General features: G+C 37.1%; 7 protein-coding genes, 1 long non-coding RNA gene and 1 pseudogene across 11 annotated transcripts; 7 read left to right on the plus strand and 2 right to left on the minus strand.

The window, feature by feature from the left end:
* Nucleotides 1–7,979: 7,979 nt before the first annotated feature.
* LOC112590605 (required for respiratory growth protein 9, mitochondrial-like) lies at nt 7,980–10,479 on the plus strand. Its single transcript, XM_025307621.1, has 2 exons — nt 7,980–8,155; nt 10,243–10,479. Exons 1-2 carry the CDS (start codon nt 8,030–8,032, stop codon nt 10,318–10,320), a joined length of 204 nt encoding a protein of 67 aa, XP_025163406.1. The 5' UTR covers nt 7,980–8,029; the 3' UTR covers nt 10,321–10,479.
* A 5,894-nt stretch (nt 10,480–16,373) lies between these two features.
* LOC105190622 (uncharacterized) lies at nt 16,374–23,918 on the plus strand. 2 transcript variants are annotated; one of them, XR_003114336.1, is made up of 9 exons: nt 16,374–16,624; nt 17,325–17,480; nt 20,162–20,365; nt 20,712–20,885; nt 21,076–21,114; nt 21,703–21,786; nt 21,856–21,987; nt 23,457–23,546; nt 23,862–23,918. XR_003114336.1 is itself a non-coding variant. In XM_025307619.1 (8 exons), exons 3-8 carry the CDS (start codon nt 20,167–20,169, stop codon nt 23,492–23,494), a joined length of 666 nt encoding a protein of 221 aa, XP_025163404.1. In that variant the 5' UTR covers nt 16,374–16,624; nt 17,325–17,480; nt 20,162–20,166; the 3' UTR covers nt 23,495–23,578. The 2 variants fall into 2 exon arrangements, 1 of the variants encoding a protein (XP_025163404.1); XM_025307619.1 differs by lacking the exon at nt 23,862–23,918 and having other exon boundaries at nt 23,457–23,578.
* Nucleotides 23,919–23,948: 30 nt separating this feature from the next.
* LOC112590602 (uncharacterized) lies at nt 23,949–29,263 on the plus strand. The gene is made up of 4 exons (XM_025307614.1): nt 23,949–24,059; nt 24,136–24,295; nt 28,574–28,693; nt 28,777–29,263. Exons 1-3 carry the CDS (start codon nt 23,949–23,951, stop codon nt 28,678–28,680), a joined length of 378 nt encoding a protein of 125 aa, XP_025163399.1. The 3' UTR covers nt 28,681–28,693; nt 28,777–29,263.
* A 1,335-nt stretch (nt 29,264–30,598) lies between these two features.
* On the plus strand, nt 30,599–32,580 carry LOC112590603 (uncharacterized). Its single transcript, XR_003114335.1, has 3 exons — nt 30,599–30,825; nt 31,002–31,154; nt 31,491–32,580. It is a non-coding gene; the product is annotated as an uncharacterized LOC112590603 (long non-coding RNA).
* A 69-nt stretch (nt 32,581–32,649) lies between these two features.
* Nucleotides 32,650–35,032, plus strand: LOC112590589 (uncharacterized). Its single transcript, XM_025307604.1, has 6 exons — nt 32,650–32,653; nt 32,872–33,044; nt 33,163–33,246; nt 33,799–33,957; nt 34,062–34,232; nt 34,351–35,032. Exons 1-6 carry the CDS (start codon nt 32,650–32,652, stop codon nt 34,441–34,443), a joined length of 684 nt encoding a protein of 227 aa, XP_025163389.1. The 3' UTR covers nt 34,444–35,032.
* Nucleotides 35,033–36,824: 1,792 nt separating this feature from the next.
* LOC112590590 (putative nuclease HARBI1) lies at nt 36,825–38,344 on the plus strand. Its single transcript, XM_025307605.1, has 3 exons — nt 36,825–37,119; nt 37,205–37,340; nt 37,830–38,344. The coding sequence occupies exons 1-3, from the start codon at nt 37,066–37,068 to the stop codon at nt 38,342–38,344; spliced, it is 705 nt and encodes a 234-aa protein (XP_025163390.1). The 5' UTR covers nt 36,825–37,065.
* Nucleotides 37,222–39,444, minus strand: LOC105188680 (uncharacterized). The gene is made up of 3 exons (XM_025307618.1): nt 38,947–39,444; nt 38,442–38,709; nt 37,222–37,280 (listed from the first exon to the last, which is right to left on the minus strand). The coding sequence occupies exons 1-2, from the start codon at nt 39,093–39,095 to the stop codon at nt 38,460–38,462; spliced, it is 399 nt and encodes a 132-aa protein (XP_025163403.1). The 5' UTR covers nt 39,096–39,444; the 3' UTR covers nt 37,222–37,280; nt 38,442–38,459.
* Nucleotides 39,445–40,132: 688 nt separating this feature from the next.
* Nucleotides 40,133–42,012, plus strand: LOC105187715 (uncharacterized; annotated as a pseudogene).
* A 4,123-nt stretch (nt 42,013–46,135) lies between these two features.
* On the minus strand, nt 46,136–47,594 carry LOC109503750 (uncharacterized). 3 transcript variants are annotated; one of them, XM_025307616.1, is made up of 4 exons: nt 47,310–47,594; nt 46,952–47,114; nt 46,567–46,654; nt 46,136–46,236 (listed from the first exon to the last, which is right to left on the minus strand). In XM_025307616.1, exons 1-4 carry the CDS (start codon nt 47,320–47,322, stop codon nt 46,141–46,143), a joined length of 360 nt encoding a protein of 119 aa, XP_025163401.1. In that variant the 5' UTR covers nt 47,323–47,594; the 3' UTR covers nt 46,136–46,140. The 3 variants fall into 3 exon arrangements, with proteins under 3 accessions (XP_025163401.1, XP_025163400.1, XP_025163402.1); XM_025307615.1 differs by having other exon boundaries at nt 46,567–46,657; nt 47,310–47,591; XM_025307617.1 differs by lacking the exon at nt 46,136–46,236 and adding an exon at nt 46,429–46,496 and having other exon boundaries at nt 46,567–46,657; nt 47,310–47,585.
* Between the last annotated feature and the right edge of the window lie 23,651 nt (nt 47,595–71,245).

Below are 71,245 nucleotides of genomic sequence, written 5' to 3' on the forward strand. Positions count from 1 at the left end.
TAACATCAATCAAGCTGCGTTTAGTCAAACTTCCCTCGGTGTTGAAGTACAAACACCATTTTTTATATATAAAAAATTAAAGTAACTTAGTTAAAAGATTAGCTGTTTCCTTAGAATCCATGATAAGATATATTGCAACGGGGAAAATATGTATCATATTCAGATTGTTATTAAGACGTGGTGTATCGATAATGCTACAAAAGGAGGCTCAAATTTATTATCCCATATAACAGAGGCACACATTCGTCCAAATAGTTTTGAAGCCATGAACGTGAAAAGAGCGTTTCAATTATTTAGTAATAAATTCGCAGCTGCAATTAAAATAGCCGGTGACGAAAAAGAATTAGATTCTAATACATGGAAAGCTACGGCTGATTTTGCTGAATATATGAATAACGTAATAGATGCTTGCAATTCTTATAGCCTTAAAGTTAAATTTGGTGGAAAACGGCCATTATCTCAAAAAAATCCTGATATTGAAATACTTTTGACTAATTTTGTGCAATGGTGTTCAGGATGATCAAAATTTCCGAATAAAGTATTTCAAGTTCCATGCTTCAAAGGTTTCGTGATTACAAACACAAGCTATTCTTACTTTGTATAAGATACTTTCACGTAAATATGATAAGTTTGAACTTGCAACAGGTTTATGTAATCAAGATTCAGTGGAACATTTGTTTTCAAAACTTCGACAACGCGGAGGATTTAATCCTAATCCAACCGCAAGAATGGTACGACTGTCTGTTAGACATATTCTTTCTACGGGTTACATTCTGGCAAGCGATAAGGGCAACGTTCAATGTTCTGAAAGTGAGGCTCTTATTAATCAGCCGAATCATCTCATGAAAACGATTGAACATTGCATAAGTGTTAATAATGCTGACGTTGTTGTTGTTGATGATGATGTTGATTCAGAAACAGAATTGTTCGATAAACATGCAGAAATTGTAGAGGAATACGATGATGTAGACATTGAAAATATGAATATAATAAGTAATTATGATGAAAATGCTATTACATTCTTTGCAGGATATGTAGCACGACGATGTATTGAAAAAAATGATTGTAACTATTGTCGTCAAATAATGTTAAAAAACACCAATGGAAGACGTAACAGCTAATGAAAAATATATCGAATATCGAGAATATCCTAATGCAGACGAAGATGCGCCGACAGTCACGAAATTAGTTCGACTAACAAATCTTTTTATAAATATCATTAAAACACAGTTAATGGCTTTTAATCGTTCGTGGCAACATCATTGGGCATCCACACAACTTCTTGAAAAGATGATAAATGAAGGTATACATGCCACTAATAAAATGCATGCTGAATGGTTTGACATTCATAAAAAGTGTTACATTCATCGTATGCAGGCATTAAAATTTTTAATGACTGTTAAGATATATTCCCGCACACGATATAATAACGGTAGTATAAAAGCAAATAATATATTCAATAGAAAATTAACAAATTTATCGAATAAATAAAAAGATTTATAAAGGAAAACTTATAAAGGACAAACATATCAAATAAAATAAAATACGTTTTAATAAAATAAAGAAAATAAATAATATAGAACGTATAAAATTGTACAAAAAGAAGCACAAATGTTCAAATTTCGCGAACGTATTCATAATTACGAAAACTAGGAAATGTACGATTTTCTTTCTTTATTTTGTTATTATTTGTATCTTATATATCCGTCATTGTGCGAAGTAATATTACAGCATGGTATCATGATGTTGCATTTAAAATGTACCTCTATATATGTATAGAGTGTTACAAGTTTGCAAATCATGTATCTACTATAAGTATTACTTTTTAATAAAGAGAAAAAGAAATTTGTTTTCAGAACATTGTTTTCTCAATGTAATGCAAGATCGCACTCACAGTTGAAATAATTGCATGAATCACATAGACTAGCAAATGTATCACGGAAAAAAAAGGTTTTAATGCAATCATGCTATGCAATTGAGAAATCATATATAATTTCTTATTACCAATGACATCCTAAAAGATACTAATGATGATGAAAAATTATAAAGAAATGCATACAAGTGAATCGCATTAAACGTTGACACACGGTATTCAACATAATTGTAAAACAGGATACAAACGAATGCCGTTACACATATGACACATAACACTAAAATATAACAATGATTTTCGTTAATTAGTACATAGTACAATATTGCAAACAATAAGACGTCTCGATATTAAAAAGGTGAGGAAAAGGGACGTCAATATATACTTACAACTTTTTAAGGAGGTCTACCTGTAGATTTCCCCGTGATAACATTTGCTAGTCTTAGATTTATGCAATTGTTTCAACTGTGATTGCGAACTTTGCGTTATATTTATGAATGTGTCAACGAGAATAAAATTTTATTTATTAAACATTTTTCTTTGAATACTGAACATTTTCTTTGAATATTGATTTTATAAATACAGTAACAAATATAATATAAAATATATTATAATATAATATATTTTAATATTTAAAATATCTTATAATATAATATATTTTAAAAAATTTAATATAAATTAAATTGTAGGATGAAGTTTAAAAGTTAATTGAAGTGCTTCTTTAGTGGAATAGGCCTATTGGGGATACCACTTAAAAAAAAACGCATCGGCAATAGTACCTCTTAGGTGATGTGGAAATCTATTGATACATTATAATTTTAATAATATACATTATAATTTTACATAATAATTACATTATAATTACATTATAATTTTACATATACATTATAATTTTAATAATATAAATATATTGTTAGCATATAAAAATATTATATATAGAAAAGTTTTTTTGATAAAAACTTTTTATTAATTAAATCTCACAGTTATTATGATGTCAAGATCTCTCAAGGTGAGCATCGCAACTGTGTCAGTCGGTAGTCCCACCGGACGAATTGAAGCGGCAATAGGAAATAAATAAATATAGCCCTTGAAAATCGTCTCCATTTAGCAAATAATTTCGAATATTACATTAGAGGAATATAACGAGACCAAAGAGGTTGTTCGTATTATGGTTTCTCCTGTACTCTTGTATTACTACCGCCAGCGCAAAATAAAACTTGTTAGCTCTCTCAAAATTGGCGTGCAGATCTTTTGCCCAAAATCCTTCGACTCCCTTCGGATAATTCCTTCTCCGATTCAAAATATGTCAGAGCAACCGATCCCGTGCGGACAATCGATCACGGGAAGGTTTCTTTTTTTTCGGAAATTAGCGGAAAATTTTAGCGTTGGCGACCCATTTCGCGAATTATACAGGATTGCCGTACCTGGCGCCCAACGTTCAAACATTAGCTTTCGAGCTGGGTCAGAAAGCCGACGGTAATTGAGGCGAGAAATCGTCGCAAAACATAGAGAATACGTAATGCACTTAATCTCAGCGAGAAATAAGTCATCGATCGCCATCGAAACAATGTCGAATGGACGTCGACTTGACGGTTTCGATGGCGATTCGACACTGTTTCGACGTTGATGAACGAGTTATTTTTCGAGTTATTATATGCTGCAACTTTTATCCTTTCGATACGCCGTTCACAAAATTTCTTTGAGTGAAATATAATAAAAAAATAAAAAAAAGAAAATAAGTCATCACCGAGTCACTCAAACTTTTTTCAGTTATGTGCAATAATTTTTTATAACTTTCCACTCATATAGAATGATTTTTCTGAATCATTCTGAATCATTCTGAATTATTGAGATTCTGAATCATCAAATGAGAATTTTCACTAAATATTGAAGAGTGAATCTGATATACATACAGTGAATTGCAAAATGATTTAGATACAATGAAGTTGAGCTAACTACATTGTCAAAATTATAAGTCATTACTACTGACAGACTTATTCAGTAATTTTATTATATATTGTAGTGGAATATCGGAAAGAGCGAAGAGGTATATCGACGCGTACTCAGAGTGAGAAGTTGAAAATTTGTATTTAATCGTTCTTTTACAAAGCCGTACACTGACGTTATTCGCGAGCTCCAGTTCTACGCGGAAATTGTAAGCGACCCGCAAGAAGTCGCAAGAAGTCTCATAAGAAGAGTTGTAAGAAGAGCGCACACTTTCTTTCGCAAGGTGACTTATATAACCGTCAAGACAATTCTCGATAAGTCCTTCAGATTCCTCATCGACGATTTCAGAAGGAATCCAGGAGGAATCGTCGATACCGCCTATTATTGAATCGAGCAACAAAAACTGTTTACATTACCTCTCGTTGTCAGGCTACTCGATAATGTCGAGATGATGTGAATCTGTAGATCGAGATTCTGCTTTCAATACTATTATTATTATTATTATTATTATTAAGTGTTCTTTACTATATTTTTAATAATATTATTATTGCAAAAGTTGCTCGGTAATGACTTTCAATTTTGCCAATTTTGTGAGCTTCCAACTTCATTGTGTCTAAACCGATTAGCAATGTATTGTAAACTCAAGATTTTTCAAAGTCATAAGTTGCATTTATTTATCGCATCTTTGGTAATTCAAGTTTGAATTATTTATTAAAATAATAAATAAAAAAATAATAATATAACAAATAACGTGTGTTAACCTTAAACTTATCTTTTTTAATATTCTTTTTAACTATCCTAACATTCTTTTATTAATTGCATAAAAAAATATATTAAAGGAAAAATCCTCTTTATTGAACTATATGAAATGTAAAGCTCTGAAAATGCCACGTCTGCTTTGAACACGTTCCCGCTTTTTCGATGAATGAACAATCATAAGAAAGATACAGCTAGAAACGCTCCCGGCAAGAAAATATTAAAAATATATAATGACTATCGATTTCTATCGATGTTGGGAATAATAAAGTATCAACGGCGTATATATCATCGTCACAGCACATATCACTCAATTAAATTAAACATTCGTTTGATTATTATGTTTTCTTATTATGTAAACTTGTTAGCGCTTCTCGTTGTTAGCGTTTCTCGTTGCTGTACAAAGTTCAGTACATGCTTTTCCGAATAAAGTATATATTAATTTCCTTGTAATTTATTAGACAGTAGGCTCGCCGACTCGTTTTAAACTGTAAAGTTAGTGCAAGCCATGCTATATAATAATAAGCAGATAATAGCATAATTTCGTTAATGTATGTGTCGTGTACGTAAATATTACTCTTTAACACTATAAGTACAAATAGAATAAAAATGACTTGTTACTTTGTTAACTTTGTATAAACATAACTGAAATATTTATAACAATGCACTTTATATTTTTTACTTATTCTTTTTGAATAAAATTGCAAAGAATAAATAAATAAATAAATATTTGCTCTCTCTCTCTCTCTCTCTCTTTTCTCTCCCCTTTCTATAAACGTATCTTTCTAAAAATGTCTTTTTAATCATTCAGAAGAAGATAGATCGTTAATCATCAGTAGTTTAGACCTTTCATTCTTTACGCACAGATAATTTAACATCACCATGGTATCGAGCATGAAGTGATTAGTCGAATACTGACGGGCTTTAAAAAAGGCTCCGCCTACTCGAGCGGGGAACGTTTCGTATCATACGTACAGATACAAGTGCGTAAAAGCCATTGGTTATGTTAAGAGAAAACTGCTTTGCAACTGTAGTAAAATTCGTGAATCCGATTGAAGTTCTCAGGCTATGTTTACAATAGAAGTCGTAAAGTCGTAAAGTCGTAGATCCTAAGAAATTGACAAATTGAGAATTGATTGTGATTTGAAAAATTACAATCGATTTTTTCTGAACCGCATGGAAAATAATGAACTGTGTATTGGCCAATAGTCTTTTGAATTACAGCTTAATGATTTTACGACCTCTATTGTGGACGATTTCTTAATCTTGGCTGAATCAAAGAGCATCTACTAATTAGATTCACGAATTTTACAATAGTTGTAAAGCAACTTCCTCTATTGAACGCATCTATTGACGCAACTGTCTTGAAAAATATTTGCAAACAGCACTCGGTTTATTAACACTGATGTGCTTCGGAAATCATTATAGCTTGTATCGAATAATAATTCGTAATGAACATGCTATAATATTTTAACCTTTTCGATACGGCGGATACTCGTCGTGTAGCGTGACTTAATGGTCCAAAAAAAGGAATTATATCACTTTATTGATCAAGTCATAATATCCCACATTACTTCACTGCATAAAAAGTCTTATTTCAAAAGTATTGTTTCGTATTTACGAAATTTTGTCATGAATTCTGCTTTGTAATAATCTTGGATTGGATCGGGGGTCAATATTTTTCAGTGCGAGACGGGGAATAGAACGTGAAAATCTTGTATGCCTCTACATCCAAAAACAAATAGCAGAAGTAAATTTTTTTTAATGCATTTTTCGCATTTATTTGAATTCTATCTATTGCGATTGAATGCGAGGGACGTTTTGATTTAAGTGGATTCTTTTTAATGTGAAAGTTCGTATTCGTTAAAATTTTGCCACTTTTAAAAGAGATTCAGGCTTTTTAATGTAAAATTAAATATACTTCACTGTTTGACAATACAATTTTATAGACAAATGTTTATTAGTTTAATTAATAATTAGAAACGATTCCTTATAATATAAGAAAATTAAAATTTGTAAACATTTTGAATGAAAACATTCACCACTATCGTCTCATATTCAGTGCAATGAAATTTAATACAAACCAAAAGTTTTCAATTCCTTCGCTGGGGCCAGAAAAATAAATTAAGAAATATTGAAAAAATATTAATATTTTTTAATTCTTTTCGATCCGACATTTTATGCAGGATTGTTTTATTAAACAACCAGAATAAGGTGAGACATACTGTTATATATGTTTATGTAAGGTGTTTTCATGTTTATAATGAGTTTTATTCGACTGTTTATTGAACGTTTATCCGATAAGAACAGGTATATTGTATCCACGTGGAATCTATATGGTTGACGTAAATGTATTGTTGTTTAATGCTCTGCAAAAAATGTTGGATTGAGAAGAATTAACAAGTATTGATATTTTTTAATACTTCTAATTTCTGCTTTCTGATCCGAACAGAAATATTGAAAAGTATTGATTCGCATTAAACTTCATCACGCTAAATGCGAGATGGTAGTGATAAATGCTTTGCATAAAATATTTATAAATTTTTACTTTCTTATCATAAAGAATCATTTGTTCTTTGTAATTATTAATTAGACTAAAAAACATTTGTCTACAAAATGGTATTGTCAAACAGTAAAGTATATTTTATTTCGCCCTTACGCATTGAAAAGTATTCGAATTTCCTTTCAGAGTGGTAAAATTAAAACAAATACGAACTTTCGTTTAAAAAAAAATTCACTTAGCTTAAGATTCCTTGCATTCAATCGCAGTAGATAGAATTCAAGTTAATGCGAACTCTCGCATTGAAAAAGATTCACTTCTTCTGCTAATTGTTTTCGGATTCAAAGGCAAGATTTTCACGTTCTATTCCCTGTATTATAATGAATACATATACTGAAAAGTATTGGTCCGCGATTCAACCCGAGATTGTTGTAAAGCAGAATTTACTACAAAATCGTGTCTAAAAAGTTGCAAAATAGTTGTTAACATATATTTTACATATTATTATATTAAGTATAAATTCAAACCTATATTTTATATATAATTACGAGTAAAGGCATTTTAAACGCCATTGTCGTTGTCTGTACCGTGCTGCAGTACAATCTGTTTTATAGAACGCGCGCCCGTACGCGCGATCGTGAAAAATCGGCAACTATGCGCCTAGCGTATGCGCATGTTTTCTAATTAGTCGGTGTCTGGCACTGCAACGAGAGATGTCGGCGAATGATTCTGTGAATATATATTTAATCGTTAAATATTAATTATATATATATATATATATATATTATGCAACAAATATGTTTTATGAATTTTTCCTGAACGCGGTGATGACGACGTCCACGACGGCGGCGTCTGCGGAGGCTGCAATGGCCACGACGGCCACGACGGCCACGACGGCCACGATGGCCACGACGGCTACGACGGCCACGACGGCCACGACAGCCACGATAGCCACGATGGCCACGATGGCCACGACGGCTACGACGGCCACGACGGTCACGACGGCCACGACGGCCACGACGACTACGTCGGCCACAACGGCTACGACGGCCACGACGGCGACCGAGCCAATTATATTAACTGTAAGTATGAAAATCTGTATATGTCTATGCTGATCTATACAGGGTGCACGATTTATCTGAAGACATTGAAATATCTCGAGAACTATGCATTGGATAAAAAAAAGTGGTTAATGAAAGTTGTTAGTCTCGAAGGGGGACATCCAATGACACCAAACTCGACCTCCCACCCCACCCCCTGGGGGTGGGGGTTGGGGGCAACTTTGAAATCTTAAATGGAAACCCCCATTTTTTATTGCAGATACGGATTTTACGCCACAAAATACGTAAATTTTGTCCGAAACGTTTTTTTTATTCGTGATAGATGGCGCTGTAATCGCAAAAAATTATATTTTCCGCAATTCTCCAGAAATGATCATTGGATTGAGAAATAAAAAATACCTGTTCAATATTTTTAAAGAACATAATAAAAGTTATTCCCCCCCATCCTCTCGGGATAGGGTGGGTGATAACGTTAAAATCTCAAATGGGGACCCACATTTTTCATTGCAGAATTAGATTGTACGTGAAATTTTTATTGAAACAATTTTTTTCATTCGTGATAGATAGCGTTGAATTTTTCCGAGAAACTACTTTTAGCGTTACACAGGAACAACGACGAGGACGTAGTAGTTTTATGTTCCCTTCGGGTGCTTTTTTAATGTGAGTCCCCTTGCCTCTCATAGATCGGGGTGCTTTTTTAATGTGAGTCCCCTTGCTTCTCACTGTTCAATTAATTAGAGTAAGTGTTCGAAATTTTTACCTTCAACTTCAATACACTTATTGATCCTTTTTTCAAATGACTGTACACAGGATAGAAGCATATCTGCAGGAGTTTCAGGGCAAGCGTTTCTTATGCGTTCTACCATGTTTTCACGAGTTATTGGCACTTGTTGATAAACCTTATCTTTTAGGTAACCCCACAGAAAGAAATCCGGCGATGTCAAATCAAGTGACCTAGCAGGCCAATTAATCGGGCCACCTCTGCCAATCCACCGACCATTGTAAATTTAACAATTGCTTGCCGCATGCAAAAACTCTTTCATCATGGTATACTTCGGTGCATGGTGAACCGGGAATAAACTCCGAGTCACTTCAACTAATAAAATGTCACGTCACAAATCTATCTTATCAACTAATTGGAGCAATGTTTGATGAGATGGCTATATGTCAGCATGTAGAGTATAACTCTGGTACTATTTTGGGATATGTTGATTTTGGCAATAATATTGAAAGCGATGGTGCATTAATAGCCAAAGAAGTTCTGGTTTTTTGTGTGGTTCGTTTAAACGAAAATTGGAAAGTGCCCATCGCTTATTACCTGATTAATGGTATTAATACAGAAAAAAAGCTAATTTAATAAATCAATGCTTGATCGCTTTGCATGAAATTAACTTTCAAATTATATCTGTAACGTTTTAACATTAAAAAAGCACCCGAAGGGAACATAAAACTACTACGTCCTCGTCGTTGTTCCTGTGTAACGCTAAAAGTAGTTTCTCGGAAAAATTCAACGCTATCTATCACGAATGAAAAAAATTGTTTCAATAAAAATTTCACGTACAATCTAATTTTGCAATGAAAAATGTGGGTCCCCATTTGAGATTTTAACGTTATCACCCACCCTATCCCGAGAAGATGGGGGGGAATAACTTTTATTATGTTCTTTAAAAATATTGAACAGGTATTTTTTATTTCTCAATCCAATAATCATTTCTGGAGAATTGTGGAAAATATAATTTTTTGCGATTACAGCGCCATCTATCACGAATCAAAAAAAAAGTTTCGGACAAAATTTACGTATTTTGTGGCGTAGAATCCGTATCTGCAATAAAAAGTGGGGGTTTCCATTTAAGATTTCAAAGTTGCCCCCAACCCCCACCCCCCGGGGGTGGGGTGGGAAGTCGAGTTTGATATCATTGGATGTCTCCCTTCGAGACTAACAACATTAACCACTTTTTTTTATCCAATGCATAGTTCTCGAAATATTTCAATGTCTTCAGATAAATCGTGCACCCTGTATATTATATTAAATTATAATATATTATATTAAATTGTAAGTTGTTATTTAACGCTTTGTCTCATATTTTAAAATTAACTTATTGTTATAGCCTAAAACACTGCAAAATATCATTAAAGCAGCTGTCGTGGCTGCAGTAGGAAAAGGAAGAGGGAAAGGGAGAGGATGAGGCAGAGGAAGAGGAAGAGGCAGAAGCAGCGGCGAAGACAGAGGAAGAGGCAGTGATGGTAGAAGGGGAAGAGACAGAGGTGAATGGAGAGGAAGAGGCAGAGGTGAAAGAAGGGGAAGAGGCAGATACGATACATTTGGTATCAACATTTTTCTACACTAACACACACATATATACACATATGTATAAATATTAAAAAAATATATATATTGTAAAAAAGAAAATTCCACAAATTTTATATTTATTCATTGTCAATTTCCGAAGTTTCCAAATCATTTCCTTTCTTAATTACGCGAAACGCAGTATGTAAAAGATGAAAGATAAGATCGCCGATACCTCGCCTCGTGCTTACTGCCGCGCGCCGCTCAGTAGTGAGACAAAGACGGAACGATTGTCTGTCGTTTGTCTTTTTCTAACCTACTATCCATTGCATGGAAGTAGTACGGACACGAACCTAGGCGCATTTTACTTTTATCACCGCGAAAGTGCGCCTAGCGGACGTAGTTTAGGCGCATTTTGGTCAGATGGCGTATTTAAAATGCGCCTAGCCGTACCCCCGAAATACGGCCGGTGGCCGCTCTCATTCTTCTCTCTGGCTAAATTAATTAGATAAAAACGAAGAATCGGTCTTCGTCTCACCACCAGCGAATAGACAATCGCGACGAAGCGAGCCAGCAGCGATGTTATCGTAAGGCAGACGTCGCCGTCCCCCCTTTCGCCCCCTTGTTTTCCTTTCCACATTGTTTTATATTCATAATTCGGGAAGAAAATAATTTCGAGAGTTCGGACGATTTCTAGCAATGACGCGATAGAGATAACGCGCGGCCACATTAATTTGTCATGACTTTTATATTACTTATAATTACATAAACGCTCATATATGCAAATTATAGATAATTATTGCGCGTATATTTTAATATTGTACAATATGGCACATAATAACAACTTCATTTCTTGCAGTATTTTTTTAAGATCTTCGTTGAGGTCGTGAATTAATTATTTTCTTCATCAATCAGTTTTCTGCAAAAAATAAGATTTTTTAAATAAAATATTAAATGTTTCTCTTCTCTTCTCTCCGAAGAGTTAATTAAAAAATATGTACTCCACAGAGTCAACTAACAAATGTATAGTCAGAAGAGTCAATTTAAAAGTGTACTCCGAAAAGTCAATTTAATAGCGTATTCCGAAGAGTCAATTTGAAAGCGTATTCTGAAAAATCAAATTAATATTGTAATCCGAAAAGTCAATTTATAATAGAATATTTACTTCGATGATTCAGCTAAAGCAAAAATATTTATTATTATATTCAGAGAATAATAGTTAATTTATTATTTATACTTATCTTACTTATGCTTACCCTACATATGCTTCTTTGAATGAAAAATTTAATTTGTTGACTGATTCAGATTCAGATTTGTTAAAATATCTCTTATGCGCAACTCTTGAACAGGTAGGTAGTAAAATAACTTTTTTCTTTACGAATTTTATAAACTTTTCACGAACATGAAAATTGAAAGATTCTCAGAGAACAAATAACTTTTCTTGAACATTTAAATCAAAGGAAAATCTTTTCCCATTAATAAAGAATGAATAATTAATATCTCACACAAGAGGAATCTTCATCCTTGAAATAACCGCGTGATTTTGCTTTTAGAAAAGTATAATATTGATGTAACAGTAACAAATGCTACCCAATAACGGTGCAAATCTTAAACGTTTTTGAGAAATGCAGTTTGAAGTTTAGTCTTTTCTGTTAATGTTGTTATAACAGAAGAATTACCAATTTGCTTCAGTAGTGCAGTGGATGAGGCTTTGTGATATGAGCGTAGAGGTTGTTCAAGTGTGTTATTTTTACTATCACAGGGAGAACTATGTAGAATGTATAATAATACGCAGACAAATTCTTTACATAATCATACTTATTTTTTTAGCATGAATAAAAATGATCAATGTTAACGTGATAAGTGTATATCGCAATTGTACGTGTACGCAATTGTACACATACACACACACATACACACGTATACCACTGATGTCAAAACCGAACAATTCGTGAAAATTTTTTATTGATCGCAATTGTACGCAAAGACGAAAGAGAAGTACACGGGTCTCCGTGGGTATCTCGTCATATTAATTGTCTATGAGCTGATAAACAGTTGATCTCCGGTATTTACAAGTTACGCTTGTCCGCAGCTTGTTCGGTTTTGATATCATTGGTATCAGTGATGCGAATTTGGTGACGGGCTTGCACGAGGATTCTCCCCCCCCCCCATGCACGCACACAGCCAGCTCGGCCTATCCGTGTGAGCCACGCGATCGGCAATTGTCGACGCGCCGAGTGAGCGAGAGAGAGAGAATATCATTCCCTCCTTATCGCTCTCGTTCTCGCTCAGCGAGCGAGCCTAATTCTTTCTTGTCCATAATCTGAATCGCGGGCACGACTGTCTCTCTCTCTTTTCCTCTCTATGATAATACTGAAAAGTTTTGTCTACTCGGCGCGCCGAAATTATTACAAATAATATTTTATTATTAATAATATTATTTGTAATATTATTATTTGTAATTTTATTTGTAATTGTATAATAATATTACAAATAATACAAATTTTTACTAATTTTATTTGTAAAAATTTATATCATTTGTAATATTATTTGTAATAGTATTGATAATATTCGGCGCCAAGAAAATGAGATATATTTTATTAATTATTTTGCGAAGTCGGGCAGGTTCACAGGTTTGATTATTGAATTGTTTAATAATATTTTAAGAATAATTTTAAGTTATACAAGGATGTAGTATGAAATATAAAAGAATATTGTAACAGAATCAAGAAGTACGAAATGAAACCTCTTTGCTTTTATTACAATATCCTGCAAGATAATACATATTTTTCATACGGTATTAAATAATCTCCAAAAACAATTACATCCGTGAAATTTTCTATCTGCGCGAAAAAAATTCATAAAATATATTTGTTTCGTCGCTCTAAATGAGAAAACTCTCAGAACAATGTTATAGTTGTTCAGTGCACTATTCAATAAAAATATAATAATACTATGTTTGTATGTGTGAAGAATATTTGCTAACTTACAGGATATTGTAATAAAAGCAAGGAGGTTTTATTTCGTACTTCTAAGGCCAAGACTTATTGACGGCTAAAGACATATTCGAATTGATCTTGCGTTAATTGGTCGGATCAGTGATCGGTCTTGCCTTAACTTCCAAGCCTTATAACTCGGAATGTACTCAATGAAATGTAACTTTGTTAGAGTGTTTTGGAAAGCTCTCGAGATAAGCTACAAGAGTATGTAATAAAAAATCGTAGTTTCTATTTAAAAAAACATTAATGACCTTGGCCTGATTTTGACAAGGTCACTTCACTCAAGGTCAAGTCCACATTTCCGTTATGTGTCGTCCTTCAAGCCACGTTCAACGTTTGTTCGAAAAATTTTTTAATAAAATCATCGATAATGGACCATATCACTTTAGTTAGAAAAGTCTGGAAACGGTCAAATACCTCGAAAACGAAACATTTTTAAGAAAAATGTTTCCAACTAAAGTTGTAGGGTTTTAAAAGTTCTATTGAATGATCATATCCGGTTGACCTTGAGTAGAGGAGTCAAGGCGAGGCCAATGCCAACATGATTTTTTAAATGGAATATCCCATTTTTTATCACACAGTGTTAAAGTTGACAGCGAGATGTTTCTGAAATACTATTTGATGACCTACTTTTCCCAACAACTAAAGTATCAGTAGCAGGACAGTTGTATAAAGTAGTGAATGCCATATTTCATCATGGATCGTGCATTGCAAGCGGTCATTACACAAACATATGTAGAGAAGGTAAATCTGATTGGATTGAAGCTGATGATACGCAAATAAAAAACACTGGCCCAGAGGCGCTACAAATGTTTGTATTCTTTTCATGGCAAAAATTTAACACGTTTATTAATAGTATCCAATATTTCAAAAAAATATCTTTTTAAAAGTTATTATTATTCAAGAAAAACCTAACGACAGAAAATGTACGTAACATAAGCTTTTACAATTGTAAAATTTATTATAAAACTTACCTTTTTAAACAAAAAGGTAAAAAAAGGCGCCAAGTACAAGCACAACATGTATTGTATTATTTTTAGAAATTTCAAATTCAAATTTTTTTTTTAAAGGTATATATGTGTACATAACAGGTTTTTACAAGTATCGTCTACTTAGTTTCCGAAAAAAAAAATTCGCGAAAATAGCTTATTTTTCTGGCCTATAGACAGGATTGCCTCCTTAATCGGCATTTCTGCTAAAGAGAAAAGAGGAAAGCGCGATATATGGCTATTAGAGCGAGCGAGACACCTATAGAGACAGCGCGGTGTCTCTATAGCTGTCTCACTCCTATTGCCTGCATTCAAGCGTAGAGAGAGTGAGACAGCTATTGGGGACACCATTAACCGTACCACGTCTGGTAATGCTTTCTCTCTTGATCGTGCGACGTGCGATAAGGATGCAACATCGGAACGTCTCTCACCACTTCTCCTTCTTCGCTTCTCTCGCGCTGTACAGTACGCCCATATGCATATGCGTATATGCCTGTCATCGGTTTCGATTGTTTTACAGGCGTATACGACATCGCCGAGGGACACCATACCTGCCTCTGAGTGTACTTTTCTTTCGTCTTTGCGTACAATTGCGATCAATAAAAAATTTTCACGAATTGTTCGGTTTTGACATCATTGGTATACGTGTGTACGTGTGTGTACAATTGCGTACACGTACAATTGCGATATACACTTATCACGTTAACATTGATCATTTTTATTCATGCTAAAAGAAATAAGTATGATTATATAAAGAATTTGTCTGCGTATTATTATACATTCTACATAGTTCTCCCTGTGATAGTAAAAATAACACACTTGAACAACCTCTACGCTCATATCACAAAGCCTCATCCACTGCACTACTGAAGCAAATTGGTAATTCTTCTGTTATAACAACATTAACAGAAAAGACTAAACTTCAAACTGCATTTCTCAAAAACGTTTAAGATTTGCACCGTTATTGGGTAGCATTTGTTACTGTTACATCAATATTATACTTTTCTAAAAGCAAAATCACGCGGTTATTTCAAGGATGAAGATTCCTCTTGTGTGAGATATTAATTATTCATTCTTTATTAATGGGAAAAGATTTTCCTTTGGTTTAAATGTTCAAGAAAAGTTATTTGTCCTCTGAAAATCTTTCAATTTTTATGTTCGTGAGAAATTTATAAAATTTGTAAAGAAAAAAAATTATTTTACTACCTACCTGTTCAAGAGTTGCGTATAAGAGATATTTTAACAAATCTGAATCTGAATCAGTCAACAAATTAAATTTTTCATTCAAAGAAGCATGTGTAGGGTAAGCATAAGTAAGATAAGTATAAATAATAAATTAAATATTATTCTCTGAATATAATAATAAATATTTTTGCTTTAGCTGAATCATCGAAGTAAATATTCTATTATAAATGGACTTTTCGGATTACAATATTAATTTGATTTTTCAGAATATGCTTTCAAATTGACTCTTGGGAATACGCTATTAAATTGACTTTTCGGAGTACACTTTTAAATTGACTTTTCTGACTACACATTTGTTAGTTGACTCTGTGGAGTACATATTTTTTAATTAACTCTTCGGAGAGAAGAGAAGAGAAACATTTAATATTTTATTTAAAAAATCTTAGTTTTTGCAGAAAACTGATTGATGAAGAAAATAATTAATTCACGACGTCAACGAAGATCTTAAAAAAATACTGCAAGAAATGAAGTTGTTATTATGTGCCATATTGTACAATATTAAAACATACGCGCAATAACCCAGACAGCACAGGATATCCTATGGACATCCGTTTTATGTCCATTTCTGGTCGGGATATCCATGGACTTTTATAAGATGTCCATAGGATATACATTTATGGACATTCGAGGGATGTCCTCAATTGGACAAGTTTGTATGTCCATATGCTGACCTTATGTTAAGAGTCCATGTACACTGCAAATGCTGCGATGACTAATCAGGAGTCAGGTACAGCTTGGGTTCCGGCGCGCTTGGCTTCTTACTGATTACCATAATATTTGCCACGTATGTAGGTCTTAACATTATTCGTACAACATATTAATTGGCTGCAGTGATGCGCTTGGGTTCGATTATTGGTACATGCGCAGTACCAGTAATGCGCGCATCCTGTGCAGGAGCCATTATTGATCTCTTTCCGCCTGCTTTGACCGAGTCATCCTAGGATCACACATTGATCAATTCTTATCCGAGGTAATCCTTTTTCTTTTCCAACGTACATAAAATCGTATTGTACCGTTCGCTTCATATGATTATAACGATATTAACACCATATTTATTTATCGTACATAAGCAAGGCATTAAAAAACAAATATTCTTCCAAGAATAATATACTGTAACATGTAAAAAATTAAAAATAGTATTTTAATTGCGTTTTTATAACATATCTTATGCTTAGCAAGAGAACGACGCAGATGATGGTATAAAGTGTAATATTTCTGACTGAATTGTTACATTGTATCACGCCATAATTGAGGTTAGTTTCAGTTATACAGAATACATAGTAAACATAATTCCTGTTGAAACATATAGTTGATCCAACATTGCATTAACTATACATTTCAGGTTGGATTTATATTTGCTATGCATCTTACTTAAGTAACATGAATTTCAATTATAGCGTTAGATAATTTAACCGTTCAATCAGAAATATTTACTATCTGCTTTTTTGTTGAGCAACATTAAATATATATTTAATATATCATTAAAATGCAATATATCAATAAAATTAAAATGTATTTTTAAATATCTTTTTTTATGATAATATATAATTTATTGCAAGATTTTTATTTCTATATAATTTCTTGCCTATGTATGAAACAGTAATTATAAAATAGAGTAAATATGAATAAAAATAATGAAGTATATATAAAAATAACTTTTAACATTTAAGGTACAAAGTACCGCAAGTAAGTTACGTAGAGTAACGCAGGTACAAGTTGCCAACACTAGATGAGAGTATTTAGTATACGGATATATAAGTGACTAAACCAAGTGACCAAACCTCCGATCACTGTGTTCAGGGAGTTTATCATTTTCAAGCTAATCTGTAAGTAAAAATTGCAAAACCTCATTTCTTGATTCTTGCAAAATGAATTATTTATAACCTATTAATTCCTATATTTTATTTCATTCTTGCTGGAACTAAATTGTTCATCATATTATTGATAAAAAATGATTGGGCACAATAATGCACAACTTCTTTTAATGAACTTGTTTCTTTTTTCCACGAAAGTTTTCAATTATATCATATACAAGATACGATTTTCTTTTTATAACTTGTACCTGAATTGTACATATTTATGCTGTTTTCATATATAATACACTTTTTTATAGTGTTTCTTATATCAAAAGATATACTCCATATAAATCTCTAAATCGCATAAGAAAGATTCTACTAGTTAAATGTAAATTTGGAAATTACATTCTTGTAATATGCCAAATAGATCATTTAAACGCAGAAGCATATATAGAAAGGCAACGGAAAAAGCAAATTTGGCTTTAGCTTTAAGTAATTATATGGAAGAAAAGTCTGCCAATGCAATTAATATTGCAAACAATTGTGATTTACATACTGCAACATCAAGTTGTACTAATACTTATGTAAATATGTTGACTGTACAACAAAATTCACCTATCAGTGTGTGACAACGAGTTTTTATTGACATCTGACACTGAAATATTTGAAGAAGGGATGGCAAACGTTTCTATTTTAAATGATTTATCTGTTAATTTAAACGAAAATAATAATCTAAACAACGATATACATAATATTGAGCCTACAAATATTAGTTTACGAATCAGAGAATGGGCAATGTTACATAACATTGAGCACTTCGCTATTAATAATTTATTATCTATTTTAAAACCCGATCATCCAGAGCTTCCTTTGGATGCTAGAACCTTATTGAGGACCCCGAAACAAATTAATGTTAAATATGTAGACCCTGGCATATACTATCATTTTGGAATAGAACACTGCGTAATAAATCTACTATTACAAAACAGTAATAGTATTACCTCAAATTGCATTGAACTTTTAATCAATATAGATGGTTTACCGATAGCTAAGAGTTCCAGTAGCCAGCTTTATCCTATATTGTGCTCTATTTTTAGTATTTCACATGTAGAAATTATTGGAGTGTATCATGGAAATGCAAAACCAAGAGATGCAAATGTTTTTTTAACAGATTTAGTAAATGACATTAATAATGCAGTCTGTAACGGTATATATTACAATACAAAAAAATATTTCATAAAAGTGAAAGCCTTTATTTGCGATGCACCTGCAAAATCATTTATCACTTCTATTAAGGGTCATTCAGGATATTATTCATGTACAAAATGCAATGAACCAGGTGAATTTATAAATAACCGCATCTGTTTTCCCAATATTAATAACTTAACTTTGCGTTCTGACAATGAATTTAGACGTAAGCATCAGGAAGAACATCATATAGGTACTACAATATTAGAGTCTATTGTTGATTTTGACATGATACACTGCTTTCCACTAGATTATATGCATGTTATTTGTCTCGGGGTTGTAAAAAAATTACTTATGTTGTGGGTATACGGAAATCCATCAAGAAAACTGTCATTCAATCAAATATCAAATATTTCACAGTCCTTACTGAATGTAGCATGTAATATAACTACAGATTTCAATCGTAAACCTCGTAGTCTTGATGAAGTTAAACGGTGGAAGGCTACTGAATTTAGACAATTTCTTTTATATTCAGGCCCAATAGTTCTTAAATCTGTTATTAGTCATGACAGATATATGAATTTTTTATCTCTACACGTAGCTACTTCCATCTTATGCAAATCAAAATATAAGAAGTATTTAAATTATGCGAAATCTCTGATGTACTATTTTGTCAAAACATTTATAGTTTTGTACGGTAGGGATCAGGTCTCTCATAACGTACATAATTTGTTACATATTTGTGATGATGTTGCAAGATTTGGGACATTAGATCAGTTTAGGGCATTTAAATTTGAAAATTATTTACAATTATTAAAGAAATTATTAAAGAAACCCGAGAAACCATTGCAACAAATAATTCGCCGTAAATATGAATTAAATAATGTTCCGTTACATGATACTCATTTGCATTCTTTGCCAACTCTAAAAAAACTACATCACTTGGGACCAATAATTAATAACATTTCCTTTATTGCGCAATATAAAGAAGTACAGTTAAATACATTTGTATTAAAAACAACCGAACCGGACAATTGTTGTTACACAGTCAATAATAAAGTAATAAATGTAAACAATATATTATCTACCACAACTGGTATATTACTAATAGCTCAAGAATTTTTATCGCTTGAAGACTTTTATATAAAACCTTGCAAATCATTATTTTTGGGTATATATTCTGCTAAAAATCTAGGACCACTTACATTATGGCGACTCGATCAAATATGTAACAAATGTGTGAAATTTGATTTCCAAAATATACATATAATTTTTCCATTGTATGCTACATTTAAACTCTGAGATTAATACTTTTTAATATATTATTTATGTGTTGACTTTATCAATTACTTCTTACAAAACGTCTGTAAATATTGCAATGCAATAATTTGTTTTTTCCGTTGCCTTCTTTTTCAGACAATAATTTCTTTTACATCTTCTTGTACAATAATATTTAATTGTTTGTTTCATTAATACTCTTATACAATTTGAGAATACATTTGTGAGTATATTTTCCATTGAAGAAGAAATGGCGAAAACATGGACAGTTGTTAGATTCGAAGACGAAGATGTTGTAGAAGCAGTTCCAACAAAATGGATTGCTAATGGCACATGTTATTGGCCAACGTGTACAACAGAAAAGGTGTTAAAAGCTGTAAAAGATCATGTTGATTTTGATACTTCATGGAATAGGTATAAAGTATATGTCTTCAAAAATAGTACCTCAGGTAAGGAACGGAACATATTATAGCTATATTATATAACAGATTTCTTACAGTATATAATGAAAGTGGCGGCACACGGTGTTTCTTTGCTGCATTGCCTATTAGATGGAAATAATGCGTTTTACTCGTTGCATTTCCGAAGATGGATAGAAATACATTAATTAGGTTGCGATATTTTTATCCAGCAAGTAATTCTGCATGAAAACAATCACTGTATGCCGTCGGCTTCAAACATTATTCCAACAATATTACGAAAATAATATTTAATATTATGTATTACATATTATATCTATATTAGAAAATTTTTGTGTGAAGTGAACTTTTCAAAATTGTAATTCTTTTGTTTTAGAAAGTTATTACGCTTGCAGACTAAAAGCGAAAAAAGCTGAAGATACTTCAGGTTTAAATTCTGATTGTCCTACAAAACGAATAATGAAGAAAAATCGTTATTATGACAGTAATTATGACGTTAGCTCCGATTCGGATAATGATGCAAATGATAACACGTTACCATCTCCACCAGGTAAGATTTGTTGTCTTTCCTTGTACACATTGCTTCGTGCATGTTACTGTTTACACAATAATTAAAAAAACAATTTTTTCTTTTTTTTATATTGCTTTTGTATAATTAAATTATGTGAAAAGTAAGATAATAAGACGCACGTATTTATATATTTTTCAAAATTAAATATATAAAGAAATATACGTTTCAGATGTACAAGATTATTCTGATACAGAAATCCAAACATCAAGTAAGTTTGAATTTATAATTTCATAATATGGCTTATAATGTATAAGCTAATTATTAATATTTGTATAATTATCTTATTAGTATCTTAATAATCTCTTTATTTTCCACAAGAAATTGGCAAAAGTGGAAAAGAAACAATATTTGTTTACAAAATAAAAGCTGCACAAAATCCAACTCAAAAAAAGTACTTTTTCCATAAGCATTTTATTTTATAAATGTTTGTGATAATTTATACAATCACCCATACAGCACAAATGTTCAAAATTGGACATACATCTTACAAAGTCTTGAAGGCATCCACTTGAAAAATATCATAAGGACGACTAAAAGACCTGTAATGTCCCGATTTCAAACATTATGTTGTTTAAGGAGATAGCGGAGTGATATCAAGTAACCATATAATTACATCTCTAAAACGTCTGATGTTTTCAAATGACATTATTAGACCGTAGCATTTATCTGTCCTTTTTGTATCATTTATCTGCTGACAAAATTATGACGTCAAAATGATATCACTCTGCTGTCTGAGTACAGTTCAGACATAATTATAGACTTGCATATTATATTAAATGTGTAATATGTATTTCAGATATAAAACATGACTCTAATAATAACTTACCTACATCTTCTGTAAAAAGAAAGTGTTATAATAAAGAAAACCGTAGACCATTAGGTAACTTTTTGTTTACATAACTGAAATATGTATCAACGATCATTGCATTAATATTAATTAATCCTTTAGAAATGTGCCGAAATAAAAAACGAAACATAAATGTTAGAAAAACATATTACGATTCTTCATATGACAACGTACCTGGACCATCGAATACTGAATCATATACTTCTAATATAGAACAAAAAAATTCCGATAAAGGTACGTGTTTGTGTCGTAATTTTATATATATTTCAATAAGTAGGATATTAAGGTTCCTCGGTACTAGCATCATCCATCTCTTTCTAATAACATCAGAAGCGAGAAAACGCATGCTAAAAATTCTTGCGTTACATAGCTAAATGAAAAGATATTCTCAAAAAATAGCACTCGGAATGACTTCAGCATACTTGTAAAAAATTCCGGGTGCTCATCTTTTCCTTGAACAGTCAATAAATAACCATAAAATTAACGTGATAAAATAAGATAATATATAGGTTAGAAAAGAAGGTTGCATGTCACGTTAATTTTATGGTTATTTATTGACTGTCCAAGGAAAAGATGAGTACCCGGAATTTTTTACACGTATGCTGAAGTGATTCCGAGTGCTGTTTTTTGAGAATATCTTTTTATTTAGCTATGTAACGCAAGAATTTTTAGCATGTGTTTTCTCGCTTCTGACCTCATTAGAAAGAGACGGACGATGCCAGTACCGAGGAGCCTTAAGCATTAATATTATAAACTGGAAATCCATTTTTAATATTATATTTGATTGACACTGGTTTACCAGAATCTGGGTTAATTTAATGATGTCATAAACACTGTTTGGCCTATCACAAAACTTAAAACATATTAATATATGTCATTAATCTAACCCAGGTCGAGTTGGATTAATGACATATTTAACCCAGTGTCAGTCGAATACGCTATTAAATATTATTAAGTATAAAGTGTGTGGGTGCAGAATATAATATAACATAACATAATCCAATATAAGGTGATAGTTTTTTAACTTTTAATTATTAACTATATTTTAAAATCATTTTCATTTATAGATTATTGTACTATTTTGTAGTTAATTTAGAATATTTAGAACACACAAAACAATTAATTTTCATTTACACTTGGTTATTGAGTTGTCTGCAGTAATCCTGTTTTATCAAAGGCGACAAGATCTATGTTAATTTAGAGCTTAGTATATGTAGAAATCAAATAATATACATACACTCAGTTTAATTAATGCCGTACTATTCCTTACATCTAGATTTATAAAACATTTATTTTACAAATATGGTGATTCGATTACGAGTTACACTTAGTACAGTCAGTTGCATTAATGTCATGCTATTCCCTACATAAATATTTACTAAACATTAATGTTTGCCTATGTTCCGATATTCACTGTCAAGTCTGAAATTCTATAGCTTATATCACATGTTATAAATTTTCAATACTGAGAGTAAATATTAGAACGCAGTGCAAAACATTAATGTTTACTAAATCTATATATAAGCTGTAAAATTAACATAAATCGCGAAAAAATAACAGCTTTAAAACTAATCGCATGTTATATTAATCTTTGATTCTGTATTGATTGTTGAGTTTAAACCATGCGGCCATTTTTATAAGTATGCTAAATCGGTAATAAATTTCACTTTGTACGTATATTATTTTATTTTCAAATGCATTAGGTCGTCAATTGCCATGCCATCTCTCGTTTCTGTCATAATGCAGAATTTAAACGAAGATCAAGCAACCTTAATAAGAGATACTTAACACAAGTACATAAATAAAGAATTGATTTTTTATTGCACATGTCTGTAATATTCATTACTAAACACACGTATATTATTGAACCTGTTGAATTTTTTTTGTTATATACATAGAGGTAAATATGCATGCGTACAATGGAACTCGTACAAGTGCTAATAAAAAGACATTGGATGATGCTAATCTTTGCATATGCTGTCCTGTACATAAAAATTACGATATGTCATGCAATGCATTGAACACTTTTAATTAAATGCTTTTCAATCGCTTCTATATTATAAACAAATACACTTGTATTAATATTATAATTTATATGATCTTTTTAGATGAAAAATTTCGGAGAGTATTCAAAGAATTATTTTTGTTAAGAGAAATAACAAGAGAATGAAAAAAAATAAAAAAATAAGCAAGAAATGGTCTACATGTTAATTCTTAAATATACATTCAATTTTCCTTTGCAAACTGTTGAAGATTTGGATGAAGTAGAACAGTATCTTCAAGAACCGAATCATTTTCAATCCACTGTATGTTCTCTACATTTTCTTCTTATAAGTTATTTTTTATAAGTATATTATTATTTACATATCATACAAATTGTAGGTAAAACAATTATCAAAAATGGGAGGAACAACTCCTTATGATTTTGTCAAGAGATGTTTGTCGCTTCTTCTATCAAATAAATTCTCTGAACAATATTCCTGGTATGGTGCTAAAAAGAAACAAGTATTTGGAAAACTATTTCTCGCACGTCTGTTGCAAGGTAAATAGTTACCTCGAGTATTATTTTTAAGATGGGACACTTGGTTGTATTCCATTCTTACAAGGGACATTCGGCAACGCGGAAATTCAAAAAAATCTGAAACTCTGCATAATTGTAGAGCAGATATACCTAATAACAAAACAATTTTTCGTTGGTGCCCAAAAAAGGTTTTAAGGGTGGAAACAACCCCTTGAACAAAGTTGATTTTTGTCTTTCTAAGCGAATATTATCGAAACTATTAAAGATATGAAAAAATGTTTTAGACAAAAGTTTTATGGTTTTAAAAGTACTTTATTATGCTATATTTAGATTTTTTAAAAATGTAAAATTGTGTATAAAATACCCCCCTTCCTTCTCTTTTTTCAAATTGTTAAAATCAATTGTCCAACCAAAATAAAGCTTATTTTATGACAAATTCAACCATATATAATAACATTATGTTTGGAAAAGGCAATATTGAAAAAAAAATTAAACATGCTCTTATATGTATGCTACGCGTACCAAACTTAAGGATTCGCTACTTGACGATGGCATTTCTTTCTTCCTCAAATCTTCCTCATAATTGCAAACTGTAAAAGATAAGGAAGGAAGAAAATAGAAAATCTAAAAAAGCAATAAAGTTGATGTTAAGAAGTAAGTAGGAGAAAAATAGCATGATAAAGATACAGTCACTAATATTTAAAAATGTTATAAATTATAAAATTTCACGTAATAGACGTTTATTTTGCCAACATTGCGGCTACCTTTTTCATTAATTTAAACGACACGCGTAAATATAAATAAATATGTGTGTGTGTGTATGTGTGTTTTTGTACGTGCGCACGTGTGTGTACATCATGGCACATGCAAAACACTTGTCACAAGTTTTATGACTGTGCGACCAAAATAGCACTCTTTATCAAGTACAGTGCAATCAAGGTTCATTATATTGACATATGTTATCTTCATTCATTTGCATATAAAAGCTGTCCATTTTGGAATACATTTCAGTGTTATTGAAGCAGTTATTGAAGCAGTACGTATATTATTATTGCTGTGAGAAATGTTTAATTAAAATATCCTTAAGATTTGTATCATAATGTCAGTAATAAATCCAGCTAATGTTATTAATTTGTTAATTGCGACATTTCATTTCACAAATATTGCAATAACTCCTGTTAATCATCAAGAGGTGGAACTCCATGATACAATTACTGATTTAATAAAGAGTGCTATACATTATGATATTACGATCGAACATGAGTGGGGACTTGATTTTGACGATCCATCAGAACCGCATGACGTACAATTTGTAGATGTGTACGATATTGATGCTGAAGAAGATAATTATGGAAATGAAGTTTGCACTGTGGATGATGAAGGTGGAAATGTAAACTTAAATTATAAGAAAAAGGCAATCGAATTTTGGAAGAGTGGAAAGAAAGGACATTGTACAGTGACCGGCAGTGATTCGTTCCGCGACAGAGAGAACTCTATTTCCCCTCTCGCGGAACGCATCATTGTCGGTCATTGTACATACGGCTTTGACTATAAGTATAAAGCATCCCAAAAAATTTATTTAAATTGTGTAACAAAAACATACTATATGAATATATGGAGAACATAATATAGTATACGAGTATATGGAAAAATAATATAATAAAAAAATATAATATAAGAATATGTGGAAAATAATATTTATTTTACAATATTTATTGTAATATAATATAATATTAATATAATATAAATTATAATATAAATATAATATACATAAATATAATATATACATTATATTATAAAATATTAATATAATATTTATTGTAAAGAGATTATATATTTACTATGAGTATATGCATTGATTTCTAGGAAAATACAATGAGTTAGAGATGCTTTATACTTATGATCAAAGCTGTAAATTATATAGTTAGAGTCGCGTTGTTTTTTATTTTAAGTTTTACAATTTGATGTTTCGTGAACATTTAATTCGTATATAACTTCTTTTATTTTTGAATTCGAATTGTTTAATATTGAGATTTGTTTTCTTCTAGGTAAAATCTATTCAACAATTGCACAGATGGCAAGAACATGTAATGCGTGGGGGTTCAAATACAGACAAACTTGTAGTTATTGCTGAATATGTTCTTATAAAATTCTAAGAAGCTGTTAATAGAGGACTTATTATTCATGATATAAATCTGCGAAAATAGGCACTAGAAGCAAAGGAACAAGTGGATTTTTCTTCATTTAAAGCAGGAAATTGGTGGATATGGAATTTTAAAAAGGCACATCGTATTACATCACGTAAAATAACTGCATTTAAAACGCGGTCTTCTCATTTAACTGATCTAACTATACGTCAAAACGCTGAGGAATTTGTAAATACAGTAAAGCCACATATTAATGTAATCGGTGCTGAATCAACTTATAATGCAGACGAAAGTGGCTTTAATTTAGAAATATGCAGGAAGAACATTAGCTAATGTAGGAGTGAAGACAGTTGGAGCTACTATCCAATCTTTATCTGCTATGACTCATAGCTACACCATTATGCCTATTATATCTGCAGATGGACATCTCCTTTCGCCTTTGTATATAGTATTAAAAGAATCTACTGGTGTTTCTGGACCACAAGTAGAACAAACTCTTTTTAGACCAGTGAATATTTACATTGCGGCTTCAAAATCAGGGAAATTGACAACTGAACATTTCAAAAATTGGTTCCAAGAAGTGTATCTACCAAACACTGGAGAGAAAAGTATACTACTGCTTGATTCATGGACAGGACATTGCCCGAACCAATTGGAAGAACTTGTACCAAAAGACAAACATGTAAATATTCTAACAATACCAAAAAAAACAACTGCTTTTATACAGCCATTAGATGTTTTTGGTTTCAGAATCTGGAAAAATTTTGTTCGGAGCTTTTCTGATAGTGTTATTATAAATAATTATGACATAAATTTACATTTACGTAATAACATAATAAAATTGCAATCTTTAACACACAATCAACTGTCTTCTCCAAGATTTCGAAATTTATTTAGATATAGCTGGTATAAAAGTGGTTATTTATCAACACGGCCTGAAAAATTTCATAATCCAATCGATTATTGTTATTTTAAAGAAGAAAAACGTATACCAAAATGTAGCATTTGTGGTAAAATGGCTTTTATACGTTGTGCATGGTGCAAGCAATATTTTTGTTTTGAACATTTCTTTGAGCAATATCATTATTGTAATAATTATATAGAATAAATAATATTTTACTGTCCTCAATTCTTGTAAAATTTGTATATATTATATATTGTAATATTATAATCCATACCAAAATATAAGATATCTTTCACTCGAATATCTATATCGACTACTTAATTAATAAAACCTATATACTGAATGAAGCAAAACACATACACACAAATGTACACTGAATAAATTTATAAATTATATTTTTCATTATTAAATCCGTGTGTGTTCTCCTTTTTTCTTCATATCATTCATTTCCTTATTTGTTCTTTACAATTGAATTTAAAAGATTATCTATATTAGGGTTATATACACTCTCTCTGCGTCCTCCTTATCATGCTGTTCTTCTTCAACTTACTTCTTAACATCAACTTTATTCTTTTCTTAGATTACCTGTTTTTATTCCTTCCTTACCTTTTACAGTCAGTAATTATGAGGGAGAAAGAAATGCCATCGTCAAGCAGCGAACCCATAAGTTTGGTACGCGTAGCATATATATAAGAGCATTTTTAATTTTTTTTTCAATATTGCCTTTTCCAAACATAACGTTATTATATATGGTTGAATTTGTCATAAAATAAGCTTTATTTTGGTTGGACAATTGATTTTAACAATTTGAAAAAAGAGAAGGAGGGGGGGTATTTTATACACAATTTTACATTTAAAAAAAATCTAAATATAGCATAATAAAGTACTTTTAAAACCATAAAACTTTTGTCTAAAACATTTTTTCATATCTTTAATAGTTTCGATAATATTCGCTTAGAAAGACAAAAATCAACTTTGTTCAAGGGGTTGTTTCCACCCTTAAAACCGTTTTTGGGCACCAACGAAAAATTGTTTTGTTATTAGGTATATCTGCTCTACAATTATGCAGAGTTTCAGATTTTTTTGAATTTCCGCGTTGCCGAATGTCCCTTGTTAGTAAAAATTGATCGAAAACTGGATTTGTATTTTTGAACTGTTATTCATGTATATTATCATTGCTTCACATTAACATAGCTATATTACAAATATAACATTTGTCTATATTATATTTTTTATTTATATTTATAGAAAGTGCCCTGCAGTGTGAGGCAGCGAAAAATCGAAAAGAGGTCGAGGAAGGCATTAAAACTTGGCTAAGACGAGCAAAAGAAAGGGCAGAAAAGGAACAAAGATAAAATGCATCTTCAAGTATGTATATCTAAGTGAAAGCGCTTACAACGTAATTTTTTATCAATCAGATAGTAGATATTAAGAAGAACTTCATTTTTCAGTACATGGAAAGTTCAGACATTTGAAATCTGAGTGAAATGCTAAAAGATTGATTATTTCCCAATATATTTCTTTTTCATTCTATATGAAATGGCATCCTTACTTTTTTTCTGCTAATTACACGCACCTGAACGCGTAACATACGTGTAACACGTGAGCCCTGTTTATTGACGCGAACGAGTCTTCAAGCTGTTAAAGGCCACAGCTGATTTCAAACATGGTTCCATAAATATATAGACAATATTCGGCTATATTATCTTATATTTAAAATAGTCTTAAGATCACCTTTAGATGCTTCACAACTCATGAAATGATTTGTACATCATTTGAAGATGAGTCTAAGACGAACTTTATATAATTTTGTTATGAATGGAAATAATAATAAATAATGAACGCAAATTAAAGGCATTATTATCAAAGTTCTTACTTAGATATTAAGTTTCAAACCAGTACAAGCTACTAGTCAGCGCAATAATATGAATATTTTTATTTTGAAATATAATATGTTATTTTGAAATAAATGTTAAATATTAGAGATATAATATATGTTATGGATATATTATGGAATAATATATGTAACAGTTGCAAAACGGTTTAGACAGTTGAAGATCCATTTAGGAACGAAAAACATTAGATATGTGAACCACTGATCACGGGCTTGCGCCGTGACTGATTATGACAGCAGCCGTAAAGGCAATATAGTGTGAAGATAAAAATAAAATGAAGTATCTGATCGGAATAGATCTTTCGTTTCGTTCTTAAATGGAACTAGACAAAGTCTGAAACCGTTTGAAAAAAAGTGTAAGCATGATACATGCATTTAGATAATAAAAAATTATTATAAATTCAATAAATGCATTTTAAAACGTATAACTTTAATATTTTTTTATTTATAAATTACACAACTGTCTTGTACATTACAAATCCGGATACTCTATTGGATGTCCATTACATGTCCATTATACAACCACTGGATATCCATCGGATATCATATGGACATATTAGGGATTTTCGCATGTCCACCAATTTCATAAACGTATAACCCATGGACGTCCACTGAATGTCCGAAGGATATAAAATGGATATCTTACGGATATCCTCAATATCCTTAAAGGACATCTTATGGATGTCCACTGGTTATCCGTGTGCTGTCTGGGAATTATCTATAATTTGCATATATGGGCGTTTATGTAATTATAAGTAATATAAAAGTCATGACAAATTAATGTGGCCGCGCGTTATCTCTGTCGCGTCATTGCTAGAAATCGTCCGAACTCTCGAAATTATTTTCTTCCCGAATTATGAATATAAAACAATGTGGAAAGGAAAACAAGGGGGTGAAAGGGGAGACGGCGACGTCTGTCTTACGATAACACCGCTTCGTCGCGATTGTTTATTCGCTGGTGGTGAGACGAAGACCGATTCTTCGTTTTTATCTAACTAATCTAGCTCGCTCGTGAACATAGCACAGAACAGAACCAAATAATTATGGACATAGCACGGAATAGTACCGACAAATCGTGGACATTGGCTTAGTAGTTCATGTCCATAAAAAATGGACCCAGTTGGCGCTTCGAATCAGCCAACTTTTCCATAACGCTGTAAATGCAGCCATGTCCGCTCTCAGGTTTCTCTCTGACTCGGGAAAGATGAGAGCTGCTGCTCCGCCTGCGGAGCACGCCTGCGCAGTAACTCACAACGAAAGGCGAAAAATGAAATATACGTGATATGACATAAGTATGTCAACAATCATTGCGTTTAGCGGAGAAAACCGCTCAATGAGCGATTAGTGACTATTGGTCCTTACTGTTAGATTCTTACATTCAGACCAATAACGTTGACAAATTATTCAACAGTTGCTCAACCGTTGAGTGTCGTGAACGCACCCAATTCTTACATTTTGAAAAATCAGCAGCGGAGGGATAGATACAGGCCCCTGACACTTGCTATTATATCCTTTGTTACGGTATGTCTACGTAATGAAGCCAAGCCGCTACGTAGCGCTAGCAACAGTCACCATGTGTTTACGTCTGTAATTTCAATGACTTGAGGTTAGAAGTGTGTTAAAGCTTCGCGAGAAAAATAACAAAATAAAAAGTAAAATCAAATATGTATCTAATAAAAGTAATCTTAATTTAATTAAATGATGCCGCGCTGTATTGCACTTGATTGTACATCAGGTTACACTTCTAATCATGAAACAGTTCATTTTTTTTATGTGCCAAAGGACGAAAATGTGAGAAAAGCATGGCAAGCAGCTTTAAGGAGAAATGATATAACTATCAACTCAAAATAAGCTGTATGCCATCATCACTTTTTAAATAGTGATATTTTGTGGAAACGTGAAATTTGTGATGAGAAGGGAAATGTTCTTGGTGTGGTAAGTTATGTTAGTTATCTAAGTCATTTTTCCATTTGCTTAATTTACACCGATCATTTAATACTGATATAATATTCATCAAAAAAACTATTATACTAGTTTAATAAACCATTGTTTACATGCATAAATTAAAATTATTAAATAGAAAGTTACTATTTAGTACAAGTATTAAATAATCAGTATAAAGTAGGCAATATAGTCAATAATATTTAATAATTTATATATATATAACAGCAATATTCACTTGTTGATTTATTAAATAATAGTCATTTAAATAACAATTATGTAAGTTATACTTGTCATTATTAATTGTCATATTGTAAATATTTTCTTTAGTCTGCGCCATTTAAAATTCCAAGGCTACGTAAAGGGGTTGTGCCTTCACAATTCCCCTGGTTTGAAGAAACCCCAAATATAGAAGATATTCTATACATATTGATCAAAATGTACATGACCTGCATATTGAACAACATGAAGAAAATGAACATGTGATAGTACCATCATTAAATAATACAATAGAGGATCGTACGACAATGTTATTATTTGATAGCTTAATAGATAGTATAAACAGAAAACAGTTTAATATGCCAAGTCAATGGATGCACATACAATATTGCAGTAGTGACACACGATTATTGGTATTTTTTTTAACAACATGCAACAAAATAGAAAATTATAATGACAGATATTCATTTAACCCTATCAAAGAAGTCATACTCAAAGAAGATATGACATTACAAATAAATGTCTTAAAGCAACCCGTTTTAAATATTCCATCACACATACAGATTTATAATAATATAAATAGAATAGAACTGCTACAAGAGACATTATTTTCTTTTGATAGCCTTGACATATGTTGTGGTACAAATAAAAGTGAGATTAAAGATGTTGAATATAATGAAGCTTTTAAAGATATTAATAGTATATGGAGACACAAGAAATGTTTATTACTTTCATCCCAGAAATGTAAATTTTGTGCCATTGCAAACAAATCTATAAATCAAAAATACCGTCGGAGAAAAATAATGAAATCAATTAAAAGAATAAAAATAGCTGTATCAAAAACAGAAAAACAAAAGAAAATTTTATTATTACGCAAACGATATTATAAAGCACAAAAAGCAAAAAATAGAGCTAAATATATATCAAATAAATTGAGAAAAGAACTTGCAGATAATATGATGAAAGTAAAAGAAATTTCAATAGAGAACATAAAAGACCAACTAAAAGAAACACAAATTTCTCAACATCAGTTAACTGCAATACAAGAAATAATAAAAGCTGCGAAACATACAAATATTAAAGGTCACAGATATAGTGAAGATTGGATACTATTATGTATGTTATTACATATGAAGTCACCTAAAGCTTATAATTTTTTAAGAAAAAACAAAATACTACCCCTTCCATGTATTAGAACTATGCAGGTAATATACGTACATTTTTTTATTATTTTAATATAATTTCTACTTAGAAATATGTATAATATGGTATGAGTATATGGCGATTTTTATATAACAATGCAATATATGAATTGGTTTTAGATATATTTCACTTATTGATACACCATGCGGTTTCGACACAAAATTTTTTGAGATGTTTAAATTAGCATTGGAAAAAAAAGAAGAGAGACAAAAACATGGTGTAATTTTGCTCGATGAAATACATCTTAGAGAGTCTGTTAATGTGAACTCTAAGAATCTCACATATACAGGGTTGATTGACTTTGGAAGTGAAGGGATACCATCATTTAATCTTGATGATAAAGCAGACCATGGATTAGTAATAATGTTTCAGCCACTTGCAGATTCTTATTCCCAACCAGTAGCAGTGTTTGCTTCCAAGGGGCCTGTATCAGGAGAAGTACTTGCGCAACTAGTAATTAAGGTATATACAATATGCAGTGCAAATATTTTTATATATATCATATTTTTCTCATAATTCAGCAAAAAATTGCTAAATATGTAATATGCTTCATACTGTTTTTATTTTTTTTATATTATAGGCTATTGCATTATTAGAAAATATCAATGTTAAAGTCGGTATAATTACTGACGGTGCTGCAACTAATAGAAAATTTTGGAATATTGTAGGTGTATCTGGAAAAAAAGATGATTTAATTAATGTTTTTAATCACCCCACTGTAAACGGACGTTATATATATGTATTCTCAGATATACCACACCTTATCAAAACTATTAGAAATCGATTATATAGTACATCATTACAGGTAAAATAATAACTCAATTTTTATGTAGTTGTATGTTACTTCGTGCATAATGTACTATTAAGAGAGATTTCAGAAAATCGAAGTATTATTATTGTTTTTCGAAAAAATAGTGAATTTCTCTTATATTTCATTTAGCTTTTGACGTTATGCCGCGTCCTTCATAAATTTGTTTTTTGACGTTTTGTGAACTTTTTACTTCATTTCTTGAAAATGAGGATCAATTTGATATTCTGTATATTCAATATAAAATCGATCCTTATTCTAAGAAAGTGAAATGAAATCCTCACGAATTCTCACGAATCGTCAAAAACAAATTCACAAAGAATGCGGCGCAAAGTTGGAAACCAAGTCAAATATTTATTCACAATACGAAAATTTAAAATATTTAATCTCTTTCGTTTTTATTTTTAGCTCAATCCTGATGAAAAACATATCAAATGGGATTATTTCCGAATATTACATAATAAAGATAAATCGCTACCAGCTCTAATGCGAATATGTCCAAAAATAACAACCAATCATTTAATACTTACTAACGCAGCTAAAATGAGAGTTTGTCTAGCTACTCAAGTAAAACATCTTAACAGTATTTTATTTAACGTTTTAACAGATTATTTAATAGAACAGTCTAATAGTTTACAAAATATATCTTTATATAAACGCCATTGTTATAGGTTTTTAGTAAATCGATGTCTCATGGATTGAGATTTTATAAAAATTTCTTACCTGAATTACAAGAATGTGATAACACTGCAAACTTTTGTGAATGGATAAATAACTTATTTGATGCACTAAATCGAAATAAAGTTTCTGAAGGTTTGACTGTTGAAAATACGGACTACAAAGTAAATTAAATATTTTCAATTAGTTAATAATTGTTTTGTAATTTATATTCGTTTTTGTCTATATATTTATGTATTTTGAAGAAGCTAATATTATGCTAAACGTTCAATTTCTTAATAGATTTTAAAGACATCTCTTGAAAAATTAGATGCTTGGGAGCAACATGTCCTTGATGGTACTATTAAAGAGGACAATTTTTTAACAAACTGCTGAAGGTCTTCGCGTGACGATAAAATCAACATTAGATATAGTAAAATATTTAACGACAAATGCTGGTTTTCCCTTTGTTTTAACAGGCCGCTTGAATCAAGATTCACTCGAGGTTTGATAACAAAGCTCATATTTCAGTAATCATAATGTTACATGTAACATATATATGTTAGTTAAAATTTCCTACTTAACATGTAAATGTTATATAACACACATGTTACATAATAGCTACTTGTTGCTACTTGTAGCTAATTGTTGAGTAGGAAATTTTAATTAACATGTACGTTGCATGTAACATCGTATTTGCTGGAATGTGTCTCCAGGTAACAGAATGACATCTAAAGACGTCTTAATGATGTATTATTGACATTAAAGGCGTCATTAATAAATTATTAATGTCACTTGATGTCATTTTGTTGACTGGATATATATATGTCTATATATGCAAACATTTAATTATGAAAGACACATGTATATATATATATATACCCAATCCTAACATTATTTACATACTTGGAACATCTTTGGATCGTCCCTTGCACTGTTAGAACAGTACATAAAAACATTAGATCATCTTAAAATATTGATTATAAAATCAATCCATCAATTCATGTGTGTGTATATTCTATGATATATTTAAAAATATATACAATACCTTTTAGAACTGTGACAAAAAATATTTAATTTTTCGTAATACCTTTGAACGTTTATTATAGGAAATATTTAAAACATTATTTTTATTACAAGTTAGTATTAATATGTTTTTATATATTGTTCCATAGAGATTTTTTGGTTCAATAAGACAAGCAGCAGGATCTAATGACCATCCCGGAACCCCTACCTTTCTCCAACTATATAAAATTTTGAGTACTTCAAGCATCCTTGAGCCTCCATGTTATGGAAATTGTTCTATTGCAGATAGTACAAAACCTATAATTTCTATATCTGATATAAAACAATTATATGAAAAACCAGATAAATCCTTAACAAAATTAAAAGACCAGTTGGACCATGCTGTTGAATACAGCGAATGGATTCTTGATGATATAATAATAGATCATGACTATCATCTACCTGAAATAACTGATTGTATCGTCTATTGTACAACGAGATATTTATGTAATTATATTTTAAAATTTATAAAGTGTGATATATGTAAGAACGCTATTACTGATCCCATAGCGTGTAGCCTTTTTCCTGTAGCGCTGTTAATAAATATCAAAACTGATGGTCGTCTAACACATCCAAATTTAAACATGTTTAAATTTATAATTTACTTAGAAAGCTTATTTTCAAAATATTGTCATCGTGCTGATGTATATGAGACCATTATAGATAATATTTATACAGAAAATTTGTCTTTTCCATGTAAAGAACATGGTGATGCTATTTTAGCAAAAATAATCGAATTTTACATCTGTATGCGCATGAGGCAATACTGTCATAAAATTAATAATGTGAAAAAGAAACAAAGTCAAAATATTAAAAAAACTGCGAAATATTATAAAAATTAAATAAAAAATATCCTAAAACAACAAAAATACTTTATTATTTATGTACCTACCTTATTTTATACTATTTATTTTATTTTGTGTTATACATTTTGATTATATAATTATAAAGAAATATATATATATTTATATTTTTATTAATTTATATATATATATATATTATTATGGATCAAACATCTATAGTAAGAATTCGTAACATATACATATAAATTTGTATTATGCTATTGTGAAAAAAGCGAATGGACTTTCAATAAGTTCATAATAAAGTATTATTATCTACCTGAAATTACAGATTGTATTATCTATCATATAACAATATATTTATGTAACTACATATTAAAATTTAGAAAGTGTAACATATGTAGGAACGCATTTACTGGTCCTATATCATATAACCTTTTTCCTTTAACATTACACATATATACTAACTGTGTTGACTGTTGCCAGCGCCGCGACTTCAATAAGTGGACACCTGAAACTACGAGAAACGGGGGGCTGGATAGATACATAAGGTGCATTCAGTACTACAAACGTTCACTGAGCGCTAAGTGAGCTCTTGCATCTGATTGGTATATATTTTTAAATCTAAAAGAATATACTTATCAAATGTAAAAGCTCATTGAGCGCTCAGTGAGCGGTTGTAGTACTGAATGCACCCATTGCGCAAGTCATTCAAATGGGAATGCGTCTTTTACAAGGTATTGAACAGTTATGTATATTAAATTTTAAGTGAAATCGTATTTATTTAGTCACTAATCGCTCACTGAGCGGTTTTCTCCGCTAAACGCAATGGCTGCGTTCAGTAGAACAAAATGATCAGTGAGCGCTTAGTGATTATTGTCTGTGATTGGAGCATTCTTTTAGATTCTTCATAGACCCAGAAGTATTTACCAATCAGGAGCGAGAATCACTAAGCTATTATAGGAATTACTTAACATAGTTGGTCCTCTCATAAATCAAGAAGAAAATATAAATGTATGTACGAGCAAAAAGTTGATGTTTACAATTTGGACATTATCTAAACCTGAAAGTATTTTAGCAGTGAGTGATAGATTTGGGTTAGCCAAAAGCACTGGCTACCAAATATTTATTAATATATGCTTTGGCACAATTAATGCCTACTTATGTGCAATGGCCAAATGTAGTACAATGTGATTTATCTTGTTCTGTAAGTTATTTCATTGGAGTTATCAATTTTTACTAATAATAATTAATAAAATAACAATTTTCTTATAAGCATTTATTAAATTTAGATATTTGAAGTTCGATCGCGTGGTTTCACAGAAGTAATTGGCGCTATAGATGGATGTCACATCCCCTGCAAGCAACCTGTAGGAAATGCGAATGATTATTATAATCGAAAAAGTTTTCATTCCATTATACTACAAGGTAAGGATATATTGTAAATAAAATATACAGAGTCTGGCAAAAGTTCCGAAACGGCTAATTATTTCAAAAAATAATGATTGTTTAAAACAATGTTTGAAACAAAAGTTGTAGGGCTTAAAAAGAACTATCAGATAGCTATAAAAAAAAAACATTGAAAAAGTTACCAAGTTATCCTTAAATATTTCAAAAAATATTAGGTAAATAAAAAATGTTTCAAACAAAAGTTGTTAATTGGTGGAAAAAGACGGTGTAATAAAAATTGGAGTTTCCATTTAAGATTTTAATGTCGACCTTGATAACCTTTCTCAAGGTCATCCCAAGGTCAAACAATTATCAATATCTGATAGCTTTTTTTAAGCCCTACAACTTTTGTTTCAAACATTGTTTTAGACAATCATTATTTTTTGAAATAATTAGCCGTTCCGGAACTTTTGGCAGACCCTGTATGTATATTTGAATATAAGCAGTAATTACAAAAAATATTTATAGGTGTTTGCGATTATAAAGGATTATTTATAGACTGTTTTATCGGAATGCCAGGTCGCATGCACGATTCAAGAGTTTTTAGGAACAGTCCATTATTTAATGCCATAAGAAATGGATGCATTCCAGAAAATCGACATATTATAGGAGATACGGCATATCCTCTGTTACGAAATTTAATGACACCATTTAAAGATAATGGTCATTTAACGCGTTCTCAACTTTTATATAATATTAAACTAAGTTCAATAAGATCAATTATTGAAAGAGCTTTTGGAACGCTTAAATCAAAATTTAGAAGACTGAAATATTTAGATATCTCAAATTTTGACCTAGGTAATAATATGATTGCTGCAGCCTGTGTTTTACATAATTTTATACTAAATAGAGACGGATTTATAATGGAGGACGAACTAGTAATGGATAATGAATATGTACAGCAAGAAGTACAGCAAGTTCATATCGTCTATGAAGATGTTGAAGCTATTGAAAAACGTATGAATATTGTCCACAATCTTTAAATAATTCAAAATTAATTTGTTTGTATAAAATATATATTTTTTTATTAAATATATAAACAATAAAAGTACATAGATATATAAATGTTGTTTTTATTACTTGTATTCATTGATTACATTAACTTTTTTTATTGGATTCAATTAAATTTCGCAATATTTCATTCCTCTCTCTTTGTATACTGTTATGCTCATTTATTGCTTCCTTCAACTCATTTATAGCATTTACTCTTCTTTCTTCGCAGTCTAATTGCTTCTTTCTAAGATCATACAAGGCTCTCGTTCTTGTACTTTTCATTTTCTTATTTTTTCTACCGGAGAACTCATTATCAGGAATGGGATTGGTTGTTGGGATTGATGGGATTGTGACACTGTAAGAGTTATGTCTGTTAATTATAGTGTTAATATATTGATCATATGTATATCGAGTATCCGCTTCATTTTTTACATCGTATATGTTACAATGAAAATTTAGTTGAGCACAATCTTTAAGCCAATTTAATTTTGCATTAATATATGAATATAGAAAAGTATTAGTAAAACGATTGAAATTACAAGTTTTTGTAACAGTTTTGGAAAAGAAATGGTTTTTAGGTACTTGTACACACCAAACTGAAGATCCACTGTTTATTATATCTTGTCTTATTTTTGTGTCAGAGCAATTTGAAATTGTCATTTGTTCTTCTGTACAACTTGAAGTAGATGCTAGTGATGAAAGGACACACTGCTCAATATTATTGTGATCAGAAGATATCATAGACGCAAGTGTTGCACCAATATTTATGGTTTTATCTTCTATAAAGATGTTTTCCACGATGTCATACCATCCCCAACCAACCCTACCACGTCCTGTACTTGTCTTTTTATTACTGTCCTTTAAGCTTTTATAAGATTGTTTCAAATTTCTTATTTTACGATCCAATACATCTTCGGTAACATCATATCCCTTTGATTTGAAATCGTTAACTATATCTGTCCATAATGTTCTTTTTTTCACTTTTGGGTCTCGAAACTTATCTTTTCGTTCAAAATAATTTTCTAAGAGTAACTTAGTATTTTCTCTATTCCACGAAAAGTTTCCAGGTTTCGGATTTGTATTATGACAAATGATTTATAGAATGTGGAACATAATTCACATAATTCAATAAGTATAATATATATATATAATTTAATATAGAATGTATTTTTTTAATTAATTGTAGATACATACCATTTTCTTCATTTGATACATTTATTGCTTTGTGGACAGACATAGTTTGGGCCAAATACATTTTAAAGTATTCTGGGTCTATGAATAATAATATAATTTAAAGATTATTTATATTTATATTATAAATATGTTAAAGATCAGAAAAATGCATTATTATCTTAACTTAAAACATGAAAGGTATATGTGTGTGTTAAAAAAAAGTAAATTATAAATTAATGTAATTGACATGATTTTACTATACGATTTTATACAGGAAATCATTACTATATATTTTTTAATTGCTAAAACAATATAGAGATATAATTAAAACACGAAAACAATTTATAGCTGCATACTTAACATATACAATTTTATAAATCTAGATAATATTGTTGATAACACATATCATTTTGCAATTTCTCATGCACATCGCTTGTTGCAATAATGGTATATACTATATTATTATATGTATAATGTTCTTCTATTTCATCGGTGATACTTTTGCAATCCATGTTTATTTTATGGTTAGGTAATGCAGCACAACACGTTGCGCTTATTAAGCGTACTTTTAGTATGCTGGAAAACATGGCGACCGCTGAGTAAACATGTTGCAAAAGCGTAAAGCGCTGAATAGCGTTTAACCGAAAATCTTACAACAGTTTACAAAGCAGCTTTTTCTGCTGAACGCAACCATTGATTGTTGATATATTTATGTCATACCACGTATATTTCATTTCTCGCCTTTCGTTGTGAGTTAAGCCTAGTACATAATGCAAAGGCACAGGAAATAGGAACAGGGAATGGGAACATGAAATAGAAACTTATATAATACTGAAACACAATTGTCTCCTATGTTAACCAATCATCTGCTGTTGTGCTTGTGCGCATATGCTGAACGAAAATCTGCCTACAATAATATTGAAACCGAATTAAAAAGTTTTATTATTTCGGTTTTTGCCAGACGAGATTTAAGTAGGAGAGGGAATTGCTTTCTGCAATCATTAAAGTCGCAAATATAACATAGATCAACATGAACAAAGTATTTAATTATCATGCATTTTTTGTGTTATATACATCATAATATTTATTCACTTTTTTTATAGGACAAAGATAATTTTATGCTATTTCTGGTTCATGTGCAAATATTTGGATTATATGCCATTTGGAAAAGAAGAAAACGTAAGCGTTGGATCAATAGGAGATGGTGGGTGCGACTCATAAATACAAGACAAGAAGAATATGGTGATTTTACAACCCTTTTTGCGGAATTGAATGAAGATTGTGATCTTTTCTTTCGATGTACACGAATGGACGTCGAAATATTTTATGAATTACTTGAAAATGGTGCGACCTTATCTACAGAAAAACAGTTTACGAGAACCAATTTGTCCGGAACAACGGCTTGTGATTACATTTAGGTAAGATAGATGTGTTATTCTAATAACACATTATAATAATAACAAAGTACAATATTCATTATTATTTAAACAATTTTATCATAGATACCTGGCTAGTGGCGACCAAATATTGTCATTAGTTCTCGCTCATAGAGTAGGAGTGTCTACTGCTCATAAAATAATAAAAGAAACCTGTGAAATTATTGCCAGTGTTTTAATGGGAGTATATATGAAAACTCCTTCAGAAGATGAATGGAAAGATATGAGCAGAGATTTTTTAACTAACTCCGACGAACTTGATTGTTGTAATGGAGAAGGAGTTGTTCTTGGCATCGGCGAGGTTGATTGTTGCAACGGAGAAGGAGTTGTTTTTGGCATTGGCGAGGTTGGTTGTTGCAACGAAGAAGGGGTTGATCTTAACATCGATAAAGTTGATTGCTGTGACGGCAAAAATGCTGGTATATGCAATTCTACAAGTGCTGTTGGCTACAAACAATTTAATAAGTTAATAAGTAATAATTTAATAATTTAATAAGTAAGAATAATAATATGAATAATAAAATAGTAATTCAATGGTAACAAATGTATAGTTAAGAAAATTATACAAATGTTTTATCAGAAATAGAGATAATAAAAATAAATACCAAAGACTTTTATATAAAATAGGACTATTATATTGTTAAAATATACTTTGGCAGTATATATTTTAGCAGTATGTATCCAGATAGCCAAACCTGCGCGAGCTGATTTCGAACAAAGCCTGCTATCATGGTTTGATGGCAAATAAGCAACAAATTTAACGCAGAATCTGTTATATCAAATTATGGTCAAATATGCGCCAGATCCTGTTGTCAGATATTTGACAGATATTGTTTGTAGCCAACAGCACTTGTAGAATTGCATATACCAGCATTTTTGCCGTCACAGCAATCAACTTTATCGATGTTAAGATCAACCCCTTCTTCGTTGCAACAACCAACCTCGCCAATGCCAAAAACAACTCCTTCTCCGTTGCAACAATCAACCTCGCCGATGCCAAGAACAACTCCTTCTCCATTACAACAATCAAGTTCGTCGGAGTTAGTTAAAAAATTAGTAGCAAAAACCGCGCAAGACTTGCAGTAATTTGACGGTAGATTGGCGGCAGAAACTGAGCAAACTCTACGCGCAGACTCTACGTGTAGTTTGGCAGCAGGAATTGCGCGGTTTCTGCCGACAATCTGCTCGCATGGCCTGTCATACAGGTCCTGTCGACAAAACACGAGCTTAATGAGGACACAGATGGCTATGGTTTTGATCTGGAGATCTGATCGAAATTGGCGTCAATCTGCGCGCATTCTGTTAGCATTTTGCTTACTGGGTATGTTTTGAATCTAAAATAATCACCAACGTATTTTCAGATACACTCAAACGCAAAAAACCCGGTACATTAAAAATTTGGGAAAAAATTACAAAATTTCAAATGATCATAACTTGGTAAATAATGAAGATACAAATATGCGCAGAAATGCAAAATGAAGCTTGAAACGTCCTCTTTAAGAATATCTGAATGGCAATTATGCTCGGCCATTTCTTTCAAAATGGCGGATGATAAAGTGAGAGGATGCAAAATTGATAATCAAAGGTCCGTGTTTGCGATGGTGCATGGTGTGCATCAGGTATCGCAGCGTAATGGGACCAAATGCACATGAAAGTATAGAGTGTTATCTTTAAAATGCTACTTTACCGAGCTCGATGTGATCATTTTTCACTGAGTTGTTCCAAATTTTGCTAAAAATGCGGTTTTCTTGTTAAATTTGCATAATTCAGTGAATAAGTATCGCATCAAGCTCTATAACGAAGTATTTTAAGGAAAACATTCTATACTTTTAGGTACTTTTCGTCCCATTGAGCTGCGACACTTACTTTGCTCCATGCGCCGTCGCACGCTCGAACCTTTTCTTAGCAACTTTTCATGTTCTCCTTTTTATCACCCGCCATTTTGAAAAAATATCGTTGCGCACAATTTCGATAGATCTTTCGAAAAGTACGGTTTCAAAGCTTTCAAACCGTTTTTGAAATTTGCTGCTAGGATATTTAGGTGTCGAGATATTCAATTTCGAATTTGCAACAAATGTCGATTCAGCGAGGCTTAAGGGGCTAAGAGGCTCTGCGGTTCGTTTGGCTCTTTCATAATTTCAATAGCTGTGTTCATGTTTCTCTATATAATAATTTACATAACCTGCACAATATATTCAATGATTTGCATTTATTATTTTGAAAGCCAGGGAAATGAAAGTAAAATTCAATTTAGGTTCTTCATTTTGCGTAATCGATATTACGTAATAAAGATGAATTGCGTTTTAAGATACCGCTGTCATTAGCTCAAATTATGGTTGTAAGTCTTCCCAATATAAACCGCATGGAGTTTTGCTGGTAGGAAAAGTCCCATTGTATGTAGTGTGTGTGTGTGTGTGTGTGTGTGTGTTTGTATACCACAAGGATAAGGACCCCGTGGTTCGTCAGCTCCACAGTATTTCAAGATTTCACACCCTCCTTGTGGTGTGTGTGTGTGTGTGTGTGTGTGTGTGTGTGTGTGTGTGTGTGTGTGTGGTGTTACAGCAGAGATAAGGACCCCGCAGTTCGTCACTCCTGCAGTAATTAATGACTCCAAACCCTCTCTGCTGTGTGTGTGGTGTGTGTGTACTAATAGTGGGTATGATTGCCTCGTGCGCGTATTACCTCATTCATACGATCAGGCATACTCCTTATTAGTCTTTTAATTTCATCCTGCGTAATTGTATTCCATTCGTTTTCGAGAATTATTCGCAGTTCTCGCAGTGACTGAGGAGCAGGTATGTGATTTCGTACTTTCCTGCCGAGGTTGTCCCATAAGTGTTCGATTGGATTTAAATCTGGACTATTTGTTGGCCAATCGAGTCGATTTATGCCAACTTCATCGAAGAAATCAAGCACTCTTCTCGCAGTGTGTGGTCGAGCATTGTTTTGCATAAACAAGAAGTTCTCTCCGATGGAGGGTGCGTACGGAACAACATACGGAATGAGTATGTCTTCCACGTATACATCTGCGTTCATATTCTTGTCAAAAAAGTGCAGATCTGTATGAGCATTAGCTGAAATTCCTGCCCAAATCATTACAGAGTACACTCCATTGTAGCTATGCCTCTCACTTACCGTACAGTCTGCAAATCGTTCTCCACCGCGACGATAAACTCGTTCTCGTCCATCTGGAGAATAGACACAAAAACGAGATTCATCGCTAAAGAGTACTTTGCTCCAGTCTGCGTAAGTCCAGTCTCTATGCTCAACTGCAAAATTGAGTCGAGCTACGCGATGGTGACATTTAAGCAAAGGTACAGCTGCTGGCCTGCGCGAAAGCAGATTTTGTTCCTTTAATCTTCTCCGAACGGTGTTAACGGATACATTAATGTTGCGGACATCCCTTAAATTGTTTCTAATTTGAACAGATGTTCGATGTCTGTCTCTTAACGAATTTGAAACAATAAATCGGTCATCATTGTGATTGGTACATCGAGGACGTCCCGAACCAGGCCTTCTATGGAAAGAATTGGTTTGTAAGTACCTGGCATAAGCACGTTGCACAGTTGACACTGACAAATCAAGTGCCTGAGCAACGTACCTTCGACTTCTGCCATCTTCAATTAAAGCAATAACTTGAGCAGCCTTTTCAGGATTTATCGTCGCCATAATCGACGCAATAATTTCGATGCGAAACAATCAATTATGGTTTAAATTGATGAAGTTGCACGAAGCAACGCGCCTCGAAAGGAAAAGATCACGGAAAAAGAAAAGTCGCACGAGGCAGCGCTTATCAGAGTGAACACGTTCGGAAAAGGAAAATTGTTTGTCTTTGTTTATTGTCTTGGCACATACATTTAAGAAAAATCCAGTCAAGCCAGGCGTTAAAGCCCGGCGCACCGACAGAATCTCAGTCAAGCCAGAACGTAAGCCCGGCGTACTGACAAACTCGCGAAGTCCAGCGTACAAGAGATAGTGCCACTATCGGCGGTGGACCATACGAAGGCCAAAAACTGTACGAAGGCAATCTCTGATCGTCTCCGCGGGCACTCTTATATGCCCTGGGCAGCTCGAACTCGCGTGCGAGCCGAGGGGCTCGTGCGCGCGACAACCCAGATCGCCGCGTCGCGGCGGCTCCGTGGACTAGGAGCGCCAGGGAATTTCGACGTTCAGGTGGCGTCCAGCGACTCGGCATCCCGCGCGCCGGGTCACCGCGAACTCAGGCGCGATCCTGAACAGCATATTCAAGCTGTGTACCTGTGGCCAATCGTACGGAGAAGGTAGAGAGCTAGGGACAGCTTCGCGAACTAAAGTGTATACCACAGTGATCATGCGTAACTGAAGGGTAAAGAATATCTTTTGATAAAAATTAAATTTCCAATTCGCAAAATTGTGTAAATTATTGTATAGAGAATAATGAACGCGGCTATTGAAATTATGAAAGAGCCAAATAAACCGCAAAGCCTCTTAGCCCCTTAAGCCTCGCTGAATCGACATTTGTTGCAAATTCGAAATTGAATATCTCGACACCTAAATATCCTAGCAGCAAATTTCAAAAACGGTTTGAAAGCTTTGAAACCGTACTTTTCGAAAGATCTATCGAAATTGTGCGCAACGATATTTTTTCAAAATGGCGGGTGATAAAAAGGAGAACATGAAAAGTTGCTAAGAAAAGGTTCGAGCGTGCGACGGCGCATGGAGCAAAGTAAGTGTCGCAGCTCAATGGGACGAAAAGTACCTAAAAGTATAGAATGTTTTCCTTAAAATACTTCGTTATAGAGCTTGATGCGATACTTATTCACTGAATTATGCAAATTTAACAAGAAAACCGCATTTTTAGCAAAATTTGGAACAACTCAGTGAAAAATGATCACATCGAGCTCGGTAAAGTAGCATTTTAAAGATAACACTCTATACTTTCATGTGCATTTGGTCCCATTACGCTGCGATACCTGATGCACACCATGCACCATCGCAAACACGGACCTTTGATTATCAATTTTGCATCCTCTCACTTTATCATCCGCCATTTTGAGAAAAATGGCCGAGCATAATTGCCATTCAGATATTCTTAAAGAGGACGTTTCAAGCTTCATTTTGCATTTCTGCGCATATTTGTATCTTCATTATTTACCAAGTTATGATCATTTGAAATTTTGTAATTTTTTCCCAAATTTTTAGTGTACCGGGTTTTTTGCGTTTGAATGTAGATTGTTATTGCACAAGGTAACTGGAATCCAATCAGATGGCGATTCTTTATGACAATCCATGAACTAGAAATCAATAAATGTAAATGAGGTTAATATATCTTTCACATAAAATTGCATATAAGATTGTTGTCTACAATACATATAACTGGTTTTGAAATTATGTATTAATTTACTACAGTTACACACTATAATATTCTGCTGAATACATTTGAATTTGAATTTGCAATAATTACATTATACATATATGAAATAATTACATTATAAATTATAAAATAGGCAACGTGCAAATCCTGTTATGATAACATCTTGTACTAATACTGTTACTACAAAACAAATGGTTAAATGTATTATCACAGTATACGTTATTTATTTAAAAATAATAATCTTTCGTACCTTAACGTTGTTGTCATTTTGGTAATTATAGTATTGCACATTTCGAGGCTGATTTGCTAAGATAGATGTTGCACCTACATTACTTACACTTCTGAAATCATGATAATTACAGTATAGATATAGATAAAATGAAATATTGAAAAATGTGATGAGATTATTTTGCCAAATGGTAATTTTGTCAAATAGTCAAAGTGTCCATTATACAAATATCCAAAATCAGTTGCAGACAAGAAATTAGAAGAAACTGGTAAATTCGTTGGCATCATCAAAAATTAGTGCAGTAATGCAGTAAAAAAGAATAAACCTATTATAACGTATGTAATATAACAGATGCTCTGTATTAACTGAGCCTATAATTAATCTTGTAATGAAAAATGAAACAAACTTTCTCTGAAAGACGAATTGCCCCAAAAAATTTAAGTGGTCGAATAGAGGCCATTTTTGTCTGGTAGGTTTGCCTGCTCCATTTCTGGTTTCTAGTTCTCGCTGCTCCCTTTCTTTACTGAATTGTTGGCAGAGACAAACCCAATGTGTTTGGCAAACCAATGCTACACGAAACATATACAAAAATAGAATTAGATCTAAGTAAAAGGAAATTTTAATAGGGAAAATGTATTAAATATATATCATATAATTTTCTGTCACTACCAATAAATATATAAAAATATTTTTACCACCGTAAATATCGTGTACTCTCGGTATTTTACGTCTCTAGCTCATAAAGTATTGGGTTAAATATTTACCTGACATATTCATAACAGAAGATATCTCTGTCCGTGCATTTTCTTTCGTGTTTGGATCACGATATTCCTTCAAATAATGTTTGCACAGATGAAATTATTTACGAATAAAGATAACCTCCAATGTTCATGAAAATACGCAGCCTCTCCATAACACGAACTGTCTCTCTGTGATTGGTCAATTCAATTCAATTCAATTCAATAGATGGCTCTGGGTGTGTAAGCCACTGCTCCGACGCCACTCTCTTGTTAATATCCACAGAGAGGAACCTGAGAGCGGCCAACACGGCGTTTTCGGCGTCACCGATTTTTCGCACTGGGAATGGGCGCTATCTGCATCCATTTTGAGAGGGGAACTACGATGCTACATCCACTCTCGACGGTAAAACCTGCATCTGGTGGCTGTCCGTGCTACATTCACTTTCAGGCGGTTTATATCCGTGCTACAACCATAATAGCGTACTTGACAAGCACGGTCTCGCGCATTGTTATGCATTTGTAACATGAATTAATATGTTAACATGCACAAAAAAAATAAGAATTGAGATTGTATGTGATTAATATCATGAAGATTATATACGATTTATATCGATATATAAATATATGATAAGATAATATTTTGTGTGTACCCAAAATTATTTTTCCAAAATATTTCAGCGTTACGTATTTATTTATACTCCGGCAGTCGTTTTTTAGCGCAGTTGTGTCTGTGTGCATGTGTTGTATTGAAAGTGTGCGTGACGTACGTGTGCATATACGCACTCACATACACACACACACACACACACACACGTGTCATACGCAACAGATAGAATCTCAGGGTATAAGCTTAAACATTTTCAATTGCCGTATGTTCTCTGTAAAAATGTAGTCGGCACACACACACAGAGAAACTGCTCTCGTCTATCCGTCTGAGGTCCCGCCCTCCGCTCGGCTTGTTTTGACGAGCCAAGCGAAAACGAGAGAGAGAGAGACAGAGAGAGAGAGAGAGAGAGAGAGAGAGAGAGGGGGGGGAGGGAGAGAGAGAGGGAGGGAGGGAGGGAGAGAGAGGGAGGGAGGGAGGGAGAGTGAGGGAGAGGGGAGGGAAAGGGGAGGGAGAGGTTAGGGAGAGGGGAGGGATAGGGGGAGAGGGAGAGAGGGAGAGAGGGAGAGGGAGAGAGAGAGAGGGGGGGGAATGTGTTCGCTCCATCTCGCTCTGATTCGCAACGTTGCCGAGATTGTGCTTCCCGACACACGGCCGAGACTGACGTTTCACTCTCGGCGTGAATCCAACGAGATGAGCAATCGATTTCGATCAAACTCGTTGTGTCGATAGATTTGCATGACAAATTAACATTGCACTTAAAGATACAGCGTAGCATTGAAGCGTTTGCAAGAAAGTCGCGATTGAAAATCGCGAGTGCTTCATGAACCAAATGAAGGAGCGAGCTTCTCAAAGAGCGTGTGGCTTGGTAGAAGTACGTTAGACTCGCGGGGTTGAGGTCGGTGGTTCGCATCTCCTTGGCGGTCGGCGTTGTCCTTTTCGCCAATCTTTTTTTTTTCGTTTTTTAGGAAAATGCACGTGTTGCATACAACATACGTGTATCACAATAAATTTTTTTTCATTTTTTAAGAAAATGCACGTACTGCATACAACACACGGGCATCGCAAGCATTGCACGTTTCGTCGATGACACTTCCTCTGAGACCCCGCCCTCCACTCGACTTGTTTCGACGAGCCCAGCAAAAGAGAGACAGAGAATGTGTTCGCTCCATCACCTCGGTGAAGATGGATTTTTTTCAAATTCTTCAAATTTGAAAAAAATTATTAGAGTTCTGAATGCCCCTCGCAGAGTTCTAGAGTTCGCAATCCCTTATATTAGGTTGTTCGGAAAGTTCGTTTCAAATTTCGCGCGCTCCACATTTCTATGTAATCAGTAAGAACGAGGGCACTCTAAACGATTTTATGTTTGTCAACAAACATTCTCGGATCTATGAGCCCGCTAAGGAAACTTCGCAGATCTTCCTAAGTGCAACTATTTCGTCAGAAATCAGTTTGAAAAGTGGAGAACCAAAAAGTCCATTTTCGTCATGTGATGCTATATTGCTTTAAACGTGGCTTCACGGCTTCGCAGACTTGAATGAGATGTTCTCAGTATATGGAGATGCCTGCGTCACTCATCAGACAGTTCGAAAATGGTATCGAAGATTCGAAGCTGGCGATTTCAACATGGAAGATCAAGCTCGCTCAGGCCGGCCTCAGGAGGTTGATGAAACGCTTCTTATGGATCTCGTGCACGAAAATCCTCGAGTGACAGTTAGAGAACTCGCCGACACTCTGCACAAGTCTGTTTCCACCGTGCATGACCATCTGAAAAAGCTAGGATTCTCAAGTCGACTGGATGTGTGGGTGCCGCATAAAATGAATGAACGGCAGTTGCTGGAACGTGTGAACGTCTGCGATATGCTGCTTCAACGGCACCAAAAAGAACCGTTCTTGAAGAGGATCATAACAGGCGATGAAAGTTGGATCCTATACAATTATGTTAGCCGCAAGAGGTCGTGGAGAACCAGCGACGCGTCTACGCAAACAGTGGCCAAGCCGGGGCTTCACGCGAAAAAGGTTCTTCTGAGTATCTGGTGGGATTTTAAGGGCGTGGTATATTATGAGCTTCTTCAACTAAACGAAACCATCAACGCGGCGAAGTACAGCCTTCAACTGGACGAACTGAAGACTGCCATCGCGCGGAAGCGCCCTGAATTGGCCAACAGGCGTGGAATTGTTTTCCATCATGATAATGATCGCCAGATCTCACGTCGCAATGTCTATCCGTAGGAAGCTGTTAGACTTCAAATGAGACGTTCTTCCTCATCCTCCATATTCTCCCGACCTTGCCCCATCTGATTACTATCTGTTTCTTTCTTTAAAAAATTTTCTTCGGGACAAGAAATTCGAGTCTTTGAAAGTCCTCAAAAGTCATCTTGATAAATTCTTCGCCAATAAGAAACATTTATTTTGGAGCAAAGGCATCATGCAGCTTCCTGAAAGATGGGCCAAGGTCGTTGAACAAAACGGTACATATTTGCTTCAATAAAGTTCCTCTTTGTGTAAAATATTGCACTCTTAATTTATTTCAAAAATTTGAAACGAACTTTCCGAACAACCTAATAGAAAGAGTTCCGTCATTTAAAGTAGAGAAAATACCATTTTAAAAATCGGAGGGCCAACTTCACGACGCCCCTCATTATGTAAAAAATGTAAATTTTTTTAGATAGATACATAGATAGATAGATTTTTAATAGTTCTATAGTTCTAGACAAGTTATAAAAATAGTTCTGTTTAAAACAATAAGAAAAATTATATTTAAAATTCTCGAATTAGAAAACGAAAAATGGCAAGAACTCTACCAATTTTGGTTTTAGTGCATCGAGTGTTAATATTAATCTTTAGAACTCGTGAGGGGCTGACCAGAACTCAGAATAAAACATCAGATTTTCAAAAAAGTTGATTGTTTATTAAACACGTAAAATTTTTTTTTCGGAAATCCGATGTTTCATTCAGAGTTCTGGTTGGGGTCAGCCCCTCACGAGTTCTGAAGATTATTATTAAGGGGGTCGTACACGGTGACGGGTCGGAAAAAAATTTTTTTTTTTTTCAATAGATATACATTCCAAGAATATGCCCACGAAGTTTTAAGTTGAAATTTGAAAAAATAACAGAGATGCAGCAGTTCTTGTAAAGCTGTATCTATACCGAGCCTACTCCTCACCGAGCGCAGGTAAGCCATGGGCGTGCCCGAATACCTTTTCAATTGCCTGAAAGGGATCAGCATCCTCTATTGAAATGACCGTGCTGCTGACGTGTACTTTCAACGGTCCCCAGCCTTAGCGTGTTCCACGTAGGCTCGTTTTTTTAGAAGTGTAGAGAGCGCGCAAACAAAAACCGTTAGTTTCAGTCGACCTTCGCCAGTTGCTCCTTTCGCATCATATAGATCGCTTCGTACTGTGTTTTCGCATTATATCATGGATAAAAAAGGAAAAAGGCACCAAAGTGGTACAAAAACGCAGAGACCTGATAGAAAGCGGCGTAGATCGGCTCCACCAAACCGATACGAAGTAGAGAAGGCTGATCCAAATATCAGTACATTGTCGTAAAAACTAAGTAGCTCGGACGAAAGTAATATTATGATTCATCAAAGTGTTGGCTACAGACTTATAAATTTTGTTACTGTTTTTTCACTTATAAGTGAATATCTGAAATGTAAAGAATGTGGAGGTGATGTGCAGATTCTTGAAAGCAGTAGACGAGGACTTGGATTCAAAATCGTTATAAAATGTCAATCGTGCATGCTAAAAAAAATTAATTCATGCCCGTTAGTAAAAAATGCTTACGAGGTGAATCGCCGATTTATTTTTGCAATGCGATTACTTGGAATTGGATTAGCTGGAGCAGAAAAGTTTTGCGCGTTCATGGATTTGCCGCGTCCAATTTTCAAATCATTCTACTCCGTCATCGTATCTCAAATTCTCGATGCCACGGAGAACATAAAAAATTTATCAATAAAAAAAGCCGGTAAATTGGAAGTACGATTGACGAATGAGAAATGTGAAAATGTAAATGGATTGACTGTTTCAGGCGATGGCACATGGCGCAAACGCGGTTTCAATTCGTTACATGGCGTTATAACAATCATTGGATATTACAGTAAAAAAGTACTCGATATCTGCATTAAATCAGCAACTTGCAGCTCATGTACTTTTTGGAAAAATAAAACACATTTATTAAACTATGAAATTTGGCATGAAGAACATGAGAAGGATTGCGAAGCTAATCACACCGGCTCTGCAGGTAAAATGGAACCCGATGCCATGATAGAAATTTTTTCAAGAGCTGAAGAACTACACGGCAAAAATTATGTAAATTATATTGGCGATTGTAAGACGTATAAGAAAATTGTTGAGCAGATTTCGCCCGACGTGAAGAAAAAAGAGTGCGTGAATCATGTGGCAAAACGTATGGGAACAAGATTGCGAAATATTAAGAAAACTACAAAAGGCCTCGGCGGTAAGGGTAAATTAACTGCAAGTGTTATAAAAGACCTTACAATATATTACGGTCTCGCAATACGTCGCCATAGTGATTCTTTAGAAAACATGAGGAAAGCTATCTGGGCAACTTATTTAGACAAGTGCTCCACCGATGAAAATCCGCAGCATGAGAACTGTCCGACCGATGAAGACTCATGGTGCTCGTGGCAAAAAGCAAAGGCAACTGGAACTCTACATAGTTACAAGCATAAACCAGCATTGCTATCAGATGTTGCTGAAGCTATCAAACCAATATATGAAGAGCTAAGCCGAGATAACCATTTAGAAATATGTTTAGGTGCATTTAATCAAAACAATAACGAAAGTTTAAATAACGTTATTTGGAAATTCGCACCGAAAACATCATTCAGTGGCACGCCTACGGTCAAAATTGCCGCTAATCTTGGCACAATAATTCTTAATGATGGACACGTTGCTCTTCTAGATGTTTTGCAACTATTACAAGTTGAAATCGACGAGACAGTATACAATTACTGCTACGATATCGACTCTGAGCGCACCAACAAAGCCGAGCGGCAAGCACGGCGTAACACGTGTGAGGGCCGTTTACGTACTCATCGTGATGAGGAAGATGCATTGATGGATGCAGAGGAACTTTTATATGGCCCAGGGATTGCTGAATAGCGGTGAGTGAATCAATTTTTTATTTCTAGTATTAGTAATCGGATAATGAAACTTTAAATGCGTTTTTCTCGAAATGACATTTTTTCACCGCGTTGACAGCAAATAAAAAAATCTAACAATCTAATCGACTTCATTAAGGTTGCATTTTGTCAAGAAAACCTTTCTCTTTAGCAGCACGTAGCCATTTTTTGATTGATAAAACTGATTTAATTTTATTTAACTTTTTTCACGCGAAAAATTGCTGAAATTTCAAACCATTTATTTAGAAGTCCGCCATTTTGTTATTTTTCAATATTTTTAAATTTCCCTACGTACGGCGATAGCCAATCATATGTAGTTTCTAAATCTTTTTCATTTTTTTGTTTCAGATAAAGTATACGGCCAATTTGCTGTCAACGCCACGACAACTTTTTTTGGGAGATAGCTATTTTAATCTTGTGTAGACCAGCCTTAACATTGTCCAATCACTTCAAACAAATTTTTTATATGTTCTCCAATATTTATAGTTTATGTACAATAAAACAGAAAATTTTTATATCACATTGTTTACTTTCAAAAAATTCTTAAAAATACCTTTGTATTTCTGCTCGTCACCCTGTACGACCTCCTTAACACTCGGAGCGCTAAAACCAAAATTGAAAGAGTTCTCGCCGATTTTCGTCTCACGAGTCGAATATTTCCATGTCCCTCGGATCGAAAATTTATTTTCCGAAATTCGACGTTTCATTCAGAGTTCTGGTTAGCCCCGCACGAGTTCTAAAGATTATTATTAACACTCGGAGCGCTAAAACCAAAATTGAAAGAGTTCTCGCCGATTTTCGTCCCACGAGTCGAATATTTCCATGTCTCTCGGATGTCTCTCGGATCGAAAATCGGCGAGAACTTTTCAATTTTGATTTTAGCGCTCCGAGTGTTAATAATAATCTTTAGAACTCGTGAGGGGCTAACCAGAACTCTGAATGAAACGTCGAACTTACGACAATAAATTTTCAATCCGAGGGACATGGAAATATTCGACTCGTGGGACGAAAATCGGCGAGAGCTATTTCAATTTTGGTTTTAGCGCTCCGAGTGTTAATAATAATCTTTAGAACTCGTGCGGGGCTAACCAGAACTCTGAATGAAACGTCGGATTTCCGAAAATAAATTTTCAATCCGAGGGACATGGAAATATTCGACTCGAGGGACGAAAATTGGCGAGAACTCTTTTAATTTTAGTTTTAGCGCTCCGAGTGTTAATAATAATCTTCAGAACTCGTGAGGAGCTAACCAGAACTCTGAATGAAACGTCGGACTTGCGACAATAAATTTTCAATCCGAGGGACATGGAAATATTCGACTCGAGGGACGAAAATCGGCGAGAACTCTTTCAATTTTAGTTTTAGCGTTCCGAGTGTTAATAATAATCTTCAGAACTCGTGAGGGGCTAACCAGAACTCTGAATGAAACATCGGATTAGTGAAAAAAAAATTTTACGTGTTTAATAAACAATCAATTTTTTTGAAAATCTGATGTTTTATTCTGAGTTCTGGTTAGCCCCTCACGAGTTCTAAAGATTAATATTAAGACTCGACGCGCTAAAACCAAAATTGGTAGAATTCTTGCCATTCTTCGTTTTCTAATTCGAGAATTTTAAATATAATTTTTCTTATTGTTTTAAACAGAACTATTTTTATAACTTATCTAGAACTATAGAACTATTAAAAATCTATCTATCTATCTATCTATCTAAAAAAATTTACATTTTTTACATAATGAGGGGCGTCGTGAAGTTGGCCCTCCGATTTTTAAAATGGTATTTTCTCTACTTTAAATGACGGAACTCTTTCTATAAAGGATTGTGAACTCTAGAACTCTGCGAGGGGCATTCAGAACTCTAATAATTTTTTTCAAATTTGAAGAATCTGAAAACAATCCATCTTCACCGAGGTGATGGAGCGAACACATTCTCTGTCTCTCTTTTGCTGGGCTCGTCGAAACAAGTCGAGTGGAGGGCGGGGTCTCAGAGGAAGTGTCATCGACGAAACGTGCAATGCTTGCGATGCCCGTGTGTTGTATGCAGTACGTGCATTTTCTTAAAAAATGAAAAAAAATTTATTGTGATACACGTATGTTGTATGCAACACGTGCATTTTCCTAAAAAACGAAAAAAAAAAGATTGGCGAAAAGGACAACGCCGACCGCCAAGGAGATGCGAACCACCGACCTCAACCCCGCGAGTCTAACGTACTTCTACCAAGCCACACGCTCTTTGAGAAGCTCGCTCCTTCATTTGGTTCATGAAGCACTCGCGATTTTCAATCGCGACTTTCTTGCAAACGCTTCAATGCTACGCTGTATCTTTAAGTGCAATGTTAATTTGTCATGCAAATCTATCGACACAACGAGTTTGATCGAAATCGATTGCTCATCTCGTTGGATTCACGCCGAGAGTGAAACGTCAGTCTCGGCCGTGTGTCGGGAAGCACAATCTCGGCAACATTGCGAATCAGAGCGAGATGGAGCGAACACATTCCCCCCCCCTCTCTCTCTCTCTCTCTCTCTCTCTCTCTCTCGTTTTCGCTTGGCTCGTCAAAACAAGCCGAGCGGAGGGCGGGACCTCAGACGGATAGACGGGAGCAGTTTCTCTGTGTGTGTGTGCCGACTACATTCTTACAGAGAACATACGGCAATTGAAAATGTTTAAGCATATACCCTGAGATTCTATCTGTTGCGTATGACACGTGTGTGTGTGTGTGTGTGTGTGTGTGTGAGTGCGTATATGCACATGTATGTCACGCACACTTTCAATGCAACACATGCACACGGACACAACTGCGCTAAAAACGCCTGCCGGAGTATAAATAAATACGTAACGCTGAAATATTTTGGAAAAATAATTTTGGGTACACACAAAATATTATCTTATTATCATATATTTATATATCGATATAAATCGTATATAATCTTCATGATATTAATCACATACAATCTCAATTCTTATTTTTTGTGCATGTTAACATGTTAATTCATGTCATAAATGCATAACAATGCGCGAGACCGTGCTTGTCAAGTACGCTATTATGGTTGTAACACGGACTTAAACCGCCTGAAAGTGGATGTAGCACGGACAGCCACCAGATGCAGGTTTTACCGTCGAGACATAAAATTATGCCCTTGGTCTCGTTCCGGATGGACAATGTAGTAGTGCTTCCATGCACGCGTTGGCCAACATGTTCAGAATAACCGCCAAAAGCGGAAGAAAGGCGCACGCTTGACGCCTGCCGCTCTGTGCGCTAGTGGCGCTCTGTGGCGATTACTCATTGTGTTTTTGTTGCACGCACGGTCAACAGTTCGTGTTTCCGTTTGTTTTCTTTCTTGTGTTTTTTGTGATTCTTTTGAGTTCCTTTTATACAGGTCTCTTCATCATGTCGAAGAATAAGTACCGCAGCCCTTCCCATTCTCGCTCGAGCAAGCGCAGGCGTAGGTCTCGCGATAGATCCCGTAAGCGTGCGAGAGAGGTTAGGCGTAGCAGGTCGCCTCGCCGAGTTCCATCGGAGGAATCACCGTCCTCGCATCCTCCAGCTCAGGATAAAATCGCCGAAGCTTTGTGGAAGATCTTCGATTTCATGGAAAAACAAAGTGTGCCAGGCTCTTCGGCTAGCCTCCATCCTGCACAGGTCACTCGTTTCCCCCAGGAGAGTAGGCACGAGGATGCCTCTCCTGTGGAGGTTTTTTCGACGGATGAGCAGACGGTTCTTCAGAACCGGGGCTGCGAACCAGGTATGTTTTCTCTGGCTTACTTCGGGAGAAAACATAACCGACTGACTCATCCGCGCCCTCACTTCTCTGTTGTAGCAGAATCTTTGATTTCTGGTCAGGCGGAGTCTGTTCTTCTGCCCGAGCCTGATGTCAGTGAACATCATCACGTCACTTTTAGTGACTCTGCTCCAGAGTTGGTCTCAGAGGCTGGTGGTCCTCTTTCGCTGACCCAGGAATTGTTTGGTGAGTCTCAGCCTTTGGCAAGCAACGCATCTTGGGATTCTTTAATCTTTCAAGCAACCAAGTCTGAGATACGCTCAGGCTTGCAGGAAGACCTGCGCCAGGCCTTCCTAGCGAGGTACGAGCCTAGGGGAGATCTGTCGTATCTTGGCCCTCCTAAGATGAATAAGGAGCTTATATCAGCCCTTGGCAAGTATCCGAGTGTTCTAAAGATGGACGGATATCAGGTTAGAACTCAAATCCAGGTCGGAGCTTGTCTCCACGCTTTGGGTTCTGGTCTCTCGGAACTGCTGCAGTTCCAATACTCTTGTCTGATGGATGAGAGGGCGAAGTCCGCTTTTACCAAGCTGGTTGAGGGCATTCACTTATTGGCGGATCTTCAATTTCGCCTTTCGCTCACAAGACAAGCATTCATCAAACCCTGCTTGACTTTTGTGGGAAAATCGGCGGCGGATTCTTCGGCAGTTGACGACTGGCTCTTTGGAGCGAGTTTCGCCGAGGATCTGAGATCGGCTCAGGCTTGTGCACGAGTCGGCCGCGACCTGACGAAACCCGCCTCACTGCCGGCTCCCAGGCCTCCGCCACTATCTGCGCGTCAACCAGCAGCCTCTCGTCCAGGAAGTTCGGGAAACTTCCGGGCCCCTGTCCAATGTCCAGTATCTTCGGCTCGCCAGTCAGGGGCTCAACAGAGGCCGAGCCGCACGCGCCAAATACGCCCACGCCCTCGATCCCGGACTCGTCATTAAGTCACATAAGATCTGCGGGGCGTCTCGCCCATTATATTTCTACTTGGGAAAAGATAACCTCCGATCCCGAGGTGCTCGAGGCAATTGTTAGATATCATATCCCCTTTTCGTCGCTTCCACAGCCCCGTCCTTTCTTAAGGGAACCTTCCTTGTCTCAGGACAGTGCAGACGCCTGTAACAAGGAGATCGCGCGTTTGCTTGCTAAAGGAGCCATAGTAGCCACCATTCCTTCGGATGATCAATTTTTATCATCCTTTTTCCTTATTAGGAAGGATTCAGGGGGTAGGCGTTTTATTCTTAATCTTAAGGACCTGAACCAATACTTATCCCCACCGCATTTCCAGCTAGAAGACTGGCGCACTGTGCTTCACTTGATGACTCCGGGCACGTGGATGACAACTCTTGACATTGAGGACGCGTACTTACTCGTTCCCATTTCCCCTGGGTATCGCAATATCTTCGTTTCCAGTGGAGAGGCACAGTGTACGAATTCACTGCATTGCCTTTCGGTTTTTCCACAGCGCCGTACATCTTTACTAAGATTATTCGTCCGGTAGTGACGCATTTACGATGCCAGGGTTTCCCCTCAGTCGTATACTTAGGCGATTTCCTATTTTTTGATTCATCCCGAACCGATTGCCTACGAAACCTGACAGCCTCTCTCCGCCTCTTATCTGAACTTGAGTTTCTCTTCAATGTTTTAAAATCACAACTTCACCCCTCTCAAACATGCAAATATCTGGGCTTTGTTTTCAACTCTGTCCAGCAATCCATTGCAATTCCTCCGGATCGTCGCCAGAAGTTATTTAAATTTTTACATGCTTTCTTGGACAAATCTTCCTGCCGGATTAGAATTTTCGCACGGCTTATTGGATCTCTTATCTCAGTTTGCCCTGCGGTCTCTTTTGGTCTGCTCTATACTAAGGCCTTCGAACGCGTAAAGTTTCTCGCCTTAGGGAGATCCAAGGGCAACTACGCAGCCTGTATGACATTCCCTCCCATTTATCTTCTGATCTTCATTGGTGGTTAAACATCCTTTCCGATTTCCGGCAGTCTCATGTCATTCGCTCCGGTGAACCTGCTCGCAAGATTTTCTCGGATGCTTCATTATCGGGTTGGGGAGCTTCCTGCGGTACACATCATACCCACGGATGGTGGTCTTCCGAGGATAGGGGGCATCACATTAATTTTTTAGAACTTAAAGCGGTTTTCTATGCCCTTAAATGTTTTGCTGCCTATCTCCGCGATTGCAACATTCTTCTTCGCGTAGACAATACAACCGCGATTTCTTATGTTAATCGTTTCGGATCTGTTCAGCATCCTACTTTATCTGCCATGGCAAGACAAATTTGGAGTTGGTGTGAACACCGTAATATTTTTATTTTCGCCTCCTATATCGCCTCTATCGAAAATACTATTGCAGACGCCGAATCTCGTACTGTTAGTATTGACACTGAATGGTCCTTATCGCAGGAGGCGTTCTCAAGAATATCATCTGCTCTCGGCGCCTTTCAAATAGATCTTTTCGCATTTGCTATTAACGCGAAATGTAAGGCATACGTATCCTGGTTCCCCGATCCGGGCTCTATAACCATAGACGCTTTTACCTTTTCGTGGGCCCATCTTAATTTTTTTGCTTTTCGCCCCTTTATATTACTGCCTCGCGTCCTCCGGAAAATCCTAAATGACAGAGCAGAGGGAATAGTGATGGTGCCGTGGTGGCCCTCCCAGGCCTGGTTCCCTCTTTTTTGTCAACTTCTAATTGACGACCCCATCATTCTCTCACCATCTTACGATTTGCTTTCTTCCCCATTTAGGAATTGTCATCCAGCGTGGCGGACTCTGTCCCTAGCGGCGGGAATATTATCAGGCATGCGTTCATCTACCGCGGAGTCCCTACAGGGGCACTAGAGGCCATTTTGGCGTCCCTGGCTTCTTCCACGCTTCGTCAGTACTCCAAGCCCCTCCAATCCTGGTGGCAATTCTGCCGAGCTTCGACGATATCTACGTTCTCGCCAACACCTAAGCAGTTCCTTGACTTTCTCGCGCGAGAATTGGAGAAAACAAATTCATACTCTTCTCTCAATAATACCCGCTCGGCTATATCGTTAATCACCAGCAATAATATTGGTAGTCATCCGCTTGTCAAACGATTTTGTAAAGGCGTGGGAGCTCTTAAGCCTCCTCGTCCTCGTTACGAGTACATTTGGGACCCGGCGCCTGTTATAGATAAGCTTGATACTTTCTATCCGTACGATTCCCTCCCGTTAGCGACGATAACCAAAAAACTTGTGGTGCTCCTCGCGCTTGGCACCGGTCAACGCGTCCAGACTCTGGCAGCGATCAAAGTCTCTCAAATTTTGTTAGCAGATCAGCTGCTCATTCATATTCCTGAGCGCCTCAAAACTTCAGCGCCGGGGCGCTCTCAACCCTTCTTCTCTTTTTCTCCTTTCGTGGACCACGACAATCTCTGTCTTTACCGTTTGATGTCGCATTATTTGAACGTTACGCAACATCTTCGCGCGCCATATTGCGATATTCTGTTCGTTGCCTATCGTAAACCTCACAGAGCAGTAGGTCCGCAAACTATTAGTCGCTGGATCCGTTCGTGTCTTTCGGAATGCGGCGTCCGGACGGATATTTTTTCGGCGCATAGTATTCGACACGCATCGACATCCTTTGCAGCTCATCACGGCGTCTCTCTCGATATAATAAAACGAGCAGCGGGCTGGTCCGGTCATTCTCGCGTTTTCGCGTAATTTTATAATCGTCCGATGGTTAATCCCGAACAATTTAGTGATTCTCTATTAGGTCGAGCTTAATATTTATCACAAAGCTCGCTCCTTCGCCTTGTGTTACCTTATTTACTGTGTAGGCTACCTTCATATCAGATAGCATATACCATGTTTTATTTTATTTAACAGTCGACGATAACGTCCTTCGGCTCATGTTCTCTTAAGTAAAAAAAAAAAACGTAACCACAAATATTTCGCAAAGCAGTTCCTTCTTTGCTACGACGAGCAAATCGCCTTCTGAACATCTACATTGTCCATCCGGAACGAGACTAAGGGCATAATTATAAAATCAAACGAACTCACCGAGTGAAGTTCGATTTGAATTATGCCTGGTGTCTCGTCCGGATGTACCATTCCCACCCGCAGCTACGACTGCTCCCCTCCCCTTCCTTGACTATGGTGGGCGATTCGCTATTCTCAAACAATGAGGTGGTAACCGCCACAGAGCGCCACTAGCGCACAGAGTGGCAGGTGTCAGGCGTGCGCCTTTCTTCCGTTTTTGGCGGTTATTCTGAACATGTTGGCCAACGCGTGCATGGAAGCACTACTACATTGTCCATCCGGACGAGATATCAGGCATAATTCAAATCGAACTTCACTCGGTGAGTTCGTTTGATTTTATAAGTGGATGTAACATCGTAGTTCCCCTCTCAAAATGGATGCAGATAGCGCCCATTCCCAGTGCGAAAAATCGGTGTCGCCGAAAACGCCGTGTTGGCCGCTCTCAGGTTCCTCTCTGGTATCCATATATAAAGTGTTGTTATTGATTACAGCGTCTGGTTAGTTTCTTCTAGGAATTTTGCGATTTCCTCAAAACTAGAAATGAATTTGTCGTTAAACGCCAAGTTTGCAATTTCATCGTTGCTTGTAATGTCCCCTATTTGGAAGAATTAGAGTTCCAGTCGATCGGAGTTTTCTGTAAATAAAGGACATCTAAATAGTATATGATCCACGTCTCTGTTAATCCAACCACATTCACAAGCGGAGTCCTCCACGTTGAGTTTCCCAGATAGGTGCTCCGTGACACAGATATGCTTAGATCTCATCCTTGCCATCAGTGTAATAGTTCTTCTTTTTATGTGGTTCAAATTGGAGAACCAAGGTTTAGTAGATAATTGAGATATTCCATTCCTGTACCTAGTTCCTTCGAGTAAGAATTCTCCTTCCAAAAATTCCAGGACGTGTTCTTGTAACTTCCTTTTGAACTCATCGATAAGGTCATCCACAAAAGGAGGTGAAATAATCTCGTTAGGAGGTTCTGTGCTTCTCGCTCTCAGACCGGCCAAAACATCCGCTAACTCATTGCCTGGAATGCCTTTATGACCTGGAGTCCAGAAAAGAGAGATATCTAATCCCTTGATGAAAGTATTCCATAAAGCAAATTTGATGGCCAGGATAATACTTGAAGCCTTACCCTCCGGGTCGTTTGAGTCAAGTGTGCTGATGGTGCTAAGGGAATCAGTGAAAATGTCGGTTTTTGTAAAGTTTTTTTCTGTGATAGTGTTAACTGCCCGAAAGATAGCCATTGCCTCAACGCAAAAGATACTGCCCGAATTAAAGGTGTGGATGGATATGTGGAACTCAGGAGACGGGATGTATACACCAAATCCAGCATTTCTGTTCTCAAGGACAGAGCCATCTGTGTACACTTCTGCGGATAGGTTCAAGTCACGAATGATACTGCGAGCACGTCTAAAGCCAGCGGCACACGATGCTTGTTTTCGTGCTGGATTGCTTGCTGGATGAAAATACTGCGTTCTGATTGGTGCATTTTCATCCATCTTCGAAAATATACCAATCACAACGCAGTATTTTCATCCAGGAAGCCATCCAGCACGAAAACAAGCACCGTGTGCCGCTAGCTTTAGAAACCCTTCAACCGACAAACGCTTATTATTGGAGTCAAACCAAAGATTGCCGTTCCCCTTTCTCTTGTTAAATCTCCTGATATCATCAAATAGATTAGCATTGATGCTGGGTCTAAAAAATCAGAGCTTGAAGGAGTATTCAAAGGAGGAGGGAAAATGATGATTTCTTATTATCCTAAGTTTTCCTTGTAGTGCTAGAACGCTAGACAGAAATGGGACTGTGTTTAACTCGAGCATCGTCTCTTCTGTAAGCAGAGGCAAACCAGTCTTCAACAAATCTGATCAGCGGATTCTCCGGCAGTATCCCAAGGAGCGCCAATGCGCGTATAACGCACTTTTAATGCGCATACAACTGCATTGGCTTCAAAACCACATTAATTATGTGTTAAAAATGCGCTTAAGTTAATGCGATATTTACGCAATTTATTAATAATAGCTGTTATATAATAAATAAATAATTTTTTATTTATTTTGAACGTGATGCATCGTCAAACCACAAATTATTTTTTGTTTACAGAAGGTCTGTTTTTTTTTGTAAGACTCCCTAAACTGATGCACATTTGCTATTTTTACACGATTCACTTACAACAAATGCTATTTACCGCTGGCATTGAACATTTACCAGTAATAAAACCAGCCGGCTATTAGAAATTAATGTAGAATAAAACAAGAGAGGGGGAATAAGGATAGCATCCTGTGGCACGTATTTTTCGCGTAACGGTTAACGGTTAACCGCGTAACCAGAGGCTTTGGCTGCGTTCAGCAGAGAAAGCTGCTTTGAAACTGTTGTAAAATTCGTGAATTTGATTGGTATATGCTTTTGGATTCAACAAAAATTAAGAGCATACTCCAATCAAATTCACAAATTTTACAACAGTTGCAAAGCAGCTTTCTCTGCTGAACGCAACCTTTGTGTGCTTTCTCGCAGAATATCATAACACTTTTGATTGGTTACGCGGTTACGCGAAAAATGCTATAGAACGCCATTCAAACTCTGCCACGGCGCGCTTTACCACCAATTTGCCGGTGTACTAGCAGTGAATATTCAGGGTACAATCCATTAGACGCTGCAAACGCTTTGAAACGCACAAATAAGATCTATGATTGGTCTATCCGGCGTTTCAAACCATTTGCAGCGTTTAATGGATCATACCCTCAAACGCAGCCAAAACTTGAAACCATTCAGTGAAACCAATGGCTGCAAATGATAAACATGAATTGTCACACGAAGAGACAGAATAATTGTGTATGTAAGTGGAAACGAAAGTGAAACGCTTGCGTATGCAGACACGGTGGAAGCATATCACTGATCAGAATTTATGGATAATTCTTTTTCGAGCAGAGCAGACATGGAGCCGAGTAAAAAAAAGGTTAGAATTTAAGAGAAACAGTACACTTGATCTTTATAGGACATATGGTATATCAATTTAACAATTTGTTTGCATGTCTAATAGATAGTTTATTTTACAGTAAATCATAGAAATACGTGTTGTCATATTTAAGTATTGACATAAGATTATAACCTAATATCAATAGGAAGACTTGGTACAATATAGTCAGAGAGAGTAAAATCGATGTACTATGTCTTCCATAGAAATTAAGTGTACTTAGTTTCCCCAACAGTTAGTGTAATAAAATTGTCGGTTAAATTTGAGAACGTCGTATGTCTAAGGGATTCAGTGCAAAACGTTCGTAACATGTTACATTTATGCGTGACATGAACTGTACATTTTCAGTAGTGGCAGTGAATTTTGGAACACAGCCATTGTTTAGTGTTAACCGTGAACTTTCATACATAATTCTTAACTTAGATGAAGACACAAAAGAAAATATGTAATTTATACATATTACTTCTGTGTCTTATTCTTGTACATTGACCAAAGTCTAAGGTTATACACACGTCAAACTATCAAGTTTAATTGATGATTATTTTTCATTGACAAATATTTTCTGTTTCCTTCTTTCGACAGGCTGTCATTTTTTTACAGAGTTATCATTAAGATGTAAACAGTACTGTCTTATAAATTGTAAGATAAAAATTTTATAATTGACAGTATCAAAATTTGTTATAAGAGGTACATATGATACATTTCATAACCTCAAGGACGACTTTGTTTTCAGTTGAAATCAGCATCTATAAAAAAGCAAGCTCTTAGAACAGCTAAGAAACAAGTGAATAAGTTGTTTGCAAGGAAACATAGTGATATTGAAAATATGCTGATGCATGATAGTATTGACATTAACTTATCAGTTAATGAAATAGATGATTTTAATATTAATGATATCGATGATAGTTTCAATCTTGAAATCGATAATAATGACAATCTTGATATTGATGATAATGACTGTTCCGTACGGCATGTGATGCCGTACGGAAAGTAGGTGTCGGAATCGACGCTGCAGGGCGGGCGGCCTGGTTCTCGAGGCGTTCTCGCTAGCGGCGGGGGACGCGGGTTCTCGCGAGCAAGCGCGCGGGACTCCCGGTAGGTTCAACCGCGGCCGCTACACGGCGCGGCTCGCGATTCCGCTGCCCGCAGGCAAGATTCGACCGCCCGGATATATAATCGGGCGCGCCGTGCCTTGTGCCTTGCCTTGCCTTGTCTTCTGCCTGGCCAGTTTTTGGTAGCGAATTGTGCTACGCGTTCGTGCATCGTGTACTGGTGATTACTGACGCGCTTTCTAGGCTTCCTAGGGCGTTCGGTCTTCCGTCTTAGATTCGAACCACCGCTCTATATACTCTACTGAGTTGAAGGTGGCGCCAATACACCCTGCTGGGTTGCGGCTAATGGTTCGAATCTCGTTTTGTGATCTCGGGCTCACGGCGTTGCCGTGATCTTAGGAGCGACTCGACCGTCTCCTCGGAGCTTCAAGCTCCCTTGCCTCCCAAGTGTCCGTAGGGAGCCTTGGTGATTTAGAAGCGACTGGGTCGCCGTCCTAGAGCTTTCACGCTCTTTCTTCCAAGTATCCGTTGGGAACTTGGCTTTCTCGCAGGAGCGACTCGGTCGTCCTGCGAGCCAGAGCTTTCAGAGCTCATTTCCCACGCGTCCTCGGGACCGTAGCTGGCTATTGGCCGTTAAGTCCGGAAGGGCAGGCCATCCGAAACGACGGAGGTCGTTTCATTACACGTGCCTGACGTGCTTCGGGCGCCGCGCACCGTTGACGTCACGCACGTGTGTCCTGCGGGACTTTGCGTTCGCGACGTTGTTCGCTTGTATATAGTTGCGTCGTTCTCCTACGTTGTTCCGCTTGCGTTTTACTGCGTTACTTCCGCGACACTCTATTGCGTCTACTGCGCTCGTTGCGTTTTACATCGGCGTCTCTACATCATTGCGTGCGTGTCCTCTCTCTCTCTCTCGATCGCTTCGCCGCCGTCCCTGAGCGCGGTGCGTCGGCGCGCGGTGTTGCGTGTTCAGCAGTGTCCGTGGTCGCCTTACGGGGCCCCAGCCTTCACTCAGGACGACCGGTCGGTCGTCGAGCGGACTCGAGTAGCCCGGACGCGGGCGGACGTCGCTCTGCGATCCCTTATTATCAGTCAGTTCTCCGGAGCTATCATATGTTCGGTCTTGTTCCGAACATAATTTTGGTCCTTCGAGCCGGATTGGGAGCGGTAGTCTCGGACCTGGGTCGAGTTGTTTAGCTCGGGCTCCGTTATGTCGTCAGAGGAGGATATTCTTGGGCTCATCGAGCTGCAATACGACCGGCAGCACCGCATGGAGCGGCTGCTGGACAATGCACGCAAGTCCGGTCAACTGAAGTCAGTTGGCGGGTTGACGTCTCGTTTGCAAGTTCTCGACACGTACTGGGCTCAGTTCCAGGATGATCATCGCACGATCCGAGCTTCTCGCCTCAAGACCGTGCGAGAGGATTACGTGCGCAGGATGCCTGTGGCACGGTGCAGGAAGTCTACATTGCGCAGCGCGCAGAAATCCAAACCCTGCTCGATGGGTTGAGGGTTCAGGAGGCTGAGTCGGCTGCTCACGCAGTCCCCGCGCAGGCAGTAGTGCCCGAGGCTTCGTTGCCTCGCATTCCCATTCCGAAGTTCGAAGGGAAGTTTGACGAATGGCGCAATTTTAAGGATCTCTTCGAGTCCTTAATAGTCGATAACCCGTCGTTACCATCAGTTCACCGGATGCATTATTTAAAACAGAGCGTGTCGGGAGAGCCCGAACGTCTGCTCCGGCACTACAGCGTCGCTACTGGCTCGTTTGAGCAAGTGTGGGAAGCGCTATGTGCACGGTACGATAACCGTCGTTTGCTTGTAGACCAGCATCTCGACGCTTTCCGGGATATTGGCCCGATGCGTCAGGAGAGCGTCTCCGAGGTTCGGAGGCTGTTAGATCGAGCCAGCGAGCTGCGGGCCGCCTTGCGCCTTCTTGATCAGCCAGTGGACGCTTGGGACGTGATATTGGTCAATATCGTCCATTCCAAGCTAGACTCTGCAACGCGGCAGGTCTGGGAGATGGCCACCGCGGACCGGCGCGAGCCAATGAGCTGGGACAGACTGGCGGTCTTCCTGGACGAGCGTCGGGTGGCGCTCGAGGCGGTTCTATCCATTGGGGGCGGCCCCCGTGCCTCATCGGCTTCCGAGCGGACTAGTCGACGATCGCTGCATCTTCATCGGCCCAAGCCGGCGCGTTGTGCTGAGTGCGGTGCTGAACACGACCTCGGCGAGTGTTCGATCTTTAAAGGTCGTCCGGTCTCTTCGCGACGGGCAAGGGTGCGCGCTCTCGGGTTGTGCTTCAACTGCCTCGGTCCGTCGCACCAGGCAGCCGCTTGCCCGTCTAAGGGTCGATGTCGGGAGTGCGGAGAGCCGCACCATTCACTTCTGCACTCTGCTCGGTAGTCTCCGGCCCCGGCGTCGGAGGAGGGGCCGGTAACGGCGCATGCTGCGACACGGATGCCCGCGCAGCGAGTTCTCTTGGCCACAGTCAGGGTTTGTCTGATGGCGTCCAATGGGCGATCCGCTGTGGTTCGGGCGCTCATTGACCAAGGCTCTGAGGTGAGCCTGGTGTCCGAGGCGCTTGCGCAGCGGCTGCGCGCGTCTCGACGATCGGTGGATGTTGGGCTGTCGGGCATCTCGGAAGGACCCCCTCAGCGGGTGCGGGTCAGCACGTCATTGCGGCTGAAGGCAACTGCTGGCCTCCCGTTCTGCACGATGGTGGATGCCCTCATTCTACCGCGGCTTACGGCGTACCACCCCCCGCAGAGGGCTAGGCTGACGGGGAAGTGGTCGCATTTGAAGGGCCTCCAATTGGCGGATGACCGTGATGGAGACGAGCGCATCGAGGCGATACTTGGAGCGGAGATATTTGCCGAGATCGCGTTGGCGAGGCTTCGCCGGGGGCCGCGGGGAGCTCCCGTCGCGCAACGTACCCGCTTGGGGTGGGTGCTGTTCGGGGCTCTCCCTTCTGCCGCCGAAGCAGGCAGCGCTCATTGCCATGTGGTGCAGTGTGCGTCGGACAACATGGCGGATCTCTTGCGGCGCTTCTGGGAGGTGGAGGAGGTTCCGGTTGCTTCCCCGCTCTCTGAGGAGGAGCGGGCTTGTGAAGAGTTTTTCGCGGCGTCCTTTCGGCGTCACGCTGACGGCCGCTATCAGTTGCGGTTGCCTTTCAGGAGCCCTTCGACTGAGCTGTCTCTCGGCGACACACGGCGGATTGTCACTGCCTCGTTGCACCGCTTAGAGCGGCGATTGCTGCGGCAGCCTTCTTTGGGCAAAGCCTATCGCGACTTTCTGGACGACTATGAACGACAGGGGCATATGATCCGCCTGCCACTCAATGTCGAACAACCACGGCCCTCTTACTTTATTCCACATCACCCGGTGATAAAACAAGCCCTCGAGCTTAAAGTTAGAGTGGTGTTCAATGCTTCGCAAGCGTCCACCAATGGCCGGTCGTTGAACGACTTGGTGCACGTGGGGTCGCGCTTACAGCGAGAACTGGGCGAGATCCTACTTGCCTGGCGCATGCATCAAGTGGCCTTTACTGCGGACATCGAGCAAATGTTTCGACAAGTACGGGTGGCTCCGGAGGATCAATACCTCCAACAGATTCTCTGGCGAGACAGCTAGAGCGGGCAATATCGGTGTACCGGTTGACCACGGTCACCTATGGCATGGCGTGCGCTCCTTATCTGGCCATTCGCACGCTGCACCAGCTGGCGCTGGATGAGCGGGAACGTTATCCCCGAGCAGCAGACTTACTCTGTCGACAAACCTATATCGACGATATTCTTGCGGGGGCAGATGACCTTGAGGAGGCACGCCGTCGATAGCATGAGCTGAGCAACTTGCTCATGTCGGGCGGGTTCCGACTCAGGAAGTGGGCGGCCTCTCATCCGGAACTCTTGTCCGGTATCCCGGAGGGGACCGCGAGCCTCTGCCGGACCCTGGGGCCGTGGGGGCATCTGTGCTGGGGGTCGGTTGGATTCCGGTCGAGGATGCCTTCTGCTTTTCGGTCAACCCCGGGGCTCCATCGGCCATCTCGAAGCGTGGTATCTTGTCAGTCGTTGCACGATTATACGACCCCCTGGGCTGGTTAGGGTCTATGGTAGTATTGGCGAAGATACTCCTTCAGGACTTATGGTTGACCGGGCTCGGTTGGGACGAGGCTCTCCTTTCTCCGCTCTCGCGACGGTGGGACGCCTTTAGCACCGGGCTCGCGGAGGTTTCCGCAATCCGAATTCCTCGCTGGACCGGATGGTCGCCTACTGGAGTGGAGACTCAGCTTCACGGCTTCTCGGACCCCTCGGAGCGGGCGTACGCCGCCGTCATCTACTTACGGGCTCGACGGTCCGATGGGACCACCCGTGTCGGTCTATTGGCGTCCAAGACTAGAGTCGCCCCACCGAAGCGAATATCGTTGCCCCGCCTGGAGCTGTGCGGTGCGCAGCTGCTCTCGCGCCTCATGAAGGCCACTGTGGAGGCGCTTGGTTGTGGCGAGGCCCCCCTGGTTTGTTGGACCGACTCCTCTGTCACGCTCCATTGGATTACAGGGCATCCATCTCGATGGACAAACTTTGTCGCTAATCGCGTCTCGTACATTCACGAGAGCCTCCCGCGGGCTTCGTGGCGGCATGTCCCGTCCGGCGACAATCCCGCGGATTGCGCCTCCCGGGGTTTGTTGGCCGGTGGGCTACGAGAACACACCCTTTGGTGGCGTGGCCCCTCCTGGCTTATCGGGGATCCAGCGGGCTGGCCGGGTCTGATTCGTGTCGCGATCGACCGAAGCATTTGCGAGGAGAGGCGCATGGTTCACGTGGTGGCCGTGAGTCCGGAGGACTGGTCCGGTGTCCTCCGATAATGCTCCTTCCGCAAAGCCTCCATCCGCGTGATGGCCTATGTGCGACAATTTTTGCGAATCCCGCGGATCGGTGGACCCTTAACGGCGGACGAGCTGCGTGAAGCTCGGCTGCGCCTGCTGCGGGTTACGCAGCACCGCTTCTTCGCGGAGGATTTGGGGCGTCTGAAGCGGGAGGGAGCATTGATGGTGGGATCGGCGTTGCGGCTACTCAACCCCACGATTGACGAGCGGGGCCTCTTGCGGGTGGGGGGCCGCCTGCAGTTCTCAGCGTTACCGATCGATGCGCGGCAGCCGGTCCTGCTGCCTCGACGCTCTCGGCTCGCGACTCTCATTGTGCGAGATGCGCATGAACGCACGCTGCACGAAGGAGTGCAGTTCACGTTGATTACCCTGAGGCGCGAATTCTGGATTCCGGCTGGGCGCTCTTTCGTGCGCCAGGTAATACGGGGCTGTGTGCGCTGCGCACGCCATAAGGGCACCCCGATCACCCCGTTCATGGCTCCGCTGCCTCGTGATCGGGTATTGCCCCACCCACCATTCTCTACTACCGGAGTGGATTACGCTGGACCGGTAGCGGTCCGTCCGTCTCGAGGACGCGGCCGTACCACCTCCAAGGGATACATTGCTGTCTTCGTCTGCTTCAGCACGCGCGCTGTCCACTTGGAGGTGGTAAGTGATTATTCGGCCCCGGCCTTCTTAGCGGCCTTTCATCGTTACGCGGCCCGGCGGGGCCTGCCGGTCACTGTGTACAGCGATAGGGGGACCACATTCGTGAGTGCGGACCGCGAGCTGCGAGCGCAATTTCAGGCGGTCATGGCGTTGGGGCCGGTGGCGGCCTCCTTGAGTAACCAGGGCACCGATTGTAAGTTTATACCTCCTTCGGCTCCGCATTTCGGCGGACTGTGGGAGGCAGGGGTGCCGTCCGTTAAGTACCACCTGCGACGGGTAATAGGAGAGCAGGCACTGACCTTTGAGGAGTTCGCCACTCTTTTAGCTCGCATTGAGGCCTGTCTCAATTCCAGGCCATTGTGTCCGTTGACGGACGACCCACAGGACTTGGAGGCCCTGACACCGGGGCACTTTCTGATTGGGCGTCCGCTGTTGTGTTCGCCCGAGCGGTCACTCGGGGATGTTCGGGTCGCGAGGCTAAGCCGCTGGCAGCTGCTCCAACATATGACGGAGTATCTTTGGGAGCGATGGTTCAGAGAATATCTAGCCCAGCTGCAGGTCCGGGGCAAGTGGCTCGTCGCTTCTCGTCCGTTGGACGTCGGCGACCTCGTGATTTTGGTGGATAACCGATTTCCTCCTACTCCGGTGGCCTCTCGGCCGCATCACCGGCTTGTTGCCTGGCCCGGACGGGCACGTCCGCGTGGCGCAGGTGCGCACAGCGGACTCGACCTTGACTCGGCCACTGGTCAAGCTGGTGAGGCTCCCTGTCGATCCGAAAGGGGCTCACCCCAATCAACCTTCGACATGAAGGGGTTCAACAGGTCCTCACGGGCGCCAGGCCGCGAGTGCGGCCTTCCTGGTGGAGTT

The sequence above is a fragment of the Harpegnathos saltator genome, unplaced genomic scaffold, assembly GCF_003227715.2.
Source record: "Harpegnathos saltator strain DR-91 unplaced genomic scaffold, Hsal_v8.6 scaffold92, whole genome shotgun sequence".
Classification (NCBI taxonomy): domain Eukaryota; kingdom Metazoa; phylum Arthropoda; class Insecta; order Hymenoptera; family Formicidae; genus Harpegnathos; species Harpegnathos saltator.

Coding starts and splice junctions, on each gene's coding strand:
- LOC105190622 (XM_025307619.1), top strand. CDS start 20,167: ATGGCGAAAACATGGACAGTTGTTAGATTCGAAGACGAAGATGTTGTA. Junction 21,115..21,702: donor TACAGAAATCCAAACATCAA/GTAAGTTTGAAT, acceptor TATGTATTTCAG/ATATAAAACATGACTCTAAT. Junction 21,787..21,855: donor AGAAAACCGTAGACCATTAG/GTAACTTTTTGT, acceptor TTAATCCTTTAG/AAATGTGCCGAAATAAAAAA.
- LOC112590605 (XM_025307621.1), top strand. CDS start 8,030: ATGGCCACGATGGCCACGACGGCTACGACGGCCACGACGGTCACGACG. Junction 8,156..10,242: donor CCGAGCCAATTATATTAACT/GTAAGTATGAAA, acceptor TTATTGTTATAG/CCTAAAACACTGCAAAATAT.
- LOC112590602 (XM_025307614.1), top strand. CDS start 23,949: ATGGTCTACATGTTAATTCTTAAATATACATTCAATTTTCCTTTGCAA. Junction 24,060..24,135: donor CGAATCATTTTCAATCCACT/GTATGTTCTCTA, acceptor TACAAATTGTAG/GTAAAACAATTATCAAAAAT. Junction 24,296..28,573: donor TCTCGCACGTCTGTTGCAAG/GTAAATAGTTAC, acceptor TTATATTTATAG/AAAGTGCCCTGCAGTGTGAG.
- LOC112590589 (XM_025307604.1), top strand. Junction 33,958..34,061: donor GAGTTTGTCTAGCTACTCAA/GTAAAACATCTT, acceptor CCATTGTTATAG/GTTTTTAGTAAATCGATGTC. Junction 34,233..34,350: donor TTGAAAATACGGACTACAAA/GTAAATTAAATA, acceptor ATTTCTTAATAG/ATTTTAAAGACATCTCTTGA.
- LOC109503750 (XM_025307615.1), bottom strand. Junction 46,658..46,951: donor CAATTCGTCTTTCAGAGAAA/GTTTGTTTCATT, acceptor TCATGATTTCAG/AAGTGTAAGTAATGTAGGTG. Junction 46,237..46,566: donor AAAATGACAACAACGTTAAG/GTACGAAAGATT, acceptor ATTGATTTCTAG/TTCATGGATTGTCATAAAGA.
- LOC105188680 (XM_025307618.1), bottom strand. CDS start 39,095: ATGATATCTTCTGATCACAATAATATTGAGCAGTGTGTCCTTTCATCA. Junction 38,710..38,946: donor AACAGTGGATCTTCAGTTTG/GTGTGTACAAGT, acceptor TAACTCTTACAG/TGTCACAATCCCATCAATCC.
- LOC112590590 (XM_025307605.1), top strand. CDS start 37,066: ATGCCTACTTATGTGCAATGGCCAAATGTAGTACAATGTGATTTATCT. Junction 37,120..37,204: donor AATGTGATTTATCTTGTTCT/GTAAGTTATTTC, acceptor TATTAAATTTAG/ATATTTGAAGTTCGATCGCG. Junction 37,341..37,829: donor TCATTCCATTATACTACAAG/GTAAGGATATAT, acceptor AAATATTTATAG/GTGTTTGCGATTATAAAGGA.